This window comes from Lepidochelys olivacea, assembly GCF_965140295.1.
Source record: "Lepidochelys olivacea isolate rLepOli2 genome assembly, chromosome: 4".
Classification (NCBI taxonomy): domain Eukaryota; kingdom Metazoa; phylum Chordata; order Testudines; family Cheloniidae; genus Lepidochelys; species Lepidochelys olivacea.
In genome coordinates this window covers 53,213,471-53,285,559 of record NC_140414.1, presented here as the reverse complement: position 1 = coordinate 53,285,559, position 72,089 = coordinate 53,213,471, and positions in this window count along the sequence as shown.

Sequence of the window (72,089 nt, the reverse complement as noted above, 5' to 3'; positions counted from 1 at the left end):
CCCGGGGCAATGCCTTAAGGGACCTAATGAACCCCATCATTGTAGGACTGGAAGGGACCTCAAGAGCTCATCTAGTCCAGTCCCCAGCATTCATGGACCACTCATTCTCCTCTGCTGTCTTCTGAGAATGATTCAGCAAGTCCACCATATCACTTACATCTTCTATGGTCTTTAGGATTGTTGGAGTTAAAACAGCAGCATGGTACAGCCAGTAATTTTCCCTGTGCTGCTGCCAACATTTTTTTTCTGATTGAGCAGAATCAAAATTCAACTTCACCCCCTCTGAAAAATCATTCTAATGGCTTCTGCCTGAACACTTTGGTATGTTCAACCAGTTCAATCACATTTTTCGTTTAGGTTCCATATGTGACCATAGAACACACCCAGTTTAACATTCAAAACAGTGATGCATTTCTTCAAAGGAAGAAAATTAAGTAGTAAAAAAAATCCTATACTTTAAGAATAATTTGCTGTACTCTATCTTTGGTCCCTTTCAAGACCATTGGAGAAACGGCAGGTGAAAAATGGTAGAAAGACTTTGATGGGCAGGATTCAGAATATAAAATACTCTGGAATTGTTGACCACTAGCTCTGCTGTTCTAAATAGAGCACAAAAATAACAAATTGTAGACTTTGAGAGTTTGGTGGTTTTTCGGGGAATCTGCTGCCAGCTTAACAAAAGAATGTTTTCGTTTATATAAACCAATAACATAAAAGGGAAAAAATCAGCTTACTTTGTCTCCCATTGATTGGTCTTCTGGAGCCAGACATAATTACCATAAAAACACTAAAGCATAGTCCATAAAAAATCAATGCCAGACATAATACAGTGCATTAATTAATATATTTTTGCTCCTCAAGTAGGTATTTACTGTACTTACTATTTCCCTATTAGATCTTCAGATGATAAAACCTAATGAGCCCTCACTTTAAAACCCTGAATGTGAGATTACTTCAGATAAAGAACCATTAGAACTTGCATTCAGACTCCAGCAAAGTCCACTAAAATAACTTCTATTTATTTCAGAAATTGTTCCACCTCTCCAAAGGCTCTAAAGTGTGTAATAGAAAATCATCATGATTATTATGGGATTAAATGGATATCTGAGTAAATACTGTACAGTACATCTGAAATAAACTTTGAAAAGGTGTTGGGTTAAAATTTTATTGCCATATTAAAGAAATTGATTTTTGTAAATATCAATTATTTTGTTTCTCTAGATATATTTATCAGAAATGGAAAATTAGATACACAATGTTTATAATGACTTGTTTTTTACTGTTGTGTAGAAATCTGATCAGAGAAATTTGGCAGTGAGATTGTAATTATATAGATATATTTACTATAGTTTTGAAACCAACATAAAACGACTAATGTGCGCGTGTGTGTGCGACCAAATTCTCTCCCCATTCATAGTCCAGGTAAAAGCACAAGGATGGGGCTATGCAAGAGTCAGGGGTTGCAGAACTTTTTCCATCTCTGATTATGGTGTAGCAGTAGAATTATTACATAAACACTGCTGCAGCCTTAATACTGTTGTGGTGGCTCCTTTGGCTGCTGTCCCCACCTTCCACAATGGGATTTTCCTGGTAGAGGCACAAAGAAGCAGATTCACTGGCACTGCTTTGGCTCACCTGCACTGTCTCCACAAAATCCCACAAACAAAACAATTCAATAAGTGCATTATTAAAGAAAGATGGTGATTCCAAAATCTATGGAATTGCACTAAAATAAGACCATTCCAAATGGAACTACTCCAGATTTACCCTGGTGTAACTGAAAATAGAATTTGTCCCAAAGAATTTAGTTGTGATCCAAACATGTGTTTAGGATGCAATGATCAGGGAAAGAATAAATCAACAAGGAAAGGGAATGGGGAGGGAAAGATGACTAAGTAGCTTTTGTGCTTCTTTCATCTCCAAGATGGACTGCCACACACTGGTTTGGTTCCTGGAATAATTTGGCGTTACCAAACATTTTCAATACACCTCAGAAACAGCAGATACCGCTATGTTTGGAAGTAGCCAAACTTGTCTGCAATATTTCTGATTCTTAGATTCTCTGTTTGCCATTGAGTCCTTATTATATAATGAAAGTGGGTTATTAAAGTGCAGGGTTTAAAAAAAACAAGCCAAAAAACCCCTTTCACTGGCCATATTAAGATTTTCATCATTATTTAATCTTTACCAATTGCTTTCATTACTACTTCATGTTCTGTTCTCTTTTCACTTGTGGCCTTAGAAAGTTTGGAGAATTTTGATAATCAGATGTAGTTAGAGTGCACCTGCAAAAACGGGCAGGGTAGAAGAATTATTCCTCGTGTATGTGGATTCTCTAAAGTACTTGGTATGTATTGTACATTCTGGAACTTTATAAGCAACATGTGAAAGGCAGTCATTAATTTCTCTCACGTAAAGTGCTAGATTAGCTAGGATGCTTAGGCTTTGGAAAGTCTACCTAGTAATGCAGGTTGCAGCATGAGTAGGATACTGAGACTGCAGTAAATTCCCTTGAGTCAACTCTGAGGCTGTCACAGATGCTGCATCCCTCTGCAGCAAATTGCTACAAGACGCAGGGAAAAGGTTCAACAGAGCAGTATAGAACCTGGAGTTATCTTACTGTTAACCTTGTCCCAGGATGAAAATTGACCACTTAGTCCTACTCTTTGCTTTCTGTCTCATAGTCAGTTTTGATTCATGATGATCTGCCTTTCACCCCAAGACAACTTGGCTTCTCTAGAAGCCTCCTGCGTGGGACTTTGTCATTGTTAACCAGTTCTCCTTTAGTCACTACTTTATTGACATTGGTTACCCTGGAAGTATGACAAACTTGTATTCCCCCTCTGTTCCTCCACTGAGGGCACTCACTTAAGTATGGCTTCTTGCTCCTTACAGTCACCTCTTTTGAGTCAAGGCCTATGTCTCTCTACCTTCTGACTGGGGTTCTTCAAGGCTGCATAGTTAGATATCCCCAGAAGCCAGACTGCCTAAAATTCCAGTGTTTGCTTTCTCTCTGGAGGTTACGACCAGTGTATTGCCTGCTGTTAAGTTACCACAGTTCTTTCTAAGCAAGCATACTTATTCTAAGGATGAAAGCATTGAAGAGAAAACATAATAAGCCTACACATGAGCTAAAAAGCTTACCAGAGATTAACCCCACACCCAACGATGGGCTCTGATAGGTGTCAGTCCTTCAAAACCCACAACTGCGTCTTCCCATGGTTACGAGTTCATAACTGACTCAGCTTTAGAATGAGAACTACAGCTCACTTTTTCAGCTTTTGATTGACAGTTTCTGCGACCAGGTAATCAGCAGACAATGACCCCTTCCTCAGGGTGTAGCAGCTGGGCTTTTTCATAACCAAGGGTGAGGAATGTGCATTAACCTTCCCCTAGGTTTTTCCCAGGAAATCCATTTCACACACACTGTTCCAAAAGTCCATTCCTGTCTGGCACACCTTTCAATAAAGTCCTCTGAACTCACAGGCCTCCCATCACATCTCCCCCTTAGAAAGGTTACATAAAATCCTGGTTCACAATTATATGTAAACTTTGCATTTTAATACAATGGAACCCCAAAATACTTATTCTTAATTAAGTCTTATAAGAACATGCAGGAAATCACCGTATGTCACAGACCTTTATAAAATATTCTACGGAATTAGTGAGACATGATTTTCCTTTACAGAAACCATGCTGTTTAGCCCATCATATCTTGTTCTATTTTAAATTAGCATTTCATGGTAGTGGTTATTTCATAATTAGCCTTCTCAGTGTCTCTTTGCTGAGCAGAAGAATGACATTTTTAATACAACTCTTTTAAAAATAAAGGGCCAGACCCCAGTTGAAATAAATCGAGTGCTCCCCTGACATCAGCTGGTTTAAATTTGTTTAGCTCCACAGACAACCCAGCCCAAATATTTCCTTTAAAGTTTTCTTTTTCATTTTAAATTGAATAGCACTTAGATTAAAGAAAATGAGCCAAAAATAGACAGGGCAGTACATATTTAAAAGGTCTACAGTACAGACCATAGAGCTAATGTGAATATATGTGAAGAACTGTCATTGGAATTGATTTCTTGAAGGAGTCTCCAGAAGGAGCCCGTTGCAGAGAGTATCATGCATTGTATCAACATAGGTGCTAGGATTATTTCCAGTATTTATCTTCATGATCTGATATATAATTTTCTCATTTTCCCATGTTCTCAAGTTTGTTTTATTTTGTCCTTTCTGCTCTGTTCTATCCATGGCTAACACATTTATCTCTGACGGAGTCAGCAAATGATTGTGCGGCAGGCAAAAGCCTAATATAAAAACATGGCAGAAGTTCAGGCCAATGACTCAGGACTCAGCAGGCAAGCATTTTATAGTCTGTCACTGCTCAGTGACAACTGATACAGTGGCTCAGGGATGAACTGTACTTTTCTTTATCATTGCTGGACAATAGAGTTTTGTTTCAATGATTTTCTGTCATCCTCTGAGACAGATAGGGTCTGTGACCGCTAGTGTAATAAGAGAATAAGGTTTTCCGCAGTAATTCTCCTACTATATGGGGTAGGCACCTCATTGTTTTCATTTCACATTTTGAAAGATGAACCTTCAGGGTTCAAGGGAGTCTAAAACAACAAAATTCAGATTTAGAGGGGGGATGTGGGGAGAGGAAACAGCCATTTCTTTCATAGAACACTTGGTTTCTGCTTGGAGTTAGTGCATGTCTATGACCTACTCATTTCACTGCTTGGATTAAGGATAGGTCAGGTTGAGTGATCTGTAATGGATGATATGTTGAAATCATTTGCACCTGCCACAGAAGCTGAAGGATTCTTATTTGATTGCTTCAGGGGAAAAAAAAGGTGGAATAGACATACGATTCTGACTCTCCACTCTTTTATGCCTTTGACTCTATTGAAATCAAGAGTTACACCCGTGTAAAACTGGTACACTGGAGCAGAGAATCAGGCCTTAAGTGTATGAAATCGATGCTTTTGTAATACAATAATATAAAATTATAGGTACAAAACTTTCTTTGAAAGTATGCTTTATTATGAATAATCAGTAGTAGTGATCAATGCTAGAATTTCTTATCCATACAACATTATTATTGTACTTGGTTTCATGTCTGAATGAGCAAAACTGTGTATGAATTTTATAAGCCTTCATGTTAACCCTATTATTTTCAGAATGCATGCTTTTTCAGTGGGGCCTGACACTTGCTGGGTTAGATTGTCTAAAGAAAGCTTTATCATTTATTTCACTGCTTGATCACTTTATGTTGAATTGAATATTCCGAACAGTGGGACAATATGATGTCATGACTGATGATTGTAACTACCCTGTATAATGCATGGTTGATCAATTTAAATGACTGATTTCTGAATTTTTCTTAATTTTATAAATTTCTGCATCAGTGACTTATAATTTAGCAATGTTAATCATGCATATCAGGGTAGTTATATTGGCTTTACAAAGCTGCTGTAGGGTGTGCTTGAGGCTTTATTTTAGTTTGTGCTTGATCATATATAATCTTAAAGATCTTTTTTTCTGCACTATAAGATAAGTCTGTATGGGATTTGTAAGATGTTTGAGTCTTACATATTCTTTTTGTCTAAATATAGTTAAAAAGGATATACGCAAATTTATGAAATGTCAGTGTTTGTTCTTTGTACTCATATCTCAACAAGATAAATGGTTTATATGGATAGTGCCCAGTTCACACTAGGCACTCAAGAATGTTTAGGACCACATCCTTAGCTAGGTATACTGGTGTAGCTTCATAGACCTCAGTAAGCCCATGTCAATTAATACAAAGCCAAAAAAAAAAAAAAACTTAGAAAAAAGTAGGTCCAGATCCACTGCTGGTTAAAGTGTAACTTTCTTGATTATTTTCTTAATGTCTGTCTTAGATTTTCATTGTGACTTAATGTAATCATTGCAAAAGAATATTGATGTGTTAGCAATAAGCAGATTTAGATTCTCATACAACACTATAGAAAACTCCGTCCAAGAATATAATATCCATCCAATAATATTAAAGGAAGTGACATGAAATTGCAAGTCCAATAATAAGGATTTAAAATTCATCTGTAAACTTGGATTGTACCCCACGACCTGAGAATTGCAAATATTGTTCTTGTATTTAAGAAAGGTGGAGGAAGTGATCCCAGAAACCATAAGCCCATTAGTTTGAGCTCAATGGTATGCAACGTCTTAGAACTAGTTTGGCAAGAGATGGAAGTTTAGATCTAGAGGTAACTGGACAAAAAATATAACATGACTCTACAAAAGGTAGATCATGCCTGATCAACTTTTTTTGTTTGTAGATAACTAAATGATTTTCTAGGCAAAGCAGATGCAATAGGTCTAAGCTACTTGGATTTCAGTATGGCATTTGATGCAATTCAACAGGGGAAGTTATAAATTAAATTGGAGAAGATGGAGATTAATAAGAGAATTGAAAGGTGGGTAAGGAACTGGTTAAAGGGGCAACTACAATAGGTCTTACTGAAAAGTGAATGGTCAGGCTGGAAGGTGGTTACTAGTGGAGTTCCTCAGGGATTGGTATTGGGACCAGTCTTTCTTAGCATTTTCCTTGATGACCTTGGCACAAAAAGTGGGGATTTGCTAATAAAATTTGTGGATGAGACAAAGTTAGGAAGTAGTGCCAATATGGAGGAGGAATGGAATATCATACAAGAAGACTTGGATGACACCCCGGAGTAAAAAAAATGGGATGAAAGTTAATAGTGCAAAGGACTATAGTGTAAGGACTAACCTGAGGATGTGGTCAGTTGGAAGTGACAGATGAGGAGAAAGACATAGGTATCCAATATTTACATGATCTAGGATGTGAACATTATGCCCTGAAAAAGGGACATCACTTAAAATAAGAGGCAAATGGTTACCAGTGAGGCCTGCTTAATGGTGTCAGGCAAAATACCTAAAAGTAAAGCTCCATTTTTTCAATTTACAATGCTCCTGAGTTTCCTTTTTATAAAGGACATAATAGGCTTTATTTGTGTGTGTGTCTGTGTTATATATATATATATATATATATATATATATATAAATAAAATAAATAAAAAAGAGGGAGAGAGATTTTCTTACTCAGGCAAAATATTCCAATTTTGCCCTGGTCAAGGACTGAAGTGTTAGGAAACTGATCCAAAGCCCATTGAACTCAATAAGAGTCTTTCTATTGACCCTGTGAGCTTTGGATCATGCCCTGGATCCTTGAGAGGGTATATTCTCCCTTAAATGTTAAAGTCAGTCCCATGATCTTTAGACATATGCATCCATAACAAAGTAGAGAATAGTTTTTGTTTTGTTTTTAAAGTGAACAATTTTAATTTTCTTTCCTGTAGAATAACTTCTTGTCTGATTTCCACCAAACATTTCATAAAAGTTCCCTCTTGGGCTGAAGCTCTGTTTATCAAGTTTCAACTTACATGGATTTTTTTTTTTTTTTTTTGGTCAGAGTTGTGAACTCCTAGATAAAGAGGCTTATGAGGAAAGTGCTGACCAACACATTGCAAATGTGATTCTGTAATGAAAAATTGTGAATATCCTATTTGCTATTGGATGTCTGCATTGTTATTCATACAGCCAGAGTATGTATGTCAATGGAGGGAAAAAATCCGTGCACAACACATACCTTTAGGAAACTGCAATGATGAAAACTTTTCAATATTTTCTTTCTAGGAATAATGAAGATTGCAGTGTCTTTTTTTTTTTTTCCAAGCAGGATAATGGCAGTGATTAAAACACTTGGGGAAAAAAACAACACATCCCAGCTCTGAGATTTAATTTTAACACCTGTCTCATTACCATAACACATGGAGAAATGCACAGTGCACCACTGAATTGCCTTGTATATGTATGGATGGCAATACAAGTTTTTCTGGACCTGAGCCACCATTGCCCTGCACCTTCCTCAGTCATTCATACAAAGTGAGTGTAAAACACTGCCATTCTGACTTGATAGCATTTTACACTCTCTTTGCCCTGTTGTAAATGAAAACATAAGGGACAGGGCAACAGAAAACCATGGCCCATTGCATTTATTATATATCCTAAATTAAATAAAACATTCAGTATAGGTTAGGTAATCACATTACAGTGAAATATAGCCAGAGATGGCAAGGGAAGCTTGTTTTGGCTGAGCACAGCTTACAATATTTTCTTTGGATGGATAAATGTTAAATTGGATGTTTGTTTGGAATGCTGACGGACAAGGACGTGGTCTCTCATGATCTTAATATTACTGAATTCTCCCTGGCATGCCAATAGTACTAATACACAAGCAACTATATACTTTTTGCCATGTCTTCCACCACTTCTATGGTGTCTAATGCTGTTCTCTTGTCCTACCTCAGTCTTAGTGAGATGGCAATCAGTCCCATGTTTCCAAGAGACCACTAACTCTAGGGTTGCCATGAAGTCTGATTTTGTGGGTTTTTTCAGTTGCTGAAGATTTTACCCCAGAGCCACAATATGCTTCATAATGTCAGCATGGCTAATCTGGACTGGACATATCTCTTCTAAGAGGTGAACTGGTAATATGTTCCTTCAACCCCAGTATCAAGTTAAAAATTGTATAGGTTCATTCCATATTCACCATGTATCAAGCTTCTGCTGGGCTAGCTGTGTGACTTTTATGACCTCTGACACTACCCCATGAAGAGAGTCGGCTGATATTCTATTTCGGTAAGGTATTTTTGTTCTTTTCTTGAGGCTGGATGCTCTGCACATCCATGAATAACCCATACATATGACACGTGGTCCCAAATGCTCAGCAGGCTCTCAATAGGTTTCTTTCATCAGGTCCACGTGTGCAGGCTCTCATGCGGCTGAACTCTGGACATGCTGGCCCAAATACTTTTTTCTATTAAACAACCTGTACAAACTTTTCAGTCCTTTGATCACTCATTTTTTTTTTCTAGTTGAATAGTATTTTTTGCTTCCGAGGTCCCACAGAAATCTGTTGCTTTTTCTAAGAACAAATCAGGTTCCCATAATAACCTCTCTTTCAATCTTTTGTCAGTCATACAGAACACATTTTTGTCTCTAAACATATCATTTTCACTGTTTCTAAACCTCACAGCTTTGTGCTTTTGGACTCAATTCTCTTTTATATAATTGTCAATCCAATTTGCTCAGAAATGAAGATCAGACCTAAATTGGTGCCATGGACAAACAATGTTCTTTTTGTAGTGACAAAAAGTTCTGAATGCTGTTCAAACTTTATCTCCATTATTATTTTCCTGTGATGTGCTACTTCAAGAACTTCCCCAGCCACTAAACTAAATAGGCTACTTTCATATAATCTTTTGTATCCGCTCCTGAAGCTTTCATAACCATTGGAAAGGACTACAGCCAACTCCTCCAGCTCACTGTTATGTTGGTGGCATTTTGAACTAGTCCTCATTGTGTGGCTCTGATTTAAATTTATTTTTCTTCCCTCCAACTCTCTGTAGTTTTTAATTTCTTGTGTGTACTCATTATTACTTAGAATCTCTTCATTGTTTGTTTCTCCATCATTCATTATTTTGTTTAAAAAGTTTCACTATCCAATCAGTGTTTAGAAACACTACCATGTGATTTCGGTGACTAACCAGGAAACAAGAAGAAAGGATCGTGAACAATCAATGTGACGTCTTCAAAAAATACACCAACACTGTTGTTCAACCAAACTATTTGTACCCTGAGACTCAGAAAAATCAGATGACTTGTTCATCCATGTCAATGCTGGCCTAGCCCTGGATGACTCCTGATCAAGTGCTCAAACCACTGAACAATGCAGCCTCTGTTGCAAATGTCAATTATCAGAGAAATTGTATATAAAATAGACAAATTAAGATGCAATCCCTGTATATCAAGAGAGACGTCATTGTTTGTTATTTATTTGTTGCCAGCAAGCACTACTACAATACCACAATCAAAATTGTGCTAGGTATCGTACAAACACACATTGACAGAATCCCTGCCCCCTAAATAGGCAATACAAACAAAACATGGGAAAGGGGAAAAGAGGCAGAGAGGAAGTAACTGATGCAAGGTCACAAAGTGGCACAGGTGGGAACAGGATTTACGTCTGAGTCCCAATCCAATGCTCTGTTCACTAGACCACTCAGATTCTCAACTAGATCAAGTGAAAGAGCAATTAAAATTGCAAAATATTTCTGATTACAAATCTATGAATTATGAAATCTTAAGTACAACTTAATGCAATAATAAAACTTGGTGAGAATGAGTAGACTAGGCATTGCAATGTTATGCACGTTACTTTGAAGCCTGGAAGAGGAAAAAAAGTAATGGCTTTTGAAGTTTAAAAAAAAATGCTTGTTGAAACATAATAGCATGCCTATATGCCACTGAAACAGGAGGCAGAACACAAAACAAATGAATGAATATTCATAAACCTAATAAGAGAATCACAAGGACAGCTCATGTACCAGACCGTACATGAATGTGAATGACAGAAGTTAGAGGACAGCCACTGAAAGTTGCAGCAAAGTTTTGTCATTTAAGGAAATATAAAATAAAGTTCGAAGAGGTTTTATGGTTAACAGAAAGGCTAACTGAGGTTTGTTCAGATTCCCATGAAAGTGTGTGTTAGTAATTTTTGACATAACCCATACAGGTTATTACACTCATGTAAAGGCTATTCAAGGGAAAAAAAGAGCTGGAAATACTAAGTGGAAGAAACTTTACTGCAGAGATTTGCAGTTAAGACTAGGAGGCAAGAATTTCCATCTGTGTGTATAAATGTTTAAATTCTTTGCTTCTGTGGCTGATAGGGATTTTAGCTAGAAGGTGAGAGAACTTTCATAAGGATAAACAGAAGCTTAATCCCTGTGGGTCTGCTTTTTGCACATGTTCAAGAAGAACTCCTTGAGTTTAGAGTTCTATGGTCTCTAAAACCTTGCCACATGCTCAGCAGTCTCCATGTGACTTTTCCCTTCAGATGGAATACTATTACGGTTTATATCAATAAAATAGCACATCTGGCTCTTGGGAGTGTTTAACTTCTTAAAACCTATAGTTCCCCTTATTGTTCCTTTTTTCAGCACAGGAGACACTCATGGTTTAATAAGTTACAACTGGAGGAAGTCAAATTTTCCAATGAAACGTTTTTTCCACTGGAAAAAGGCATTTCATTGAAATGGAAACTTTCCACAGAAATGTCAATTTTGATGAAATCTTGTTGGTTGTGGGGACAGTAAAGCATTTTGATAAGATCATAACATTCTGTTTTGGCCTTAGCAGAATGGAACACTTTTTTTCTTTTGAAAGGACCTTTTGTTTCAAAATTTATTTTATATTCTAAATTATAAGACAAACTTGGAATAATACTTTGATTTTTATCAAACTACAAGGTTTTGATTGACCCTATTTTTTTTCCAAAACATGTCAGAATTTCCCTCAGAATTGACACCTGGGAGTTTCAACAAACTAGTTAAAGCCTCATGGAATTCAAAAGAGGGGCGGCTGAGAGGAGATAGTATTTGAGCCTGACTGGCACCTGTCAAGGTTCCTTCCCCACTCTGAACTCTAGGATACAGATGTGGGGACCTGCATGAAAACCTCCTAAGCTTACTTTTACCAGCTAAGCTTACTTTTACCAGATTAGGTTAAAACTTCCCCAAGGTACAAACTATTTTACCCTTGGACTTCCACTGCCACCACCAAACTTTATCTGGGTTCCTGAAAAAACATAGTTTGGAAACTTCTTTCCCCCCAAAATCCTCCCAACCCTTGCATCCCACTTCCTGAGGAAGGTTTGGTAAAAATCCTCACCAATTTGCATAGGTGACCACAGATCCAAACCCTTGGATCTTAAGAACAATGAAAAAGCATTCAGTTTCCTTACAAGAAGACTTTTAATAGAAGTAAAAAAGAATCATCTCTGTAAAATCAGGATGGTAAATACCTTACAGGGTAATTAGATTCAAAACATAGAGAATCCCTCTAGGCAAAACCTTAAGTTACAAAAAAGACACACAGACATTCAGCACAACTATTTTCTCAGCCATTTACAGAAATAATAATCTAACACATACCTAGCTAGATTACTTACTAAGTTCTAAGACTCCATTCCTGTTCTGTCCCCAGCAAAAGCATCATACAGACAGACCCTTTGTTTTTCTCCCTCCTCCCAGCTTTTGAAAGTATCTTGTCTCCTCATTGGTCATTTTGGTCAGGTGCCAGCGAGGTTACCTTTAGCTTCTTAACCCTTTACAGGTGAGAGGATTTTTCCTCATGCCAGGAGAGATTTTAAAGGGGTTTACCCTTCCCTTTATATTTATGACAGCACCTATATAAAGAAATAATGTATATGAGCAGGCATACTTGCAGTGGTAGCTCCAAGAGAATGGAATAGGCTATAATGGGAGGTCTGTCTTAAACACAGACTGCACAACAAAACAGAATTGAAACTCTGGACCTGCAGTTCCAAAACAGAGTTTCCCTTCCAAGTTAAAAGAGCAGCTCCCACTGTGCAGCAAATACACAAGTAATTTAATCACAATCTGGCCAAATAAGCAGAACTCTTCCAGAACTCGGTAGCTGCTTGTATGTGAACTGGAACTGAAATAGCATCTGTAATCAGTCATTGGTCACTTCAGTGAAGCTACAGGTTTGGTGGTTCTTATTTGGTGCCATTACTAGCCAATCTATTTCTGAATTATAATTTGCAGGCCTAATCACACCCTGATGCAGAAAAAACCCTGATGCAGACTGCTAAAAGGGAAGAAATCTCTGAGGTGGTTTCTAGTGGAGATTTATCCTGGATAGGGAAATGGAGACACAGAAGGCCTCATTAATGGACCTGCAGCCATTTATACCATCTACATTAAAGTGGCCACAAAGCAGCTACATGTCCCCCATGCTCACCAGGAGAATACTCTTTGTGCAAAGGGCCTTCCCCTATTAGATGTACGACTCACTCTGTAACTTCCTGTCCCCTTTCAAAAGCTTCTGGTACATGAAGTAGTCTGGAGTGTATTAACAGCAGGTAAGGGCCGTTCCTGGGTTGGCATTTGTATATATGGGTGATCCAGTCCAATGCCTCTGCTATTCTGCAGGTGCCTCAAGGCCCATAATGGCTTTGGGCAATCAGACACCGGGTGCAGGAGTACACTGTCCCCTGACAAGCCACTCACATCTTTGTCTCTGCAATGGCACAGGGACGGATTTTATTCACAGGAAGAGTATGTTGATTTGCCCAAGGTCATTTGAAAATTCCTAACTTCCAGTCCTATGATCAGTCTGCTAGAACACACTGCCTCTCCCATAAGGAATGATCTGTGTGGAATTAGATAACTACAATGAAAGCACACATACTTACAAATACAAAATCACTTCTCTCTTGCCGTTCTTCCTCTATTCTCACTCTGTATACTTATTTTTATGCTAACATTTGATATGTGAAACAGATGACAAGATTTGCTGTGCTTGGTTAGGAGTTAAGGGTTTTTAAAGAACTACTTCACAGTAAACTGTTTTATTTTTGTGTGGTTGGGGTCCTATTTGTAAACATTGTTCTTCCATTTGGTCCATTTATACATGAATATTGATTTTTTTGCAGATTAAAAGAGGAGAAATTGGACTTTTCTGTGGCATCTGGTCTTTGGTGGTTTATTTCATCATATTTAGTCCCACACATAAGATCTTTTCTGGGACCTGGATATGTACGAGTTCCTAAGTGAGTCAGTAAAAAAAAATCAATCATAAAAATCACTTATTCACCAAAAATAGCCTCCTTTAAATTGGGTTAACTAGTTACTACAGCCTCGGGCCTCTGCATCAACTAGTTTGATAATTACCTTTGTACTTGTCAGAAATGGAGAAATGCCAGAGGCAAACTTTTCTTCACATAAGACATGCACATGAGTAGCACATCTACCCCCACTCGCTCATGCTGACAATACACGCGGGGAGCGTGTGTGTGGGGGGAGATGATGGCACATTGTAATGGCAAAAGACTCTTTTAGAAGAGGAAGGAATCCACTTTCAGAGCCTTTCCTTGTTTGAAAGGAGAAAAAATGGTTTAACATTCATTTTACTCACTGCTTGTCCTCAACTCTAAATTAAACCATTCTGGCTGTACTCCACTTGCACAAACGTAGTATTTATATTTAAGATAATCTAAGCAAGTCCCAACCTATTCTTATTCCTTCCTTTCCACACCCTAACCCTCTGCCCACAAACAGCATTTTCCCCGCCTCTTGAAACCAAAGTGGTGATTATGAGAATGGGTGTTGGCTTTAAAAGAAAATTTATACAGCATTTGCTACTTTCCTTCTCCTCTTTCAAAAGGAAACTTATAGATATTGCATTCTTTGGACTTGTGAGTGGCATGGCCTTTTCTCCTGGGGTATAAGTAATTAGTTGAAATGAGATGAAGTTAATATAAATTCCTTCAGAGAGGTTATACCAGGGTTAAATTGATAGGATCCCTGGGGGCTTGTCTAAATTTACAGCACTGCAGTGGTGCAGTTGCACTAGTGCTGCTGTAGTGCTTAGTGAAGATTCTACCTAGGCCGAAAGGAGAGCTTCTTTCATGGGTGTGGGTACTCCACCTCTCTGAGAGGCAGGAGCTTTGTTGATGGGAGAAGCCCTCCTGTCAATCCTGTATTGTGTACACTAGGGGATAGGTCTGTGTAACTATGCTGTCGGGTATGGATTTTCCACACCTCTGAGCTATATAGTTATACGGACAAAAGTTGGTAGTGAAGATCAAGCCTCAAACTCCAATCCTGTAACTGGATCCACGTGGGTATTCACCTGCATGGATGCAGACACTAGCTAACTTCTGTCATAAATATAAAGGGAAGGGTAACCACCTTTCTGTATATAGAACTATAAAATCCCTCCTGGCCAGAGGCAAAACCCTTTCACCTCTAATGGGTTAAGAAGCTAAGATAACCTCACTGACACCTGACCAAAATGACCAATGAGGAGACAAGTTACTTCCAAAGCTGGAAGCAGGGGGGGAACAAAGGGTCTGTCTGTGCAATGCTTTTGCCGGGACCAGGTCAGGAATGCTCTTCAGAACTTCTCTAAAGTTAGTAAGTAATCTGGCTAGAAATGCGTTAGATTTCCTTTTGTTTAAAAAGCTGGTAAAATAGGTTGTGCTGAATGGAATGTATATTCCTCTTTTTTGTGTCTTTTTGTAACTTAAGGTTTAGCCTAGAGGAATTCTCTATGTTTTGAATTTGATTACCCTGTAAGGTATTTACCATCCTGATTTTACAGAGGTGATTCTTTTACTTTTTCTTCAATTAAAATTCTTCTTTTAAGAACCTGATTGCTTTTTCCTTGTTCTTAAGATCCAAGGGTTTGGGTCTGTGTTCACATAATGCAAATTGGTGAGGATTTTTATCAAGCCTTCCCCAGGAAAGGGGATGTAGGGCTTGGGGGGGATATTTTGTGGGGAAGACATCTCCAAGTGAGCTCTTTCCCTGTCCTTTGTTTAACACGCTCGGTGGTGTCAGCATAAGGTTCAAGGACAAGGCAAAGTTTCTACCTTGAGGAAGTTTTTAACCTAAGCTGGTAAGAATAAGCTTAGGGGGTCTTTCATGCAGGTCCCCACATCTGTACCCTAGAGTTCAGAGTGGAGAAGGAACCTTGACAACTTCAAAGGGAAGGTGCAGTAGTCCTTCTAAATAGACCCAGTTGCATATTTGGGGTCCACTGTATCAGGGAATTTTCCTATAAAGAAAACTGGTTAACTGTTAAAAATGCTGCCAGGACCCCCACACATGAACTAATGGCAAATGACTATAAGAGATCATTAATAACCATTTATACAGGTGGTAAAACATGCAGGGTTGTACAACAATCAGTTTGCTGCCAAACAGACAACAGGTTCTCTCCCCAGACAGTTTATGCTGTCACGGCAGACCTAAAGCCAAATGGTATAAGGCAAGATAGAACACCCACAGCATTGTGAGTAAATAGAATAATAAAGAATAAAGGCTTCTGAAATGTATTTTCATGTAAATCAATTTTAAAATTGGCTCCACTCTTTACCTATATTTTATTTAATAACTAGGTGGTCAAAAACTTGACCTGAAAAATTTGCTATGAATTTTTTTTAAAAAGCATGGTATGGCATATAACTGTCTGTGCCCATCAAATTTGTGTTCCCTGTCTCATTTGCTCACGTAGGGCTGAAAGCTGTTCATCTAAATCAAAACACTATTATCAATATTAGTGTATAAAATTAATTACTATTCATTTAATAATTAAGCTCCTAACTAGAAAAAGGCTAAGGAATCAAAGTTGGGATCCAGATTTTGTTAAGGCTCGCATTAGGGGTCTAGAATAGAGGTTAGGATTTGGATTCAGACTTAATAGGTGTGACTACACAGCAATAAAAAATCCACGGCACCAAGTCTGAGCCTTGGTCAGCTGACCTGACCTCATAGGGCTTGGGCTGTGGGGCTCTAAAATAACAGTGTAGATGTTTGGGCTCAGGCTGGAGCCTGGGCTCCGAGACCCTGCAAGAGGGGTGAATTATAGCCTGGCAAACCTGACTCCTCTGAGCCTGAGTCAGCTGACCCAGGCCAGCCATCACTGTGCCATGGCTCATTTACTGCAGTGTAGGAAGATCCAATGATTCTGAACTATGGGGAGCTGTTATTGCAAGATCTTGGTTGATGTGGTGAAAGTCTCAGAATAGCGCTTTAGCCAAAAACTCAGTGACTCAAGCCCAAATCCATAAAAGGACTTAAGCCCTCTAGGCCCAGATAGATTTAGTCCCTAAATCTCCACTTTAGGCACCACTGAGATCCTCAGAACCCCTCATCAGCTTCCACTGCCCTGTAGGTCCCCAAATTTTGCCTTAAGTCCTCTTGGCTCCTAAGTTTCTGTCACTGGGTATGGGCACATTTGCTCATTCTAGCTCTAGATCAGTCTTATGCCTGAGCCCCAGCAGGATCCTCGAACCAGGTGAAGATAGGTGTTTCCCTGATTATCTTGCCTGTGAAGTCCCATCCAGTAGGCATGTTCAGAGCACACATACTGTATCAGTACCCCTAAAGAATCATGGGGAAGTGGGAGATCCCTTAAGCTTTAGCCCAATGGTTAGTACTCCCCCAGGATTCAATTCCCACCCTTCCAACACCTGATGGAGAGAAAGGTAGGATTTGAACATTGCTCTCCTATCAGGTGAGTGCCTGAACCATGGGGCTATGGAATATTCTAATACGGTGCTTTCTCAATCTCTCCTGTTGTTCAAACTGTTCCACCCTGTTTAAAAATACTTAGTTATTGGGTCACTTTGACAGTATGAGAATGCTGCCTTAACTACCAAACTACAGAGTCAATGTGGGAGATCCAGGGTCCAGTCTTCCTGCTGCTATGGCTACTTATTTATATCCAGTAGAACCGTTTCAAGAGGAGAAATTGAGAAAGACCCATATCAATATAACCCAGTGATAAGGGCATTCTTTTTGCGACATGAGACCTCAGATGGAAATAAAGGATTTGAACAATCAGGTGCAGGGGAGGGAATTGGACCTGAGTCTCTCACATCCCTGGTGAGCACTCCAACCATTGGGTTGGAAGTTACAAGGGAGGCAGCAGCACCAGTGTCGTCTCCTCTTTTGGTGTCTCTTACCAAAAGGGGGTGGAAGGTGGGAGATGTGGCTCTGAAACAAAGATAGGTGCCTCCAGCCTGCATTTAGGTACCTAAATACCAGAGAGGACACACCCCTCCGTCAGCACTGCTATTGGCTAGTTTAGGTAGGGAGTTTGCTGTTTTTTGTGGACCCCAGTCTTAAGTGCTTATCTCTCTCCATCTGTTGTATAGGGAGCATGGGCACACAACCCAGGCTTTGTGGATTTCAGTGATTTTTTTTTTCTAGCTGCAAAAAAGTTGTTTTCTGACACTCAGCATTGTAATGCCTAAGTCCTTTTGTGGATCTGTACCTTAACCTCTCCATTGCTCCACTTTCGAACTATATAATAAAGTCAATAATATTTACCTGTTTCATAGGGGATGGTGTGAAACCTAATGACATATTTGCAAAGGATGATTGACAGTCTGTGGAAGAGAATCTACTATGTTGTCTTTTTATACCACCTTTTGCAACTTTTTGCATGAAAGTGGATTTGCTAATTCAGATGCTTCATTATAAAGAATTTTCAGTTTGCCAGAATTTCATGAAAAAAATGATGATTTTGGAGATGCAAAATTAGATTAAAATAATTGGCCAAAATATTGTCAGGCTCCAACAGTAACTCTAAACCTTCCTTTACAGTTCATCCAACATAGAATGATAAAGTAAAGAGATGTTGCACCACCTTTACATAGGGAAGTTCATTTGTAACCAAAAAGTTCTTCTGGCTCAGGGAACACTACTTTGATGAATTTCTGATCCAGAAGACATGCTGTTTTATTAATTAGTGTACAAGGAATTGTTAGGTTAGATGATGATGTTCAATTAAGTATAATGAATATAATTAATATAGGTGCTGTTTTAGGTTGTTGAGTTAATAGTGCCATTAAATGCTGCTGCTGTTTTTGTTATAGTAGGATCCCAGAGTTTAAGATAATAATGAAATTAAAAAGTTTGAGTCTGTGCACCAAAGAGCTTTTTCTCTCTCTCTCTCTCTCTTTTTTTTTTTTTGTTACATTAGATACTTAATTTAACCAAGAGCTCATAACTTAAACACAACCAGTAATTGTAACTCAATTACTGTATGTATGTAAACTACATTACACTGAATTCTGGTAAATGTTGTTTCATTTTCATTTTTAAAAAAATGCTCTTAAAATCCTTTTCACAGTAAAAGGGTGGATCTAATCCCGTACTGAAACATAGAGGATTCATTCATTCATTTAACTCCCATTGATATTAATGGGTGTTACCTATGTAAATCTTTGTGCCTCAGACAATGAATTCTCTCAGCAAATAATTGTTGAAAGGGAAATTGGCTTCTGTGAATGCAGTTTTATTTTGTGTTTTTACTGAATGTTTTTATTTCCAAGAAACAGTCAATGACCCATGAAGAAACCTGCAAAAACCAAAAACACTACAGTTATTCAGTCATGTAGATTACAGTAGAAAGAATGAACTGAAATGTCTGCATCTCTAAACATAGTATTAAGTGGTTATGTTGGATATACTCAATTCTCCTGAGCTTTGTCTTAGACCCAAAGGAGCATAGGAGTTGTACACACACAGGTCTCATTTCTATTGATCGATGGTCATAGTCTTGTGGGTAAGGTAATTAGAAGTTGCAAATTTATGGTCCCACTTCTTCTGCACACTTCCTGTGTGACTTGGGGCCATGTCACTTCAGCTTTGTCTTCACTGGCACAAGTTCTCCCTTCCCCCACCACCCAGTGGGGTAAGTGTACTTTAGTTACCTCATTGTAAAATCCTGATCGGAGACAAGGCATTTTGTATTGGTCAACTAACGTGAAAATCTGTATTTGAGATGTGTGTTATCCACTCTTCTATATGGCTCAGAAACATGGATGACTTGCGCCAAACATGCCAAAAGACTCAATAGCTTTCATATCAGATGCTTATATATTATTCTTCAAATAAGATTGCAAGATAGGGTGACAAAAGTGGAAGTGTTACATCATGCTGGTATGTCATTCATAGACATGTTGATTAGTAGGAAAAGACTCAGGTGGCTCTAAAATGTCAAGTGAATGCCAGATTACATGATTTCAAAAAGTGTGCTGTACTCTGAAGCATGCGAAGGGTCTAGAAAGAGGCAGACCGCTGTGTAGATTTCTGGATGCTTGCAAGGATGACTTAGTGTCCTTTGGAATCTCTGTGGATGATTGGAAAAGGAGTGCAGAATGCTGCTCTGGTTGGTGGAGTCAGTTTGTAGATGGAATGAGGAGTTGCTAAGCAGACTGGATCAAGCTTTGTGATGACTGGTGTCAGAGGAAGAAAACATCTGCTACTCTGATTCAGAGCATTGTTAATGTATGGGTGTGCCCTACCTGTGGATGGGACTGTCATTTGCACATCAGACTCAGCAACAATCAAAGAACTCCTCAGTACATACCCCACACTCTGTAAAGAGCAATGGTGCCATTGACCACAAGGACAGCACTATGTCCCCCACCCCTGTGGTTAACCCCTCCTAGTTTACCTAGCAATAACACTGTAAAACTCCACTCTGGTTTAACAGTAGCATAGCTAATATGCATTAATTATCCCATGGTAAAAATACTTTTTTTGGGACATTGGCCTTAATCTCCATGTGCCATAATAGCTATTATTCCCCATCTGTAAAACAAAGATGGTAACATTCTCTCTCACCCTTTGTCTCCCGCACTGAACCTGTGATGCACAAGACAGATCTGAAGTCCTGGAATGCCATTTTGGCTACCAAAATAATAATGCCATTCCAGCAAATAGGAGGACTTGAACTCATGATCTCCCACATCCCATGTGAGTATCCTAACCAGTGGGCTAAAGAGGCAGCATTTTTCCCTCTAGTGCTCCCAGCTCTTCTATGTGGCATTAGGTGGGCCTCTGAACAAGACTACTGGATCAGGCCCAATATGCAAATTAGATAAAGGAACACCTATCTTGCCCCTGATTCTGGATTGCAAATAAAGATAGGTGCCTATCTGTATGGGAGGAGCAGGGTTTAGGACACATCCCTCTCATTGTCATTGCCCATTGGCTAGTTTAGTTGGCTTTCCACCTACCTTCCTGGTTTTTGTAGATTGCTATCTAAGGAACCTTTATCTCCCTATTCATTGTATAGGGAACCTAGGGTCCTAACTCAGGTGTTTTGGATATTGTTGTTTGCGTGATTTATTCTTCCCCCTCTCCCTCCCAGGTAACTAAAAGTTGTGTTGCAATGCTGAGAATTGCGATGCCTAAATCCCTTTGTGGATCTAGCCCACAGTGCTTAGCAAAATGAGAGTCCAGATTAGTTAGGGCCTCTATGCGCTAATGGAGTTGTGTCAAAAGAGCTTCCAGTTATGTTCAAATAGTCAAGCCTTTTCTTTCATTCAGTAACCATTGGCACTGAATCTCTGATCTACTGCATCACTCATCACCTTTATGCAATTAACTAATCTGCTAAAATCTTTTTTAATGTGGTGTTGGTTCCCACTTGTGATAGACCAGCATTGGATTAGAATCTCTTTTGTTCTAAGTATTCTACATAAAAGGTGAACCTTTTAAGGAGATATGACTGTTTCTATATACAGACTTCCATATTAATTTTTGTGATGAAAGATTTATCTCGACCATCCTATTTCCTTTGAGCAAAAATGAAATACAAGCTTCTGCTAAAGGGTTTTTCCCACAACAGAATTACCCTGCCTGCCTCAGTTCCTGCCAAGTAGTTATTGCTACAGCATGGCTTTTTAAGTGAGCCACATCTGGGTTAGACAGAACCCAACAGCAACCAATTGCTGATTCACCCTTTTATGTGGCTTAAGGTACAGAGAGAACAATAAGCAGCTATTTTTTTCTACACCTTTTTTCCTTCCCTAGTTCTGTAATGTACAAAAAATGCACAACTCATACACCTGCTCTTATTAGCAACTTTCTGGCTACTACTAACTCTCTCCAGTCCAGGGTTGTCCATTTAGAGGAATTTTTTTCCAACATGTCTCTGAGACTGAGTCTCTATTAAATTTGGCACAGTCAAGAGCCTACAGTCCTAAATTGGCTGCTTTAGAATTAACTATTTCCTGCATTTTTTTTTTTCCAGTAGGGAAGAGTAGCTGTTAAGATTTCCTCTATTTGTTGCTGAGGAGACAGACTATGAGAATGTATGCTGACTTCATGAACTGTGTGTGAGATTTTTTTCTTCAGATTCTGCTAATAACCTAAAAGGGGTACTAAAATGGGGAAGGATTGAAAAGACAGAATACTGCAATGTTTTAGACACAAAGAGGAAACTGTGGTATAGTTAAATACCATCTCTCCCTTGCACACAACTTAAATGACAGGGAATTTTTAATAAATATAGAAATGTCACTTGGATTTTGGAGACAGCATGGTATGAAACTCAACCCTCTGTTTAGGAACCCTGCACATCTCCCATGTCCCTAAACAGAATAGATATAAAACCTAAGAGAATAGCAAGCTGCTTAATTTATTGCCATAAATTTCCCTGACTGCTCTTCTTTCACTGCTCCCAGATTTCTTAAAGTGTATATGTAGGGAGCAGGGGAGTTTATGTATATGATTTCCACTTGTAACAATAGGGGACTTTTCTGGAGACTCAGTCACGCAGTTAACTCTGTGAGGCTGGGGTGCAGTTGACCATTCCAGCACTGCACTGGCCGTCAGTGAGCAGTGTAGGCAATCCCAGGCAAAGTGACCCTGCTGGCCACATATGGAGCACACCTTTTTTTCCCTCTATCCTTCCCAGGGTTTCCTGGAGGTGGTTTCCCACCCTGCTGGTTTTTGGCTGGTGGGTTTTGGCTTAGGCCTGATCCATGTCCTCTAGTCCTGTTCCACCCCTATTGGGTTTTCTATCAAACCCAGGCTGACTATCCACATAATGGTATACCAATTTCCCAGCTATTATTACATCTCTAATATTTCTGTCTACTAAGCATGATTTCAGGTTGGGGTGACAGAGTTTACAGAATAATTCTATGCCTCATCAATTCAGAGTTCTCATTGATTCTGGAAGCCCCCCAGTTAGTTCCCCATGTCTTGCATAACCTTTAATTTGAGCTGATATCTCAGCATAGGTCATGTCTCCTTTTTCCTGAACTCCCCAAACCTTCTCCTATACGCTTCAGGGGTCAGCATAAACTAGTGCAACAAAACTTATTTACATTGCTTATAATGCTTATAGTCCTGTCTGTCCATCAAGGTAAAAATGTTCAAAGACTGACAATAGAGGAACTAGTTACCATGCTATGTTCTCCTGGCCCATCTTGTTCAATTCATGCTCCATTTCAAAAGTATTTAGAAAAACATCCATGTCATCCTCCTCCCTAAAACAAAGTAAAAGTGGAGTCTATGCTGCCCCCGGGACAGGCACATGAGGTCTGGCTTCACCTTCTGGAATACAGTTCTGCTGATGCAGCATCTCTTTCTCTGTCCTCATGCTGGTATAGTTCTCCTTCTGTTCTTTCTCATTCTCTGGTCTGCTTTCTCTTGCTTCCAGTTTGCAGGCTGATGAATTTCCAAATGCAGTCAGTCCTTCTACAGGTAGACTGAGAGAGGATACAGCTGGAGATCTGTCTACATTTCCACTGGGACATGGTTGTTGCTTTTGTCAATCTCTTCCCTGTTTCCCTATAGGGAGTTGGCTCCAAGATTTCCCCTGCCTGCTAGACTCTCTGCAAGTGGGCTGGATGTTCCCTGCAAACGTAGACCATCATTTTTCTTCTGGTCAGAGGAATACAGCAGGCCAATTAGTTTACCTTTGTCTGCTTCTCAGTGTTAGAGCTGCCTTTCTGTGCACTAGCTTAAGCAGCTAATCTTTCTTCATCTGTTCATAACTCATTTTCCACTGTCCCTTTGTTATTTCTTTCCTGAAAAGATTGAGCATTTCTTCTGTGCTTTTCCATTCTACAGTACTTAACGGCAATCCACACTGCACCAGTATTCCCTCTCTGGCCCATGAAGGGCACCAACTCTAGGCTTCAACCATCACCGTTCTTGGGTAGAGACCCATGTCTCTTTCCCACCTGACCAGGATTTTTCCAGGCTGCAAAGTTCTCTGCTTACATTGTGATATTCCCAACAAGCCAGACTGTCTGAAAAGGCCAGCGCCTGCTCTTTGCTTTATTTTCAAAGGTTTATGAACAGTGTAATTGCCAGCAGTTTTCATACAGCCCTTTCTAAGCAAACACATTTATTTTTAACATGAAACCATTTATATATATATATATATATATATATATATATATATAAATAAATTTAAACAAGTTCCTACTCACATGCTAAAAACCTACCAGAGATCACCAATTAGTTTTAAGGGGCCTCACTAGGCCAAAGTCCTTCCAGGCCCTGCCAAGAAGGATTGCACCCCCCGCCCTCCCCTTGGCCAGAAGATTCTGTCCATTTGCTGGATCAGAAAGAAGTCCCTAAATCAATTCAAACTCAGGCTATTTAGCTCTAAGGTCCATTCTTTTTCTGTTATCTGGCAAATCCAGTATAAGCAAACCTGTCTGGGGGTGTTACAGTGTGAGCAAATTTCCCTAATCACCCCACTCATCCCCCAACCCCTCCCCCCCACACTGTTCTTAGTTTTTTGGAGTCACTATGGTCACCCTCTCCCATGGAATTGCATGCAATCTGTAGGCCACAATGATACATAAACTTAATATGGTACAGTCTCACAAAGACATTGGAGGAAATTGGTATAATGTGTCAATGTTATATTATACCAGTTGTGAATTTGGCCCATAGCCTGAATTGTTAAAAATTATAAGTGGATGACTAAACTTTTTTTGCTCCTTTGACCCTGTAAAAGAGTAAAATGAATGTAAACTGAACGAATGAGTCCTGAGAGATGGTCTGAATCAACTAGAAAAAAGTCGCTTGCTCAAGGCTTCCACTTCACCTTCTGACAGTTCTGTAACATTTTAAAAAATGTTCATTCCTGAATATGAAAGACCTGGCACACCTGAGAATCTTGATGATTCTCCCTCTCCCAGGCTGAGGATGTTTAAAAAGTGGATCCCTTGATGTCTTATTGACAAAACTCAAAAATATCCACTGTTGCAAACAGCATTAAACTTTGGCTGCTTGCTGATGCTGCTCCGTTCCTAAAATTTCCACCAGTAGGATCATCTTAAGTATCCAAAAAAACCAGATTCCAATCTTAGATCTCAAAAGTTCATCTACACTGGCATGAAAGGTTAATGTATTCTATTGTAGGGTTCTCCACATATCTTATTTTATTATGCCAATTGCCACTGTGTAAAGAGAAATTTCTCTCTTCCATGTGGGGCAAAGGGATACAAAAAGGGGAAAGTCAGAGAATGGTGGGAAAAGCTTCCTTTTTGTATGTGATTGAAACTATACTGTCAAAGGGTCACTGCTACTTATAAATGAGAATTAGTATTCGCTCACTGCACATTCACAATTCAGATGACAAGAAGAGACTTTTAAGAGGTGATCTAGTGTTCCCAGAACACTGTTTATGCCAAGTGAACTAAAGAAATGCCACTAGTTCAACTAGTAGATACTTAATATTGTCTTCTCGGATCACCAGAAGAGAGACTTTTTGGCTGCAGCAACAGAGCTGGCTAGATAGCAACAAGGCCAGCAGATATCCGCTTTCTCTGCTGTCACCAGTAGATATCACTGCAGTCAATTAGAATTACTACCAAATATTTCAGGCTGTGACATGTGCAACTTTTTTGTATTTGTCCAGGCAACTGCCCAAAGGTCACACTAATCCATGACTGAGGAGGAGGACTTGGCACTGGTTTAACTTGTGCATCGACTGAACAGCAATAATAATCAGTTCAACTGCAGTCTTTCTGGGTAACATTGGACCTATCCCTCTGCTTTATAGCATCATTACTTAATACTTAATCAGTGCCAGGAACAACTTTTGGGTGTCTTGTTTGGGCTTTTTTTTTTTTTTTAAAGCCTGTATAAACCTAAGAATAATTAAGACATGGCACTCTTTAGGAAGTGAGGCAGTTAAAATAAGAGAAGTGGGGAAAGAATGAGACACATGTATTACCATTGATCTAAAGCCTGGCATGTGTATTGTCCACAGTGCAAGTGTCTCTGTGTAGTTAATACTGAACCTGGCTTCATGTTAAAGGCCAAAATTTCAAAACTGCCTCTACTCAACTCTCCTGTTCTCCACCCTCATACAAAGTAATACACCTGAAATTGTACAGTCTACATCTTATTACAGTGTAGACTTTTTTAAAGTAAAGCTTGGGGGAAATGGTTGAGAAAAGGGATTATTATTATTATTATTTTTTAAAAAAGCCCTATGCACTTATGAGGAGGTGTATTATTACTATTAATCCCATGATCTCTTTAACTTTTATGTGTACTTTTTAAATCCCAGGGAATAATTTTATTCACTTATTCCTAGACAAAACTTCAATATCTTGCAGTGAAGTTTAAAAGATAATGCTTGACTTTACCATATGCACATTCCTCCAAAATAAATAAAAGGTATAACACTGCATGTGGAGAAACTGAAAATGAGACGAAGTGGTTAGATGAGTTGCTCAGGGTCACACACACAGTTCATGGTTGAGCTGAGGCCAATTACTTGCATCATCATTTGCATGCATATATATGTATTGGTATATAGTCATCTCTGTTCCTCATTGGATGAATGGGCAAGCATATCCAACATGAATAATTGCAAATGCAAATTTTTAAATTCAAGGTTTCTGTGAAAGCCCATGAATGCAACATGGCAATTAGCACTAACAAAACAGCATTGCTCAAAAGTTCATGGGGAAACAAACCCTGAATGTGTATGAATATAACTAAAGCAAAACCATGTAAATATTTTAATGGCTATTCAAGAAAATGTTAGTAGTTTTGCCAAGGTTTATTGCAAACTATAGCATTTTCCCAGACTCAAATCTATGCAAGAAAAATGAGTCTTGTAGCCCTTGTAAACAAATATGAGGTGATCGGGGTTGTTTACAATTTTATTTGAGCACAGATTATGTATTCTAACAATTGGGCATGTGCCCAAAATTTGCAGATGGAAAATTAAAGGGTTGTCTGAAAATGTGCTCCTTAAGATCATAAAAATATGAAGGCCAAATTTTCACCTTTTTATGTCCATTCTACACCCTGGATTTCAATGGGATTAGAGGTGTGCCACTTAAAACAAATCTAGCACTAAGAAGGCAATAGCCACATAGTCCTTTTTTCTCAAAGTTAGGAAAGCAGGACTTGAGTCCAGGCATGAAGCCCTATTTCACATTTTTATAAACCCTTCATATGCGTGAATGGATGGGCTTCAGGGTATTGGTTATGGAATACGGAGCCTTTCAACCTCCTGCTTTAAAGAGACCATTTCCAGCTCAAAACAACAGTGACTAAGTTGTTACTATCTGTCTGCATAGTGGACGGTATGAAAGGAGATGCTAGAAAACTACCTTAGGACCACAAGGTAGTTACTCCAACTCTAAACTGAGCACGTTGATCAGGGAGAGTTTAGAAGTTTATACTGCTACTGCCCATGTTATATCTTTCCTATGGAAAAGAGTTTTCAAGGCTGTCAACCCAATATATTTCATACACACAAATAGTTAATAGCTGTTGTCTGGTAGCAACTGCTTTAGTTAAGGTCACATTTTAGCACCCTGTTTTTATATGTTTAGAATTCTGACAATCTCCTGGAAAACTAAAACTTTCTATGCCTTTGCCTAGAGGTGAATATTCTTTTCCAGAACATTTTAAAGAAAATCACTTCAGCCATTCTTGAGTAATTGCAGAATAATAAAAAATATACTTTGTCAGCATTTCAGGACATGTTTTGCTCACTAGTAACCTTAACATTGCATGAATGTAGTTATTTTTATACTTTTAAAATTTCTTAAAGGAGGAAGAATACCAGACGGAGGAAAGGCATGGAATATGTTTGAAACTCAAGGCCCATTGAAAGTGGTGATCAGTTATCTATGATATGTGTATCATCCATCCTCTCTGCCTAGAATGCAAAATTTTAGACCTACAATAAATATGTGTGGATAAACAAATATGCTACCTTGTCTGTGAAAAATCACAGCTCTCTGCATTCAATTACTTTAGTACTGGTGGCTGCATAATCTATTTTACTTTTTCGTGCTGTGCATACATATTTTTCTTAAATAAAAGAAACCACCTTCCTGTTCTTCTGAATTTGGAAAACTCAGAAATACACTTTAATATTCCAGTATATTTTCAACATCTTATCTATAGATAATGTTTGTGCTTGCTTATAAAGAAATATATAATAAAATACTACACAGCTCATAACTATCTCGCTTTCATGAACATATTTAGAGTTTTTATAAATCAAACAGAACAGAGTTGTCTGAGGTCGTTATTCAAGATTCAAAATTGATTCCCTAAAATTTGATTTCTCAATTCACCAAAAAAAAAAATCAAATCTTATGACTACAATCTTGAGTAGTAACAGGTATGAGAGAAATAACCTGTGTTGAAAGACTCAAAGAAATGTCGGAAGGAACTAGGGAACTGAAAGTCTGTGTCATAAATAAATGACAGGAATATATATAAGAAGAAAGATTAGAAACATGTATATGTTGAGGGAAATGTGTGATTAGATTGTAGTGACAGATATGATTATAGAAAGACATTGACTGGGAGATAAAGAACCTGATTATGATCTTAAGTGTTTCTTAAGATGGTGTTAATTACATTGACTTCCATGGACTTTCTTCTGATTTGTACTAATAAAACTGCAAGAATAATCAACCCCTATATTCATAGTTTATAGAGTTTACAGACATGGTAGAGAAGATAAAACAAGAGGATATGTGATATGTTAAGGACTAACTGCTATTACATCAGAAAGAAATAGTAATTTATCAAGAGGAATGGGTGTTTTACAGTGATGGAGAATGTGTATTGAATTCAGGACTGGTTCAGTATTAAAAGGAAAAAGGTGGTGTTTTGATGATGATCTAGGCTTTCTGGCCAACCTGAGAAGCTAAAATTACTAAACTTTTTTCAAATAAGCAGGATTTAACTATTGACTGGGGGAAATTAGTGGAAAAAACTAAGGAATAACACACATTAATGAAAGTAGGATGAGATTGCTTCCTTCAGGTGGTTTGTTGACTAGTTAATAAACCGACAGTATGTTTTGGATCTAGTAAAGTAAATAATCCAAGTGCAATAAATCACCTTGAGAGAGGAGAGAACCTAGTACATTGTTCTAGCTAGTGTTTATATTGATTGATATATCATTACTAGTATGAGTGACTGATAATTGAGTTAACATATTGCTAGTATGAGGATACCTGTGTATAATCATAAATGTACTAAACCTCTGAGGATGCCCAGTATGAACTAGATGGTCACAGTAGCCTGATCAGGCTGACTGATCTGAATACTCGAGTAACTAATAACTGTGCCGATCCTTCTCACTAACTTATGTGACACCTGAATGCTTATGATCATTACATAGCATATAGGTAGCACTGCTCTCTACTGGATAGAACCACAGGTCTGCCTGAATGAAAATGAATGTCAACTCCTTGAGGCTGACTTTCAGGGGATAGTACCCCCATACACAGGTTACTCAAGATGGATAATGATCACTTCTCTAAGTAATAATCCCTGAATATCTCATACATATCAAGTTCCTGAAGCTCTGCAAAACCAGTCAAGACAATTGGTTCATAATTACATCTAAACTTTGTCCCTCTTCTATCATTCAGACAAACTAGTCCAAATTACCCATTAGACTCTTTATTTTAAGACCCATTACTCATAATTGGATCAAACGCTGCCCCTCTTCCATCATTTGAGATAGCAGCCTAATGGGTAATTTTGGACTTTTTAAAGACTATTACTCTCTCCACTTTGATTAGTTCACTATATCACAAAGCACTGAATACAGTAATATTGCCCCTAATTAGCCACCCACTTAATTAAGGAGGTTAATTTTTAAAGCTGCTAATCACAACACAGATTATCATAAATTATTGATTCAATAATACACCTTGTTTGATACAAATGATTATTAGTACATTCAAATTCATTTTCTAAATACCAGCTATGAGGCCACATCATCCCCTCTCTTTCCATGGGAGAAAACCCCCTGCTTTTCTTAGTGATGGAGATGGAGAATGCCACTTGTGGTTTTGTGGTCCTTTTCCCTCGGACCCTGCAGAAGACACTCTGGAGGACTGCAGTCTAAAGCGTGGGAGTGAAAGGCTGGGGTTGGTTCATAATATGACTGATGGGCCATTCCTGAAAGGTTTTAAAAATTAACTTTATTGGCACTACTTTGAGTTCCTCTATCTTCTAAGAATGATCTACAATACCTTTTCTGAACATTGTAATTTTAAAGTCCAGTAGCCAGGAATCTTCTCTTTCCAATAGTATTTAGTGCCCATTTGTAGCACTGAAGGGACCACAAAATAAGGCTTTAAACTTGTCACTGTTCAGGACTGAACAAAAATATGCCTGCTTAAGTTCTAGGATAGGCAATAGTCAACTCACTAGTGACAACCTTTTTCCATAATGAAAATGTCATAACTTTAAAGCCTTATATCCTAGGTTTGTAGGGCTGGAAATCAGAGCTTCATACCTTTGGAAGAGATTGAAGTATCCTGTTCAGACAATGAAGCACTTGTATCTAGCTTCAGAAAGCCTCCTAATAACAGATTTAACAGTTATGACATTTTGGGGTATAGAAAATAGTTTTGGATACCTTAGAGACATTTGTGGTTCACCTGGAGCCCTGTACTGTTGGACTCCTTGTAACTAAAAGGACTGGTTTACAGGTGGTGGGTTATTTAAAAAAATATAGTAGATCTGTAAAACTATTTTTAAAAAATCACAATCACAAGATTTTTAAAAAGTCGTGATTAATCACACCTGCTAAACAATAATAGAATACCCATTTAAAGTTATTACAAATATTTGGATGTTTTCTACATTTTCAAATATATTTTAATTATAACACAATACAAAATGTACAGTGCACACCTTACATTATTTTTTACAAATATTTATACTGTAAAAAACAAAAGAAATAGTATTTTAATTCACTTCATACATGTACTATAGTGCCATATCTTTATCATGAAATTGCAATTACAATGTAATTATTTTTACATAATTACCTTCAAAAACAAAATAATGTAAAACTTTAGAGCTTACAAGTCGAAACATGAAGGAGAATAATAATGTTTAGCATATCTGGCATGTAAATGCCTTGCAAGACTGGCTACAACAGTGCCATTCAAATACCTGTTCTCATTTTCAGGTGACATTGTAAATAAGAAGTAGGCATCATTATCTCCCATAAATGTAAACTGGCTGAACAAGAAGTTGGACTGAGTGGACTAGTAGGCAGTGCTTAGCTGACACAGGGGGGAAATAATGTGCAGTTGGCCAAGGCCAATAGCAAGTTCCTTTCCCACAATGGAGCTAGTGGGAAAGCAAGGAATGAGCTATGACTGAGTCGTGATTAACTCTCTGCTCTGCTCCTGGGACACTGCTACCATACGTTGGCCTCTTCTCAGAGCACAGTTTAAAGTAGCAGACCAGACCAAATGTGTTAAAAACAATCTCTAAAATCTGTAAAATATTATTTTGCAGTATCTATGGGGAGGGGAGGGAGGAAGAAAATTGGGTGGGGGGGAGGGAAGACTACAAGAGCAGATGTTTAATATTTTTATTTGCACTCACTCGGTTTGAGCTGCATCTCTGACTGTTGGCTCTGCCACTTAGAGCAATGCCAGATTCCTGTCAATAAAACCTGTTTACTACTTCCAGTCATCATGTATTCATTCTATATCTCCCTCTCCCTGTGGTTCCTAATTTGCAACCACTTGGGTAACTCTGGTTGCTATAATCTCAACTGTTCTGTTATCTTTGAGTTTAAAATAAAAAGGAAAGTGGAGTGGAGAGATGCTTCTCACACTGAATGTTAAGCTGAGACAAAAATTTTAAAAATAACACCATGAAAAAATAGACTGCTGCAAAATTAGAACTATGGAGAAGAAATTCCTGTGCATTCTCATTAGTTTCTCAGGAAAAGAAATAACCATTTTTTCCCCCTAAGAAAATTGACACACAAAATGTAAAGATTGCATTTTCAAATGCATTCCATTTTTCTTCTGTTTTGCAGATCAAAATGAGAAAGAAATAGAGGGATAGAGACTTGCATGGCCTTAACTGTAAGTGGTTGTGATTAAAAACTCAGTTTTCACTCAGGGATACACGAGTGCTGATTTTGAATGGTCACTAACTTCAATTGCAATCAGTACATAGCATAAGCTAAAAATGAAGAATTAGTTAAAATAAAGAAACTTGTAGTTAACTGAAAGGAAAATACTGTGTAATATCACCAAGCGTGTGCTGATTTGTGTAATATTGAATCAAACAAATCAAAAGCTAGTTGGTTTTCTCTTATTGTAGGTCAGTTATCCTGTTCCATCATCCAGTAGAATCATTCATTTGTGGAACCAAAGTATGTTTGCATCAACTGATATAGAACTACGTATCCTCCAAGGCCCTGCACAAACTAACTTCCCTTTCCTCCTATCTATATTTTACACTTCTTGTTTGCATTGACCAAACAGCCTTTTTATGTCCTGCTAAGTGCCTGACGGGGTCAACAAACACATGGACAAGGTTGATTCAGTGCATATAGCATGCACTGGATCAACCTTGCATATAGTAGAACTTTTAGAAAGTCTTTGTCAAAGTCCCACATCAAAGGCTCTTAAGCAAAATAAGCAGTCATGGGATAAGAGGGAAGGTCCTTTCATGGATCAGTAACTGGTTAAAAAACAGGAAACACAAGGTTGGAATAAATGGTCAGTTTTCAGAATGGAGGGAGGTAAATAGTGGTGTCCCCCAGGTATCTGTACTGGGTCCAGTGCTGTTTAAAATTTTTGTAAATGATCTGGAAAGAGGTGGCAAAATTTTGCAGACAATAAAGTTACTCAAGATAGTTAACTCTTCACAGTCTACTTTGGATTTACAAAGTCAGAAAACTGGAGGACGGGGCAACAAAATGGCAGATGAAATTCGATGTTGATAAAATGCAAAGTAGTGCACAACGGAAAATATAATCCCAACTGTAGATACAAATTATGGGGTCTTAATGACTATGCTACACCTTTAAGCGGGGTTGGGGGGAGGGGAGGATTTTCTGGTTTGCCAGGGGAAAGGGAATAGCAATTGATGGGTGTGTGGAGGGGAGTGAGAGGCTCAGATGCTACTGCAAAATGGGGGGGTGATCAGCGTGGTAATGCTGACTCATCCCCAGGGACTGGAAGGACTGGGGAGTTCAAAAGGAGAAGCCCCCTTTTTCCCCAGAGCAGTACCCACCCTCCCTCCACTAGATGTGGCAAAATACAAAGTTTGATCAGCACTTTTTATGGGCATTGCATTAGATGCTACTTTTTTTAGGAGAGTTGGGAAGGAATTTTTCCCTCACCACCAGTTTGACCTAGATGAGTAGGATATTTCACCTTCCCTAAGGCAGGTTCAGGGAGGGCTTTGCTATAGTGAATAGGGAAGGGAGTTAGGTTATGATGTTGCAACTCACTGTGTAGGTGGATGTCCAGGGCAGTTACTCCATAGGGAAGGTGTACAATGACCGGATAAATGGATTGGTAAAGGATTTAAAGAGGAGGTGTTAAAGGAGCAGAATGGGGGAGCATTTTGAGCACCTATGACTGTTACAGCATGAAGCCAACCCCCCTTTCTTATAACCCACCTTTAACCCTTGTTTGAGGGTTTGGGGGGGAGAGATGGTAAGGTCCCAGCAATAGGTTGGCTGGGTGACTTAAACGGAAAAATAAAGGGGAGCTGGCAGAAGCCTGCTGGGTAGATATTGGAGCTACCTGCACGGTACACTTCTGTCGGGTAATCTCAGACATTGAATAATGAAGTTGTGGCCTGATTAAAACACCCAGTGTCTCCTGTCCTCCTATCAGTGTAACCAGACAATTAGGTGTTACCACTCAGAGATCTGGAGGTCATTATGGATAGATCTTTGCAAACATCCACTGAATGTGCAGTGGCACTCAAAAAAGCCAACAATGTTAGGAACTATAAGAAAAGGGAAAGATAATGAGACAGAAAATATTGTAATGCCACTATATAAATCCATGGTGTGCCTACCTCTGGAATGCTGGGATCTGACAGAGGTCTATAAATTCATGAATGTTGTGGAGAAAATGAATAAGGAAGTGTACTTTATTCCATCACATAACATAAGAACGAGGGGTCACCCAATTAAGTTAATAGGCAGCAGGTTAAAACATAGAAAAGTACTACTTCACACAACAATCAACCTGTGGAACTCCTTACCAGGGGATGCTGTGAAGGCCAAAACTGTAACTGGATTCAAAAGAGAATTAGACAAATTCATGGAGGTTAGGTCTATCAATGGTTATAGACAATATGGGCATGGATGCAAGCCCATGCTCTTGGTGTCCCTATGTCTCTGACTGCCAGATGCTGGTGGGATGAATCACTTGATTACCTTGTTCTGTTCATTCCCTCTGAAGCATCTGGTATTGGCTAATGTCAGAAGATAAGATACTGGACTAGATGGACCATTGACCTGACCCAGTATGGCCGTTCTTATGTCATACACACTCTTCCGCACAGCTCCTAATTTCTGGTACTCAGTCCTACAGGTACTTATATGACCCCCTGAGTGTTTTAGTATTAGAGCATATTCCTAATATATATTCATTATCACAACAATTCTGTGATGTTCGGAAGTACCATTCCCACTTCACAATGTGACCGGTCCAAGGTTGCAAAGACTGTAGCAGGAACTGCAGTTAGATCTTTTGAGAGCCAATACAGTATCTTAAACAGAACTCCATCTTTTCTCTCCATCACTCCTTCTTAAATTCCTCTCTCTCAAAAGAGTTTTATATATGTGTAGGCTGGTGGGCTACATTACCAGCATAGGGAATACAGTCAGTCATGCCTAGTTCAGTTTATAGACCTTACTTCAGGGCTCAGTGTATTCTTAACAGAAAACATGGAACAGCAACATAAAGTAATAATCCTGTTCCTCAAGGTCAAGACCAGAACCTCATAGCCAAAGAATTTTGAATTTCAGGTGGGTTTAAGATTTAAATGCCTGGATCTGCATCCATTTACAATTATGGTCTGGATCCAGTTCAGAAACTAGAAGGAGCCTATTTTCTGACTTCAGTAAAACCAAATCTAGATTTTGATCCAACAAATCAGAAACCTCATGAGAACTACTGAGATTTCCACTCTTCAAGATGAGAACATCCTGTAAGATTTTGGTACCCTTACATTTAACCCCAAATCCTACTCAAATTCAAATCTTTGCCTTCATCTATCCTGAATTTGTTTCCTGACTGGAATATTTCTATTAATACTAATACTTTATGACTTTACTGTTTATGAACAAATCTCCAAGTCCTTTCTAGCCATATTATATAAAATGCAGTATTGAATAAAACAGTTTGTTTATCATAAATCTGGAGGATGAGGAGCAATGATTCTCTTAAACTGAGGATGCAGCATCCCCAAACTTTATATTCCAGTCTGTAATCAATTAAAGAAAGGAATACTTCAGTCTGCGTTGTTACTGCAACTAAGGGAGTATCCAAATGTAACTTTTTAAAAAAAAATTCTCTGATTTAATATGAGGTTATACCAAAAAGCTTAGTCTGATTTGTATTAATTTCCATATAGTCAAAAACTCTTGTAGGTTTAAGTGCAAAAAACAGTGGCTTCTTGAAAGTGGCTGAATTAAAAAAAAATACAAATCAGAGCTCATAAGTATTCGCAGTGAATTATGGAAAGGAATATTAGCCAGTCTCAATGATCAGATTTTACACTATTGGTTTGAATACCATGGTGCTTTTAAGGGAATTTAGGTGCATCTCATGACCTATTACTGAACATTGTTCGACCCTGTTGTAACTTCAGAGCCAGATTTCCAAAATTAGGTGAATGAATGTATTTGTGTGTTTGCATGTAGATCAAGTATTGTTTGCATATGGTCTGTTGGCTAGAAGCTAGATAGCTAATTAGGCTGTATGTTGAAGGTTAACACAGTAAGTTTTAAATATCGTAGGCTACAAGCACTGGAGACCTTTCTAGCAAAAGTGGGAAGTGACACCAAATCTCACCAAATTCACCTGAGAATACTATCTGTGGTTTTACCTACCTCATTAAGAAGATGAGCTGTGAAGCCCAGTCTGATATTTGTGTCCATGGTGCATAGAGACAATCATATCAAGACTCCTTGGAATGATGGATTCCTTTGGACGCTTAATAACCAAAGTTATCTAATCCAATTTCGTTAAAAACATTCTGATGAATTGTAGTTCTACTCTCAGGTTTTAAAAGATAAGAACCAAGATAGTTAAGACACATAGAAGTATTTGGGCTTTAACTGGTTGTTTGCTATTATACAGCATTTCAAAATGTATCTGTGATAATGTGTTTTTAAATCTTAGCAAATATTTAAGGATATTTTTCCCCCCAGAAATTCGTAAGGGTATTGATTCCACAATCTTGAATGTAGTCATTTAGATAAATTGTCTATTTGACTAATAATTGTGTCCTCACCGGCATTTGCAAATTTGATGAATAGAATATAAAATGTCTGAATACTGACAAAAGGATTTCTGATTATCTTGGATATATTATCTTCCCCGTGGTTTGTGGTCCTAATCACAGATTAAACATTAGACATTAAGGATTACTTATGAAAATGAAGGAAGTAGATTCAGTTGTTTGACTTCTAAGAGGGTTTTAAAATTAATTTTCTTTCAGTTTAATACACATTCATATTTAACAAGACAAATTTACAATTATTTCAGTGCTGCAGCCAAAACAGAATTTAATTTGGAATGTAATATTTATATTTTAACTTTTTAAAAGTACGTGACTCTGCTTTGTGTGTGTGTGTGTGTGTGTGTGTATAGCGTATTGTTTGCCAGGTGTCCGATAATTGTTTAACATTAAGGTATACATAAGTATTAGTCTTGCTCTTATTTACTCTTTTTTTACTTAGAATAGAATATCAGGGTTGGAAGGGACCTCAGGAGGTCATCTAGTCCAACCTCCTGCTCAAAGCAGGACCGATCCCCAATTAAATCATCCCAGCCAGGGCTTTGTCAAGCCTGATCTTAAAAACTTCTAAGGAAGGAGATTCTACCACCTCCCTAAGTAACGCATTCCAGTGTTTCACCACCCTCCTAGTGAAAAAGTTTTTCCTAATATCCAACCTACTTATTTGCACAATACTCTTATTGTATTATGGTAGTGCCCGGAGGACCTAGCTCCATATTCTGGGCACTGTACAACCATATAACAAATACAGTCCCCACTCCAAAGTGTCTACAGTCTAATTATAAGAAACATAACAGATAGACACAACAAGCAGATGTGAGGAACACCAGGTAACAGTGAGATGACTCTGATCAGCATAAGTAGCAGTGTCACATTTTTCCAGACATCATGGCAGAGCGAACTTTTAAGGAGGGATTTGCAGAAGGACAATGTGGTTGCTCTTCAGATTATCCTTATTTTTTGTTGTAATTACTGACCTGAAAAATTTTGTAATTTATATAAAATAGAGATGGAACATACCACCTTTCTTATTTTCCTTGATCAAACCCTAAGTCTCCAAAGTACTGTACTGGTTAATATATTTTGTCTGCTTAAGTACATTTGAAACCTGTAGTGAAAATAATATACTCAATAAACAGCAGTTAAGGAAAACAAATAGAGTAAACTTTTTCATAATACCTACAGTTACAACATACTTTTTCTTCAGAAGTTCAGCTATTACTAAATTAGTCAATACAGGTGTTATATTTGTGTGTTAGCAAAGCATTTGATATGGTTTCTCAAAATTTTACTTGAAAGCTAATTCAAATTGGCTTGGATGGAACTGTGAGCCAGACTTTCAAGGTATTTAGGGAACTAAAGAGGCAGATAGGCACTTAGTGGTATTTTCCAAAGTTCTATGGCAGGTGCCTAAATACCTTTTCAAAGTATGTCCCTCTGTCCTGTGGATTGAAACTTGGCTAATGGATCAGAAATGAAGAATAATGATAATGACCATATATTGAGTATGGAGGTAAGCACTGCGGGTAACGTAGATCTGAGCTATGTGCATTTTAACATGTTCACAAAAAGTTTAGCAGGGTGAGCAAAGAGCATGTTAATAATGTTTCTATAGGATATTATAGGCTAGAATAAATTATGGCTTTGAAGCCATAACCTTGACTTTGAGGCAATATTGAGCTGAACCCTACCAGAAAAAGTACCAGAGACCTTGTAACACAGGCACATTCTATGCTAGGGCTGCATATATGGAGTGAGCAATATATTCTAACCATTATGGCAAAACACTTTGATTTCTTTGGAACACCTGCCTCACTCTGAGTGCTGGTACAGAAATGGAGGTCTGGGGCTATGGTCCTGTCATAAATATAAAGGGAAGGGTAAACCCCTTTGAAATCCCTCCTGGCCAGGGGAAAGCTCCTCTCACCTGTAAAGGGTTAAGAAGCTAAAGGTAACCTCGCTGGCACCTGACCAAAATGACCAATGAGGAGACAAGATACTTTCAAAAGCTGGGAGGAGGGAGAGAAACAAAGGGTCTGTGTCTGTCTGTAGTCGTCTTGGCCGGGGACAGAACAGGAATGGAGTCTTAGAACTTTTAGTAAGTAATCTAGCTAGGTATGTGTTAGATTATGATTTCTTTAAATGGCTGAGAAAAGGATTGTGCTGAATAGAATAACTATTTCTGTCTGTGTATCTTTTTTGTAACTTAAGGTTTTGCCTAGAGGGGTTCTCTATGTTTTTGAATCTAATTACCCTGTAAGATATCTACCATCCTGATTTTACAGGGGGGATTTCTTTATTTCTATTTACTTCTATTTTTATTAAAAGTCTTCTTGTAAGATACTGAATGCTTTTTCATTGTTCTCAGATACAAGGGTTTGGGTCTGTGGTCACCTATGCAAATTGGTGAGGCTTTTTATCCAACATTTCCCAGGAAAGGGGGGTGCAAGTGTTGGGAGGATTGTTCATTGTTCTTAAGATCCAAGGGTCTGGGTCTGTAGTCACCTAGGCAAATTGGTGAGGCTTTTTACCAAACCTTGTCCAGGAAGTGGGGTGCAAGGTTTTGGGAAGTATTTTGGGGGGAAGGATGTGTCCAAACAGCTCTTCCCCAGTAACCAGTATTAGTTTGGTGGTGGTAGCGGCCAGTCCAAGGACAATGGGTGGAATATTTTGTACCTTGGGGAAGTTTTGACCTAAGCTGGTAAAGATAAGCTTAGGAGGTTTTTCATGCAGGTCCCCACATCTGTACCCTAGAGTTCAGAGTGGGGGAGGAACCTTGACAGGTCCCTCCTCATCTAGGCTAAAAAAAAATTCCCCATTGAAGTCAATGGGATTGAAATTCTCCTACCTGGGTTATGAGGAAGGTAGAACAAGAAATCCTTGTCAATGTGTTTTAACCCTGGCATGGTATTCATGGAGAGGTCTGTTTTTCCAGGGTAATTTTGCAGTCCCAAGAGAGAAGGTTCCAAGGTTGCTGATCCAGCTAACACTTATGCACATGTTTACTTTTAAGCTTGGGAGTAGTCTGAAGTCAATGAGACTGTTCATGTGCTAAAAGTTAAGCGTGTGCACAAGTGTTCACAAGTTTGCAGCATCATTCATATTGACCCTTTAAAAGTGTGCTGCTTTGGCTAGATGAACACTCGTGATAGAAAAATACATGTGTGTGTGTCAGTTTTAAAGGTTACATTTAGTGGTAAAGGGCTTTCCAACTTACAGGGAGAAATGGGAGGTTTTATGTTGACTTCAACAGGACCCTGGATTTCTCTCATGAACTTTCAGAAAAGTGTGTTGAATAAAAAGTATGTATGTGTATGTATAAATACACAAACCTGTCCACATAGTACAATGTAATGCTGTATAAAAGTTCTGAGACTTTCAAAAGCTCTTATTTCAATGCTCAATTAGTACCAGAGTCAGAATATAATACTTATTTCATTATTTTGTTTATTTTTTTGCTGCTGTGATGAGTAACTTTTTGTTTAATAGCACTCTACAATTTAGTATGTCACTCTGTGTTGACACACAGACAATTTCCAATCTAACTTAATGATCCTGAAAACAATTAATGTACAGGGTTAATTTTGGGGACCGGATAGAACTACTAACATGTTTAAAGTTAAGCATACTGTTTGTAGGATAAGGGACTAAATTGATCAGGCATAGGATGCAAGACAAGTTACTGGATAGTGGGCTTGGGGATTACTGAAGATGGAAAGAGGACTGCTTGAAGTGGATTTAAAGTCCGGATTCTTCACAGTACATACGTTATTTATCTTGGAGTTAAACTGGAGTTCTTAGTGGCATTTGTAACGTACATAAATATTTGACATCACTGCAGGCACTGAATGTCTTTAACTTCCTGGGGTATACTCAGAGGTATTAGCGTCTATGGGGATGGAATAACTGAAATTACTTAAATGATTGTTTTTCAGTGGTGGTGTAGCTGTGGCGGTTCCTGCATAATAGAGAGACAAGGTGAGTGAGGAAATCTTTTATTGGACCAATTTCTGTTGGTGAAAGAGACAAGCTTCAGGTGACCTGCAGAAAAGTTCTTTGTAGTTCAAAAGCTTGTCTCTTTCACCAACAAAAGTTGGCCCAATAAAAGATATTATCTCACCCACCTTGTGTCTCATAGATGTTATTCCATGAACGGTTATTTTTCCTTTTGCAGGATTCATACTGAATTGTCTTCCAGTTTCTTCATCATAATTTATGGCATATGTACTATTTTCCTTCAGTTTCCAATAAAACTGATTTTAAATACATATTTTTGTTTCTTGTTTCTGCACTGACACCAGACTAACACTTCAGATAGAGTTTGCTACTTGACCTGGGCTTCAGAACCAGGTATGGGAACATAAGAGCTGAAAATATTGTGCTCACTCATCCATTTCCCAGGTATCTATATACACTTGAAAAGAAACTGAGCTTAGCTGTGACATCAGGCACCTTGACAGCACTCAGACAGAAAGGAAAACAAATAAGCCAAGAAACCTCTCCAGAAGAGTGACAGTAGCAAAAGTCATTTTAGAAACAAAGGAGCTTTGTAAATGAAGAAATGTAGTAGTTAGTTAGTACAAAAGGTCAAAACGCTGTAGCCTTTTTTATAAAAGGGAAAATAAAACAATGCTCCTCCAAGAAAAAAATTCAGTGTACAATGCCCAATCTACCTTTAAATCCTGTGCTAATGTTTAAGTGGAAATTTAAGTTGTTATGTATTGACAGGTGTCTACAGGATAACTTTACTTTTTACATAGTTAAACTTTTTATCCTTATTCAATTGAAGCTGCTGTCTAAATTTCATAAAGACAGCATCAGAAAAGAGGATTTTAATTTATGTTTAAGGACAAAATTAAATACACACTTCATTAAATACACACTCACTCAGGTTGCACTTCATTTACTCCTCTTCTCCCAGGCAAGTAATTATGAGGAACAAAAAGTTTCCAACATAGATGACCACATATAATATATACCAATGCCAGACCCTGACCCTGCAACCACCTTAGGATATGCATAACTTTACTCATGTGAGTAGTTCCAGTAAATTGAGTTGGATTGTTCCTGTGCATAAAGTTTCTTATGTATGTCAGAGTTCTCAGGATTATTGTCCTTAGGCGTTATGGAGAGAGAGAGAGAGAGAGAGAGAGAGAGAGAGAGATTACACAGCACAAAAATATATAACATAATTTATAAAGAATTTGCTCCCTTGCAGAAAAGTAATACTATTAACATTTCAGTTTCAAGCAGTGTTCAATAAATATATAATCAGACTCATAGAAAGGGCAATACATAATTTTATTAATCTTGGATGATTCAGCATTGGGAAAAATGCTGTTCTTTTACGAGACATTACTAAATAACTAGATTGCTATCCAACATGTTGGATTTTATTTTTATTCTTTTCTCAGAAATCTCAGTCTATATTCAGGATGTCCTTTTACAATGATACATTTTGTCCCAGAATAGCTGTTCAGCCATAACCCTAATTGCACTTTTGGGTTGCAAAAGCTACCCACAGGTTCCTCCTCCATTTTTTTTTAAGTGTCATCTACTGTACAAGAAATAATGTGAATGACATACTGCTTATTGTATTAAAATCATCCCACCTTATGTTTGTTTACTGTATTGAGATTGCAAGTTCCTCCAGGCAGAGACCTTACCCTTATTTTTATTTGTAAAGCTCCCAAACTTGGTGTTAAATGAATAAATAACACAAATTCTTAAAAATAAATAAATAAAATAAAGGTTTACTCTTTTGGCCAGATGAACACCCCATCGGGGCACTAAACAATGCATGGCATTTCATGTTAAATGTACGTCTGCGTTTACTTTCTTTCCCTCAAAACCACAGGTTTGTTTTTTTAGACAAAATCATAAATAAGCTTATAATCAGACCTTAGTATAACTTCCCTTCTCTGACAATCCAAAGCTTGACATTAAATGATCTACTTTTTTTAATGGTTACCCAGTTGTGTTTGAAACCACCGCTTTCCCCTATAATTAGATTAGAAAATAATTACTGTATCCACCGTACAATACAGCCTTGTAGCAAAGTTGGCAAATATTGACTTTTCATTGAAGACCACTGAAGACAGAGCTGCAGACATAGTTACTTAGCACTTCAATGAGTCAACTCAACAAGCAGGGTGCTGAAATACATCAACCAAAGAAATAAAAGCTTAGAAGCATGTCAACATCAGAACACTGTCATTTGCTGCTCAGTGATAAAGTGAGGGCAGCAGGATGATGCTCCTAGCAATTATTGAAAGCAGATTAAATCTTTTGTGGGTGTCATGGACACGACAGCTGTGATACAACCTAAAGTTGTTTCTTGGCAAAGAAGAAATCATTGGTTTGAAAGAAATAAGTTTTATTCCTGTTTTCAACCTCTGGAAGTAAATGAAGCTTATTTGTGAAATCCATTGGTTTCTCTCTACTAGCAACAGTTACTGCAAAGACATTTGATGCAACAACTGAGGTGGAGAAAAATGGAAATTTGCAGGGAGCTTGCTTTGCAGGCAGCTTTTACTTACTATAAAAAAAGGAGAAAAAGCAATGCCCAAAGTGCAGCCTGCAGAGCTCTAAAATATCATCTGTGGCCACCCTCTTTTGTAACTGCAGAGTGAGGACAAAGAAGATCAGCAAAAAGTTTTCATTGCTGGTGAACTCCTACAAACAGGCAATTTTTTTCCTCCTTAATAAAGAAAGTTCACAGAATCAAGGACAATGGTAATCAGAATCAGCATTTGCCAAGAATCCTCTGAGGTTACCATGTTTCCCCTCTATATGGAGGTGATGTTTTTACTAATATATGGCAAATGTCTATTTTAAAGCCATGTACTGTACAAGCAAAAGCAAGGATTAAGAGTGTGTGTGTGTGTGTGTGTGTGTAAATTATTCATTTATGTAAATTTACTCTGAGATTTTGCAAAGTTGTGGTGGTTTCCGAGTTGCAATGTTTGGGTATCTTTGAACTGAAAAATAGTCCTCATGCTGTTTTTTTTTTAAACAAAACACAACAAACACATGTTTTAAGATCAATAGCTAGATTCTAAAGTGAGATAAAGCACACATCTCAAAAACATTCTTCATTCCTTTTAAAAAAAAGAAAAATATTGACTATCCTATGGGCCCTTCTTCTCCGGCACCCATGTATAGCTCCACCAACTTCAGGGCACCTCTGCTTGGGCAGAGGTCCACCTGAGTGGAGTCAATCATAGAATGGGAGACCGAGTAGGTCTTGTAAAATAAGCAGGTTTATGTGTGAAGATAAAGGGCCAGAGGGTACCTTTAAGCCATGTTACATTTTATACATGGCAGGGGGGGATGTGAGGGGATTCGGTGGAGGCTACACAGCAGGTGCAGCCACAGGAGGAATTTTAATTGGCACAGTCAGAATTCCTTCTAGGCCTCTGAAGGAGAGCACACTAGATTGGGAGCTCTGCCACCCTTTGAAATGATGTGGGGTATGCCTCTTCCTTTGGCTCATCTGCGAGGGGATAGACAAAACCTGGCTCAGAAAATATATTTTAAGATACATAGGGATGTGAATTACCCCCTTCTCAGTAGGGGATGTTTGCCTTATTCCAGAAGTGCTTGAAGGCTATTGAATCTGTGACTGGTTGAACCCCCCCTGATGTGCTGGGGTCTCACTGAGGTTACTCTTTCCACCAGCCTGGGTTTCCTCACCCTGTTCTGCTGTGCCAGGCCCTCAAGCCTTCTCCAGTGTGTGTGTGTGTGTGTGTGTGTGTGTGTGTACATGTGTGTGTGCGCACACACACACACACAGGTAGGGACACACCCAGCTACAAATGGATAGAAACACTGAGATTAGCTCTGTCTGGGAGGATTCAGCTTGGGGACTACCCAGCGCTCACTTGCACACCTCCTTTGGGGTATAAACCCAAAATATATTTTCTTGCTCTGTATAGAAAGATCTGCACATTGCATGCTCATAAAAATGTACCCTCTCCCCTCAACGTAGAAAGAGAGATGCACAGGTTTTTGCCCCCCTCCATCCCAGATATTAATTGCACAAACTAGGTTTTGAAATAAGAAATAAAATTTACCTTTTGTAGTTAATAAACTTAAGTGATGATAAGAGATTACTGAGCAAATACAACAAAAGACACAAACTAAGCTTAATACACTCAGGATACAAAATTTAATTTCTCACCCTAACTTGTTTTAGGCAGGTTGCAAAGTTTTTGTAGCTTAGAGTTCCAGTTATTTCTCTTTACAGACTAGACCCCTCTCTCAGTCTGGACTTAGCCCCTGTCTTTGCAAAACAAACAAACAAAAAACACCTGAAGGGAATCTTCCTTCTTGTATAGGAAGGCAATGGAGAAGAGTCCCGATTGCTTTACTTCCCAGCCTTAAAAAAAGATTCCCACTTTATGTAAATTCTAGTTTCCCAGTCTGACCCCCACACCCACACCCCTCTTATTGGAAAAACACTGAAAGCCCAAGATTTGGGTCTAGTACCAGGTGACCCAATCACCTGACCCATAGTGTCAAAGCAACAACACAGGGACCTTCTTAGGAAGGTGGGAGATTCATATTTTCCAAGTCTTGTTGTTCTTCCTAATGACTCATTGAGGCTGGTTGCCGACTATCTGGTGGGCGTTCCGCCAAATACACAGCTGTAATTGTTACATAGTCAATATTCCTAATCTCCGATATAGAAATGATACATGCATACAAATTATATAAACACACTCAGTAGATCATAACCTTTCCAATGATACATGACACGACCTGTTATGCCATTATTTATAGAAATATTGTTATGATATAAATATATGGGGTGCAGTGTCACAGAATCTTAAATATTTTTCTCAACGGACACTTATCTGCTCTTCACCCATTTCCACACACCGAACTTCATCCTAATTACGGTGAACAAATGTCCCGTTTTTATAGGGAGAGTCCTGGTTTTTGGGACTTTTTCTTATATATTTGCCTATCACCCCCTACCCTTGTCCTGTTTTTTTCACAGTTGCTATCTGATCACCCTATCTTAATTCAAATATTTTCTAAAGAATTGTGCTAGCACCTTTATAGAGTAGAAACCCCCCACATGCACTGCTCCTTAGAACATTCAGTTTTTCACACAGACAGTGGACAAATGGGGTGAAGACTGGATATTTGCCATCCACAGTAGGAAACATCTGTTTGCAGGTGCTAGCAAACATTAGAAAGAAATATGTATTTCATACTAACTGTGGTGTTATCAATCTACTCCTGTGAGTCCACTCTTATAGGCCAGTGAGAAAACACTAAGCACTGGCTGAATCCAAATACCATCATCATCAATGTATTTAAACAATCGTTGCCCTAATGATGTCCACCTTTTGGTCGCAAATTGATTGAAAAAAAGAAATGTGAGATCAGTCATTAACTGATTAAATTTATCTGAAAATCTACTTTTTTAAAAAAAGAAGCTTCTTGATATAACATTGACTTTAGCTCTGAGAGGTAATGGCAAACAGCTGGAAAAGAATCTCACAAATAAATTTCAGCTCTTGCTTTGATTTAGAATATGCTAATAAATGTGTACAAGTGGCTGCCATTAAAGGAAATAATCTGGAGAGATTTCTAAAAATATGGGCCTCTGTTAAGCGATTTCCTGCAGGGCACATAAAATCATAGCTTGCAAGAGGGCTGTTTTATAGGTATTTCCAGTTTGGTTAGCATCTGGTAGCTGTAATAGCCTTGCTTTGTTATACTAGATGTGTGTGTCTTTAGTACAAACACAAACTTTTCTTTTTTTAATATGCTGTATATATTTTGTTTGGTGTAAAGGGCTAAGTACCTATCTCATCACATCTGAGTGCAGGAAGATGACTCTAATGCAGAGTTGAATTTCAGAAGTTCTGGAGAGGAAGAGCCAAGTTCTCAGCAGGGTTAGTTTGAGGAAAAGGCCAAAAACCTGAATTTTCATCAGTGTCTTGTTTCCTTTCTGGGTAACTTGTGTAACTCACCAAATGCATGAATTGCAAGGTTTACAAACAAAAATACAGTTTGCTTGATTTTTCTCTGAAAATGCAATTTAATGCAGCTAATTTTTTTCTTTTTGCAAGTATTTGTGGTACTAAAAGGTGATCTTATGCTAACATTTGAAAATCCCAAAAATGACACAGCGGTGGTACTTAACCAGTTCACTTCTTTTGATGAATTATGTGAAATGAGTTGATCTTCCAGTTCCTAAAGAAACCTTCCCCTAGTTGTATCCCCTATTAGTAACCTCAGCAGAGAGGCTAATATATATATGGACATAGCTGAGTAACCCTTCATCCTTCTGTGAATCCAGGCCCAGGGTCTTTTATTAGGGTGTCATGTGGAAAATGTCCCTGCCACTGTTCATGATGCAATGAGAGGAATCCATCTCAGTGAGTAGGAATGGGTTTCAAAACAATGCACCCCACAACCTCAAAGGTGGGGGAATTTTGTCTGGATTGGCAGGAGTGGGGGGGAAAGGGTAGTGACTCCTTTTAAGCACTCCCACTCCACCCATGGGAGTTGGGAGAGGGGAAGGAGAAGGCATCACCTGAATGGGAGGTCTCAGGTAAGCCATTGGCCCCTGCACAGCTGGGGCGGATATATAAACACTGTTCCTCCACCCTAAGACTCCTGTCATGCCTGGATTAGCAGGTCCCACCTTGCCACACCTGAGATTGGTGGTAAGACTGGGTTTTTTCGTCTATTGTGGGCATTGCACTAGTCACCCTTTTGGGGAAGGGGTGGACTGTGAAGGGATGTTTCCTTATGGCATAACTGGCTAGGGACCAATAGGTTTTTTTCACCTTCCTCACAGCAGCTCAGGGACCTGGGGGAGGTTAGATTCAAGTTGTCACAACAGCAGGTGGCAGATGTCCAGTGCAGGAAGGGAAAAAGCAGAATCAAGATTTAAAGCTGTTGTCAACTGAAAAGGAAATGCTTGAAGATGAACTCTAGAGGGCACACAAAAAATCTTAATAAATTTAAAAATAAGTGAAAGTAAAATAGTGTTAAAATATGTAGAGACTCAGTGTAAGTAAACATTTTAATGGCAAGCACAGGAAAAAAGGAATAATAAAAATATTTGGAGGAACCCTGGATGTGCACTGGCAGTACAACAGAGAAAAGGCTGAATGAGGAAAACAAATCCTTTCGTTGAGGGTTATTCAGAGACCCGAGCAAAGAGAACAAACCACTTCTTTGTGGAGGAAAAAGTTGGGCAAAACCACAAAAGATCCAGGAAGACTGTTAATGGTAAAATGACACCAAGCATAGCAGTCTGTTAGAAATTTTTGAAAAGGAGATCTCCAGACTAGCACTGCTAACATAAGTGGAAAAGCATTCTTCTGAATGGGACCACAGTGAGGAAAAGGCAGCCCTAGAAAAAGATCTGCAGGACTTTAATGATGACAATGTGTTTAATAAATTTGTTAGTCTCTAAGGTGCCACAAGAACTCCCTTTCTTTTTGCGGATACAGACTAACACAGCTGCTACTCTGAAATGTGTTTTATGAGGCCTAAGGAAAGAAAGTTAGTGACCTATATTTATTGAATATTGAGGAAGAATATAATGTGACACTATAAGCAAAGAGAACCCCAACCCTGCTACAAGTTGGTATAGTGCACACGCTGCTAAGGTATGGAGTAAAACGCTAGAACTTTCTGTTCATAAAAAAAACATTAACCGTTGGGTATGCATGTATGTGCCTGATTTTACTCCAACAAGATGATACACTTGGTACTAGTATCTGTGTATCACTTGTAGCCCCTTATCTGACATCTATCTACATATGTATCCATATGCACATATGTGGATATATAGATTGCCATTTAGTAGCCACAGACCCTGAGCATACTTGGCTATTGAATGAATTTTACATTGCCTGAGTGAATTTGCTGCATGAATTGCACACCATTGCACAATCAAATGTTTATAGTTACTCTGTCATGTTATCTATAGGGAAGTCTCCACCTTGCCAAGTCATTAGGAGCTGTGAAAATCTGTTTTAGATGAAAGTTTCTCTTAAATCACACACACACCCGTATCCAAAGAATTCTTCCTGCCAGGGGCAGTAGGCTAATGGAATACTTAATCAAGGGTCAGACAGGTAAATTGCTCTCCTAGACAGAATACAACCTACCCTTTACTTTCTCTTAGTAGTAATTAGGAATTTCTCTTTCCACACCTAAAAGTGTGCGCATCTTTATGACCCAGGTAGAATTTTATGTCTATATTAATTGTCAGTGAATAATTCTTTCTTAGAATCAATGGGCTTTCACACAGAGAGAGAGAGAAAACCAGGCATTTTTCCTTATATGTAGAACTATAATTGCAAAGGCTTTGTGGAATTCTGTCAGAAAATTACTCCTAGGAAGTTTACATAAATTTGAGAGTTTTCATAAGGAACAAATAGAATAAATGCATGGGCAAAATAAATAACATTCTTAAAGGCTACAATATTATGTAGAAAAGTGTTTGAAAGAGTTCATCAAATACTGTACCCCTACAACTATTTGACATACTTTCTTAAAGTGTCTAATTTTCTCTCAGCTCTGTCTAACCCTCAGGTCAGTCTGATGTTTAATCTATTGTGAATCAAGTCTATGTAAAGACCAGGTAGAAGTCCCATTTTCATCAGCTTATGTCAAGTTGGAAAAAAAATTTAAGTTTCCAAAATCTTGTGTGTGTCATATTGGTGTAATGGATGTTGCCCTAATTACGGCAATGGGAGGGATAATAGAGAATATATGTTCATTACTTAATTAGAGGGAATATTCCCTTAAAATTGGGTTTTAGAATATTAGTAGGGAAGGAAGAAGACAGGAATAGTAAAAAAGTTATTTAGGAAGTAAATGTATAAGGCAGGGAGAAGGAAGAATTATGTGGAGCCATGAAAAAGCAAGGAGTGGGACAGCAGAGGATGGGGAAAATGTGAAAGAAACAAAGAGATTGGAAAAGAGATGCTGTTTCTCAAAGAATTTAATGAAGGAAACAAGAAAAGTGGGATGAGAGGGAGAAAGCAGTAGTCAAAAATGAAAAGAAAAAGAAAAATTGTATGGAAATTGATAGAATGAGTCAGATGAAAGGAAAGCCAGGAGATTAGAAATAGGGAGAAAAGGAAGAAAAGATGTACAGATTTTAGGTTACAGAATAATATCTAATTTATGTTCTTATATTCTATTGTATTTCCCTGGCAGATGTACTTTATCTTAGTATATTGACCCTAATGGCACAAGGACAAGGCAGTATGAGAATGATAAGAGAACTTTGGTCTCCAGAGCTGTCAATATGGCAGCTTTTACAAGCACTAGATTCTTTAAATATTATTAATGTACAAGGATGGGGGGAGTGTTAATTCCCACTATCCCATGTTAATACATTCTGAGATTTTTCCTGACTGATAGTCCTCTATATGTTCGTGTGTGTGTAATGGACACATACATTCCACCATCCTTCATGTGGCACATCTCATATATGTTCATGCACAAACATGACCGCTGAGTTGCCCTTTCAGTTTTAGCATGTCTGTTTTAATTTGAATTGAGAAAACAAGTCATGGGTTTAGGAAACAGACTCTATTCTTTCTTATTTGAATCCATGATCGATAGCTTGGAATAGCTCCACTTGGGAAAAAAAATCATATTTACTTTTTACATGTTACTTTAAACATGTTAATTCCTGTTACATCTTCCTTGCCTCTACTATCACTGGAGGGTCATTAAAACTCACTGACAATCCTCTCTCACATGGATGCCTCACAACAGTTCTAATTCTGTTTGTTTTTGTGTGAAGGACTTTTAGGCTCTAATTTTTTTCATTTAAATTGTCATTTAATAGTTGTTTTTAGTTTAGTTTCTGATTTTTGCATTTACTTTTTTTCCTCCGTTGTTTAATGAATTACTGTGATAATGCATGGCGATGATTAACTAAAATGGAAACAGAAGAAAGATTTACATCTCTTTTCTTTGTTTTTTCTCCTTCTGTCTTTAAAAAAAATAAAATAGGCAACTTAAAAACTGTCTTTGTAATTTATATGTGCATATTGCAAATGTATTCCTTTCAGCAATAAAAAATCATTTTTACCTTCACTCTTTCAAAAACCATTAAGAGCTGGTAACTAAGTTAAAAGAAAGAAACATTATATACAATGCTGGAGGCAGCTTTTGCTACTAAGAAGTGGCACAAAGAAGTGGTTATATTAGGAAGTGTGATGTGAAAGTAGACACTTGCCCTAGAGGGAAAGCTGCCTGGCTGCCATTAGGCATGGTCTGCTCTGAATGCAACATTTACCTTTCATTAGCATTAAAATTTTGGGAACTCATACTTGAAAGCAAATATCAGTAATGGTGATAGTGGTATTTATTGTTCTTAGGTTCTGCGATCATACAGAATTTGGCTTACTAGGTAGAGAATACAAACAAGATTTAGTTAGGATTCCCAGTCTGGACAATGACTCAAATAAGCAATGAAATTGGAAAACAACTAAGCATTGCCTGGTGTGGGAGTTCTGCTACAGAGGTATCTAATGGCTTTAGCTATATCCTGCCCTTTGATAGGCCTCTGCACTTTAGACAAAAAGATTTAATTGAAACTCCAGAGGTGAATAAGTTACTTCTTTACTTATTCAGGTTTCAGAGGGTGTAATGATGGTTCTGGTGGAACACAACTGTGAGTGCCAATTCAGTACAAATTGCTTAAAACAGGGCAGCTACAGCCCAAGGCTGGGGTTTCTATGCACACCAAGGCAAACTAAACCAGCCAAACAGAGAAGACTTTGGTTTTGCCCCACTGCCTAACCACAAGTCACACAAGCAATTCCCTTAGACACTCCAGTTTCCCAGTATCACTACCAGTGCCACTTGTTATGGGGACAAATGGTTATGAAACCAAATACCCCAGTAAAAGAAAAAAGGTTCTCTCGATCCCAAAGGACCAAGCTCCAGACCTAGGTCAATATACAAGTTAGATCTTACCCACAAATCACACTGTTGCCAATCTTTTAGAATTTAAAATCTAAAGGTTTATTCATAAAAGGAAAAAGAAATAGATGAGAGCTAGAATTGGTTAAGTGGAATCAATTACATACAGTAATGGCAAAGTTCTTGGTTCAGGCTTGTAGCAGTGATGGAATAAACTGCAGGTTCAAATCAAGTCTCTGGAGTACATCCACAGCTGGGATGGGTCATCAGTCCTTTGTGTAGAGCTTCCGTTTGTAGTAAAGTCCCTCCAGAAGTATGAAGCAGAATCAAAGACAAGATGGAGGAGCTGCAGCAGCTTTTTATAGTTTCTTGCCATGTGGTCTCTGCTTTCTTTGTCCCAAGGACAAACTGTCCATCACATGGCATGGGAAAACCCCAGAGTTCTGTCCATAGGCATGTTCCTGCACGCCTTGCTGAGGAACAAGGTGTATCTGTTTTTTCTCAATGGGTCAATTGTATAGCTGATGGTCCTTAATGGGCCATCAAGCAGGCTAGGGCTGACACCAACTTGTCTGGGGTGTCACCCAGAAGCACAGCATAAGTTTGAAATACAGACAGTATAGAGCCAATACTTTAAATACAAAAATGATACAAGCATACAGACAACCATAACCTTGTCTTAGACACCTTTTTTGACCCCCTTTATAGGAAATTTAGTGCTACTACAGGATCTTAGTTGCAACAATGATCTATACGGTCCCAGATTATGTCATTAACGTCACAGAGGGATAGCCGTGTTAGTCTGTATCAGCAAAAACAACGAGGAGTCCTTGTGGCACCTTAGAGACTAACAAATTTATTTGGGCATAAGCTTTCGTGTGCTATAACCCACTTCATCAGTATTTATTCAGTTACACTTGTCTGACATGTACTTTGAAAGCTGAAACTTTCTCATGCACAAGTGGCATCATAATCATGTGATTGATTATGATCGGGTGCCCACTGAAGTCTGGCAAAACTCACACAGGCATGAGATTAGGTCTCACTAAAATAAAATAAAATATGAAACATCCCTCAAGGAAGCTTTACGAAAAGCTGTTTCACTATTAGAATAATATGTTAACATTTTTACAGCTGGTGAACCCAGTAGAAAGTTAAATTTGTCAATGTGCTAACGCCAAAAAAAAAAAAAAAAATAAAAGCAAAGTTTTATGGGTTCACTTTGATTTTCCCAATCCTGGAGGAGCCAGCAAAAAACAAAAGAAAAGAGAAAATAATGCTTAGCATGTGAGGGTACATTTACTTTGAACTAGTCACTTACCTAGTCTTAAAAGGCAAGTAGATTTAAAAAGAAGTATCTTTACATATTTAAATATCATTCTGAGCATTTAAAAGTTCTATTCCAAAGTGATGTTACTTTAACACAGTATCAGACAAAGAAAAAATAAAAATTTACTTTGGCTAATCTAAACAATGTTATGACTCTTTTCTCCAGAGAGAGAGAGATTCACACACAGTTTTTTTCATACATTAAACTACACAGTCACCTGCAAAGAGAGAGGCATTTACACATTTTTTTTTTATTCAGGTGTTTGTTTACAGTGTGTTTGAGCTCAAATACTCTTACATGCTACAGATCCCTGCACCTTCCTCTGAAACATTTTATGCTGGCCACTGTCAGACATAGGCTACTGGACTAGGTACACCATGGGTGTGACCGAGCATGGCAATTCCTTTGTTCCTACAATAATCATCCTTCCAGATAAAGACTGGATACCATAATATAGTTCAAAGTCAATCAATACAACTTCTTAACAAATTGGAGTGGCTGCTGGAATGGCTCCCTTCTTGCCAATGTGTTTAGTCCACAATGCTCCCTTACACTCTTAGCCCAGAAAGTGAGACTTTTTAAGCCTTATGTGAATATAATGTGGTACATCAATATAATGTGGTACATCATATTCTAATGCTGCAATAATGAATCTAGAATTTGCAAGCATACAAGCCACCTACTGTTTGTGAGTTTAGTAGTGATTGAATTGTCTAGCTGGGGATGCATATAATTCTAATATCATTTTGAATAACATAGCCTTGATTTTATGAAGCCTTGTTGAGAAAAATAGTCTGAGATAATGCAATTAATAAACAGCAAGATTTTAGGGCTTGATTGTTTGAGTGGTAGGAGTTTCAAATGTAAAATAATGGCTCACTTTCAACAAGCTACTAATTGTAAATCAAATCCTGAGATGTCTTGTTGGAACCGTAACTGTAGATGAGCATCATTATTGTTTTCAATTTGGTACTTGCATTTTGATAGAAAAATATATCATACGGCTTTCATTTTAAAATTATATTTATTGCATAGTGTTTATTATCATGCTCCTCCTTTTTACTTAAATGCCCTGTCAAAGAGTTTTTACTTTAATGGGAAAATAGATTAAATCAAAACTAAAAGCGTATTTTCTTAATTTTTATCATAGCTTATGGTGTATGTGTGGGAAAGAGAGAGAAAGTGTTATCTTTATGGATTCATTTTTAAAAAAAATACTGTTTCCAGGAAAAGAACTTTTAATGACCCTTTGTTCAATACGTATTTGCTGTGAAAAGATTATATAATGAGAAAAAAGGCTAAATATATGATTCAATTATTTCAGATAGGAGTTTGTCTAAAGAAAAAAGACTTAAATGAACGAATGTATTATGGGCAACATTTTCAAAATCATCTGCATGATTTCAGAGACTAATTCACATTAACTTGCCAAGAGACTTGAGCACTTTTGAAAATGTTATCTGACTTTGTATGAAAGGTTCTATATATTAACCTTTTAATTTAATGAGGGGATAATAATTTATTTTGGATAAGTAGCCTTACAGATTTTTAGATATGTTGTTATCCACTGCTCCCCAACATCGATCTTTGTCACCTTTGCCTCATCTTATCCCCTAACTAACTTCCCCACTGTCTTAATCATCTACCTATATCAGGAGTGGCCAAACCTACTGACCCTCTGAGCCACATATGAAAATCTTCAGCAGTTTGAGAGATGGACACATCTGCCAGGTCTCAGGGCTTCAGCCCTGTGGGGGGTGTCTGCTGGGGCTCAGGACCTCAGTCCCACTCCTCTGAAGCCCTGAGCCCCAGCAGGCACTTCCTGCATGGCTGAAACCCTGAGACCCACCTCCCTGCAGGGCAGAAATCCCTACCCCCACCACACCACCTCAGGGGAGAAGCCATGAGCTCCCCCTGCCCCAGTCTGGTAGGTAGAGAATGCAGGGGAGGGGGATCAAGATGTGGGCACACTATGGATTTATATCTTGGCCTTATGATTTTTCTATCTTATTTTCTATCCCTTTCCTAATAGTTCCTAACATTCTGTTAGCCTTTTTAATCGCTATTGCACATTGAGCTGAAGTTTTCAGAGAACTATCGGCAGTGAGTCCAAGATCTTTCTTGAGTGGTAATAGCTAATTTAAAAAACCTCATTATATATGCATAGCCAGGATTATGTTTTCCAACATGCTTTACTTTGCACATATCAACACTGAATTTCATCTGCCATAACTCTTCTCAGTTGGTTTTTGACTTATCTATCAACTGCAAACTTTGCCACCTCACTGTTCTCTCCTTTTTCCAGAACATTACTGAATATATTGAAGAGCATACGTCCCAGTTCAGATCCTTGGGGGATCCCCACTGTTTACTTCTCTCTGTTGTGAAAACTGACCATTTATTCCTACTTGATTGCCTGTCTTTTAGCCAGTTACTGATCCATAAGAGGGCTTTCCTGTCATCCTGTGAGCTCATAGTTTCCTTTATAGCCTTTTCTCAGGGTGTCAAAGGTGCCCTGAAAATCCAAATACACTATATTGACTGGATCATCCTTATCCACATGCCTGTTGATTCCCTCAAAGAATTCTAATACATTGGTGAGACATGATTTCCTTTTACAAAAGCTGTGTTGACTCTTCCGTACAATAATTTCTACCAATTTTCCCTGTACTGAAGTTAGGCTCAGCAGCCTATAAGTGCCAGGATCGCCTCTGGAGCCCATTTTAAAAATCATTGGTTACTGTCCAGTCATCTGGTACAGAAGCTTGTTTCATCAATAGGTTACACAATACAGTTAGAAATCAAATGTGAGATTACAGAAATACTTTCAGAACTCTTAAGTGAATACCATCTGGCCCTGGTGACTAATTACTGTTTTAATTTACCAATTTGTTCTAAAAAAACTTTTTTTGGACCTATCAGTGTGGGTCACTACTTCAGATTTGTCACCCAAAGGGATAGCTGTGCTATAGGTGCCTCCCCCAAATCCTCTGCAGTGAAGACAGACATAAATAATGTATTTAGCTTCTGTACAATGGCCTTGTCTTCCTGGAGTGCTCCTTTAACACCTTGGTCGTCTAGTGGCCTCACTGCCTGTTTGGCAGAATTGCTGCTTCTGATGTACTTAAAAAAAAAAACTTATTTTTAATTGTTGTGTTGTAAATTAGTTCTCAAATTCTTTCTTGGCCTGCCTTGTACTTTTACTGTTAAACTGTCAGTGTTTGTGTACCTTCATATCATCCTAACTAGGATTTGACTTCAAATTTTCAAACTTTTTTGGGTGGAAGGGAAGGAAGAGGGAAAACAAAGCCCCTATGGACTTGGGAGACATCCATTTGCTTGGGAGTTTGGGTAGATATCCAAATAGTTGTTGAGCACAACTTCAGAGTGTGTGTGTGTGTGTGTGTCTCTCTCTCTGATTTGAAGTATCTTTACACCCAGTACTGTAATTTTGGGGAATAAGGCAAAACTAATACAATCTGAGAGAGTGAGCTGTCAAAAATCTCAAATTATTTTACCTAGTACAAAACTCTTATTTTGAAAAAATGTAAATCCAGCATGGTACACACAGTAATACATTGATCTATTCATATGATTATAATAGAAATAGAAGATAATGAGTGTCTATTAAATGGCAGATATGCCATAATTTAAAACAGCATTTTTATATTAAAATGTACGATGTGTTGATGCATTGTCTAAGAAAGGAGGATTTGGAGCTTCTCTATTTTATTATTTTCTATTCAGTCCATTAACTTTTTTCTTATATTTTCATTTAAATATGTCTTCATTATGAATATTTTAGATAACTCTATATTGTAAGCAACAAGCTTTGGTAGAAATCTTGTTTCAAATTTATTTTTCATAACAAATCTGATTCCCACCTCCTGCCCTAGTGCAGATTATAGCAGGCTTTGGGCTGCTCTAGCTTCTACCAGCTGGCAACAGCCCAAATGGGGACCAAACAGCAAATGCTTTGCAAAGAGAGGATGAGAAACTGGTTCAGTGTGCACTGAGACACCATTGTAGTGGAGGTATCACTAGCGGGTAAATTATTGGTATTTCCTTTGTGTTATTCAGTCAGCACAGAGGAACAGACTCAGTCAGAGAATCCAGATTTATAGGTGAAAACCTCTGTAGTCTGGCTCTGCCTTCAGTCGTCCCCCCGCCACCCTCCCAAGACACTTATCTTTATTTGACATAGCCAGCAGTGTGAGAGAGGCAGGAGCAAGAGGAAGCACTTGGTACTTGGAGTGAAGCCACAATGATGTTTATTTAAACAGCTTAAGAAGATTTGCAATATGTGTCTGTATGAGAGAAGAGAAGGTTTCTGAGAGGTTTTCTCACCCACTTGGTAGACCTGCATAATAATCACTTACTGCCTGCCCAGCCCCCTCCACACTCTTTATTTCTGTCCCTTTGTGCTACCACCAACAGGGAAAGGAGCAGTTTTTTTTCCCCATCCCTATTCAGCTGTTCATTTCTCCTCTCCATCCCAGTGCAGTTGGATGGGCAAATAGATAATGAAAAAGGTTTCTCCTTTCTGATACTCAGTGTGTTAGAAAAAAAAAAAATAAAAGCATAGTAATTTAGAAAACAAACTCATTCCAGATCCAGGCCTATTTTTTTATTCATCAGATGCGGAGGACTAAATAATAATAATGTCCAGCCCCATTTCTAATCCAGGCAAACGTTCAATTCATACAGAGAAGAATTTATGAGAAAATTCATTCATACATCAGGCCTTTGAAATGCCTAACGTCTTAATGAAATAAGCAAGCTCTGAGGCTAGATGCTAGATGGCAGTATCTTATTAGAATTTTTTAAAAATTAGTTTAATCTTAAAAATTATTAGGAAAATGGAGAACAATCTTAAGTACCAGAAGTCCTGATCCAAAGCCTATTAGAGTTCTGTTGACTTAGTGATTCAAATACTAAAAACAAATATCTGAACAGAATGCAGGTCCTTTAAGTACAGTATGTAGAGATTATCATGTACTCTATTCCACCTGGAAACATATCATGGTTCTGAAATTATTAACTGCCATGTTTGTTAATCGTGCCACTAACAATTGTTTATACAAGTTGCTATGTCCAGGAGCTGGTTTTGGGATCAAAATGTCCATCAGACAACAGTGGCTGATAGCATGAGATTACAAGGCACACATATTCAACAAAATCAAAACTCACTTATGGGAAGTTCTTGTTTTATTCATGGCATTTCAAATACTTTATAGTTCAAAGGTCCATACTTAAGAAATATTTTATTTAAAATCAGTGGTTGGCATTTGGTAATGTGATAGTTGTTGCAATTTTGCCAAATTAATAGTTGTTTAAAATTAATCCCAATGTTATTTTTCCTGAAAAGCTGTTTCCAAGATGTGACTATATTTTATTTCCATGTATTGACATCTTATGATGATTGAATTAAAGTTTCTATGGGAATCAGAATTTTGAAATTGATTTTTTTCAATATTAAAAATCAAATTTAAAATTGCCTTTACTTATTTTCATGTTGCACTCCATATGTTTTATGGAAACATGCTTGAGTGTGAACTTGATGTAATTGGAATATGCTTTATGCAAAAGGTCTCCTGTAAGGTATCATAACAAAGCTTATAACCTACTGAATATATACCTCCTATTTGTGAGCATGTGTCATTCTTGTATCTGAAGCTAGAAATATGAAGCCTAACTCTAAGGTCCTATTGGAATTATGTAAAGTGTGGGCCCTTAATGGTGGTTTAGAATCTTGATGGCTTCCATTGAATAGGACAATTGGTTGCAAATGGTTTATTTACCTGCATACCTTCCTGTGTATGTGTGGACCAACCCAGGAAGAATGAAGGCTAGGGGGGTCTTACAGTGACATGTCACCATGTCACGTGATGCTGGAATACAACTTAATCCTTGTACTTTTCCATTGATGAGGCGGGGGTGGGGACAAGCACAGACAAAATATTCCTGCCTTGTGCCAAAGCTATAAAAGGGGGTGGAGCAGGACAAAAGGGGCTGCCCGTCACGAGAGAACCCCTGCTTACCACCTGAGAGATCTGCTGGAACTATCTAGAACTGTACCAGGGGAAAGGATTGGGCCCAGACTAGGAAGGAGTCTAGTCTGTGAAAGAAGCTTATTGGAACATCTCTGAAGGTGAGATATTACCTGTAACAGATTTCTTAATCGTATTAGGCTTAGACTTAAGTGGTTTTGCTTTATTTTTCTTGGTGACTGACTTTATTCTCTCTGTTATTACTTGGAACCACTTAAATCCTACTTTTTATACTTAATAAAAACACTTTTGTTTACTAATTAACCCGGAGTAAATGATTGATACCTGGGGAGTAAACAACTGTGCATATCTCTTTATCCGTGTTATAGAGGGTGGGCAATTTATGAGTTTACCCTCTATAAGCTTTATATAGAGGAAAATGGATTTATTTGGGGTTCAGGCTCCCAGAAATGCTGAACACTGGGTTAACTGAGAAGCCCCTGGGCTGAGTGAATCTCAGTTTCAGTGAACCACAGAGAGGCGTGGCCCAACCTCTGGGTCTGTGCTGGAGCTTACTGGAGTATCTAACTCAGCAAGACAGGAGTGGAGAGACACCTGTTTTGGAAGGAGGGTTGTTCTCAGTGGTATTCCAGCTCATTGAGAGACAGTCTCAAGGGGAGTCCTGACTGAACCCATCACACATATATGTTACATTGTATTTCTTTGTATCTTTTCTATTTTCTTATAAAAAGGCCTGAAAGAGGGGATAAAGTGATTGGAAATTAAGGTGAAATCTTGAACTTTTGTGAATTCCACAATATATTTATCTGTGTACAGTACCCTATATGCTTCAAAACACTTGTCAGCACTTTTTAATTAATAACAAAAAAAAAAACCCTTGTATCTGTAATATGTAGATTGCACTAATCTTTCATTACCAATCATCTGTGCTTGTATTTTCACCATCTTTAAAATAAGTATGTACATTAATATATAAAATATTGACATTCATGTGGCCCACGTACATACTGGCAAGGACAAATTAGCAATGTTTGAATAGGAGAGATGTTACAATCAAGAAAGGTAAGGAAGAACAATAATCTTGTCTTAATTTACCAGAGGGTGCTGGAGAGAAAACAAAGTTGAAGGGCAAGACTGAGGGTCTATGAGATAGTGAAAAGCAACACACTTTGTAGCACCCCTTATAACGCCTTTAAAAGGCACCCCCCAGTGCCATGCTGCCAAACACATCATACCTAGGCTCCCAATCCCATTTTTCTAACTGTGCTCCCAAGTCACCTGATAATATCATTTGTGGGTCAAAAGGACATCATAGATTAAAGCCAACATCTTTGATAATGAATGGAAATAAACTGGAACCCAGTGCAATTTCTGGAACACAGGAATAATACTTTGTGGGGAAAAATTGGCTAAGTAAATAGGCAGCTCTCTTTAGCTGCAGCTGAAGTTTCCAAAAGGTCTTCAGATATAACCCCAATCAGAAAACACTGCATTAATCTAATCAGCATAAGAGAAAAGGAACAATTTAAAAATGGCAGCTTAGAGCAAATCTCACTGAATAGCAGACCTTTTTAAAAATTCAGTGTTTCCCAAAACACAAAGTTATTTCTTCTCAAAGTACATAATGAGTGACAGAATTTTCTTTGTAAACCTGCTATTTGGGGGTTATGAGAGCAATAAAACAAGCCAAACTCTGAAAAATACTACATTTGCATAACTCAAGAATGGCCAAACCAAATATTTCAGGTTTTGGAGAAAAGAGGATGTGTGTTTAGCTGACACTAAATGTGCTAAAGGCTTTCATTCTAAAGCTGACTGTTAAGGTTTCATAATGAAAGTGCCAGTCCATCCTGAATTATATGGTACTTACAGTACACTGCTATACAGTATTTTATTGTAGAAATGCATTACCTATTCACTTTCCACCATATTGTATTTAAATTATTCCACATCCATATTGAGGTGCTTTTAAAAGAATTATCAATGCTATGCCTTTTACATTTGCATTAGTATATTCAAGGATGAGATTTTCAAAAATGCTTAAGGGAATTAGGTGCCCAACTCCCACTGAAAGGCAAAAGAATAGGACGTGTAAGTGCCTGTGAAAACCCTGCCCTAAAATTTTAATTTGGAGACAGTTCTTTTTCTTCCTAGTCAGGGACCTTCATATTTGGTCTGTTGTGTAGCCGTGGTTTTGAGGAAGAGCCAGTACCTCCCTTGTGCCACCTGTACCAAAGGGAACATATATAGAAAAAGGTGATGTTAGTTAATTGAATTCAGCATTCACATGATGTTAGGATAAAGCAACCCTGATTTAAAACAAAACAAAACAAAACAAAAACCCTAAAAACAAAAGAAAAAAAAAACACGCACACAGAGCAGCCCTACTGTCTCTTCTAGTTTCTTTATATAGGTTAGGTTCCGGAGAAAGGACATTTTGTGGTTACTTTTGGACTGGCATTCAAGGGATATGACTTATTTCCCAAGCATGCCATATACTTTGTGAGACACTAGACAAGTCACTTAACGTCTCTGTTTCCCATCTGTAAATTGAGGATAAAATAAATGAATTTATTCTCACAACATCCGTATATGTGAGGTGCTCAGGTATAATGGTTAATAGTGTCTTGGCACGAGGAAGCAGCTGCACATGCTTATTCTCCAGATGGACCATCCCCACCTGCTTGGGTGATAAGCTACCAGGCCTGATAAGTCCAGCCGCAGTAGCCTTGTTTGAGTCCCGTTCTGCCTTGGAACCAGCTGTGCTACTGACCTTCAGCTCCGATTCTTGGTTCTGACTCTGTCTTGTCCATTGGCTCTGGCATTTGGATTCTTACCTCTGGTTCTAACCTTTTTTTCTGCCCACTAGGCCTGACTCTTGCTCTAACTAGTCCTGACTCCATCTCTGACCGCTAGGTCAGACCTCCTGTGACCCAGTCTCCTGAGAGTTTGAGCAGCCTATTCAAAAAACTGAAACAGAGAGGAGCAAGAGCTGACAAGTATCCAGCCTGGTGACTGGTATGGATCCCTCCCAGGCCAATATTTCCCTGCCAGAGAGAGTGAGTGTCTTACAATCACTACATATCCAGGTTGCTGCCCTGCGGCAACAGAATATGGCACTGCATGGACAGGCACTACTGTCACTCACTCTGTCCCCCCACGAGCCAAAGATTCCTTTGCCTGACAAGTTATTTAATAATAATCATGGCAAAGAGATTCCTTCTCCTCGCCTCCTGTGACTCAGAGTGCATTATGACCTCTACCTGCATGCGCTCCTTAGTTAGGGCTAGACTATGTGATTAGCAAAGAGTCAAATCAAAGGATGATAGATAGGCACACCAACCCAGAAAAAGCACTGGAAGGCATTGACCTTTAGAGAGATACAATGCCTCCTGGAGCCTCCTTGGTTGTACTTAGTTACCTTGAAGTCTTTTAAAGGGAGCAGCATTCTTCCCTAAGTATAGCTAGCCAGCTCCGCTGGCTGTCACATGGGAAGATGGCATTAGGACTGTGCCCCCTTTCCTGGGAGAAGCAAACTGGAAGCAGCCCCTACAGTATTCCTTAATAGTAGAGCATTTTAAAGCACTGTACAGTTTATTATCAATAGAATGAGTTGGCCATTTAAAAAAAAAATCTAACTGCTGTTTGTCTCAGTATACTTTATCCCTTTTAGGTGTAGCTGTTTCAAAGATCAAATTTAAACGGTTAGAATCCTTCCAGAACAAATACACTAAAATTCTCAACTTCAACGTTTGTCTGCACAGTTAATCACTGTCATTATCAGGATCAGAAATGTAATTACTATTTTTATCATATTTATCTTGCACAGTAGCCACTATCTCTAGAGCACATATGTTTTGACCTCATGCTCAGGGAGGTCATTCTGTCCTGACGTTTTCCTGGCAAGCACATGGAACCTATCCATGGCTTCAGTGCTGATCACTTGTTGCTCCTCGCTAATCATCTACAGAATATGTCTGTATAAAATGTGAGTCTAACCTCCCAGAATTTTTCTATTGTTTTATTCTGTATCTCCCCTCAGAAATTTGCATGCAAGTAAAGAGCGTTCTATATGCTTATGGATTTCATAATGGCAAACAGTGATGTTGAATCTTTCTTCTTTTTTAAGATTGTTGAAAAAGTTTGCTCCAGTGAAGCTAGGATTCATTGATCCACACATTGTAGAATTGAGATGGTATTGGCTGGAAGAAATTCATATTTTATTATCTTTCTTTCTCTCATTAAATGTTCGCTGCTGGGGAATATTCCAGCATTATCAACAATTCCAGAGCTGTTAATGGAAATCCATTAGAGTGCAAGTAAATTTTAATGCAGGGAAAATAAATATTTTTTTAAGAAATGCCTGAAAAGAATTGCAGCATTCCAGGGATATTGTGCTCTTTAAAAAATAGGTAGTTTAATATTAACATGCTTGAAACAATGAGATTTTAGAGATTTATATATTACTAGTAATTTCAGTGTGTGGGCTCCTAATGTGTTTAAAAAAAACAAACAGGCTCTCCTTTTTATTCTTATACTAGATAGATTGCATTCTGAATATGAAGCTGTAAGTTTTGGGGGCAAGGGTCAACAAAAGAGACCAGCTTCCTCTGTCATTAATTTGCTTTTTTATCAATTCTTCCTTTGCCATTAAATGGAAGCTTTTGTCTGAAAACCTCAATGAACTCATTAGAAGCTGACATGCTGTCTCATGCCATGTGTCTTACTGAAATTTTTTAAACTATCTTTCACCAGCAACAAGTGGGGGATTCAAGTCCTGGTGAAATTGCAGAGTCTTTGGCTGCAAAATGGGCCCTGAAATAGTGGTGTCCTTGCTGTGACTTTGAAGTTAGTACATAAAAAGACCTTTTCCCAGGTTTTCAATATCGTAGAGTTTCATTATGTTCCTTGAATCCCTGCTGGAGTCTACAGAAGCTACAAAATCAGTGTTGCTTTTGTAGCTCTTACATTAAACCGTTGCTTCCCCAGACTGAATCTACTAACAGCTATTAACCAGGCACATAGTTCCTGTACTAGAACAAGAAACTTTCAGGATAATTAAGAAATTAGCTATTTGTTGGTTCTAGAAGCATTTTAAGGAGCAGTGAATTCCCAAAATAAAGGCGTCATGTGATTCTATATTTCCTCTTATTTATTTCCAGATCAAATGCACTCTACCTGGGATCTGATAGGTGAGCTAGGTTCTTTATTTGTTAAACATCTTGCCCAGTAATACAGAGACTACAAGCCAAACTATGCTCTGAGGCATCTGTACAGTTCCATTGTCTTCATGTGATCTTCAAAGGTTCAACTGATTGGAATCTAGTGAGCGCAATAACAGAACACAGTTCAGTCTTTATAAACATGTTGGCCATGTGGTGCATATGTGCATAAAAACAGTAACAACTTATTAATTACTAAAGCAAGCAGATTTAACTTAATACATACAAAGAATAGATCTTGTGAGTGGCAAGTGCCCCTTTTACAGACTTTTCAAAATAGAACAATACTTTAAGACTGAAACTCCTAAAGATATTTCAAAGCTCAATTCTTAGGGAGAGGCAAGATGGGTGAGGTATTTTTTTTTTATTGGACCAACTTCTGTTGATGAGAGAGACAAGCTTTTGAGCTACACAGAGCCCTTTCTCAGGTCTGGGAAAGGTACTTAGAGTGTCACAGCTAAATACAAGATGGAACAGATAGTTTAGCATAAATAGCTAGCATATAATCTAAGGGACCTTAAAGTGATGTCTGGCTCCACCCACATAGTTGTTACTGGGGCATTTAGTGCACTGGATGAACATGTTGTAATAAATATGTGTAGGATCTATGGATCTTGAAAGGTGTGTTGTGGGGAGTATTGATCATTGTAGCAATGGAGATATGTATGTTTTCCATCTTTTATGAAACCAGACAATCACTACACTCTTGAATGAACTCAGATAGGAAAATAATAGCAAAACATCTTATCATGTGTGGGTGAACACTTGTCTTAAAGTAATCACTCTCTATCTGACCTATCAATCCTCCTCCTAAACACTTTCAAAAGATAAGCCTGGGAGCTTAAATTCATATTTTTGCTTAGACGCTAAAAATCATGCTCTTAAATGAAGATACTGAATTTATGACTTAGTACAACAATGTTATAATCCACTAACCCTCTCCTCCCACCCCCATTTTTTTTCTTCCTATGACTACAGGGGTATTAATGGGTATAGAGTCAATGCTGATGTAGATACTGCCTTGTTTACATTGACTGTTACTGGCTTTCAGAAGCCATCCCACAATGGCCATACTAACAATAGTTAGTACAAGTGATCCTGGTAAGGATGCACACTGCTGACACAAGAAGCGTATTGTGGACATGCAAAATCGATTTAATTACTGTGGCAGCTATATGCTGATGTAACTTAGGTCAACATCATTTTGTAGAATGCCCTGAGGAAGTCACCCTATCCTGCTCAACAAAACACTGGGTCTCATAACAGTATACCAAAAGACCAGCTATCAAAACCAAGGATCATACAGCCAGCTGTGTCATTTATTGCAATACAGTGTTATACTGGACGCTGATTAAGATGACATGTTGTTCCTGGGTTTTTATATGCCCAGTGCCTACTCTGACTCTGTGATATCTTCAAGCTTTATTCTGAGGAGTGAAAGGACCACATATAAAGTAAACAGTATACCTTGTAAACATACACATCTATATTCAGACTATATTCTCAAAGGATCTCTGAGATCATGGTGATGAGTTCATCATAGATATCTACACAAATCTTTCCAAACAATGGGAAATAATCTTATTAAGTAGGAAAGGATGGGAAAAAAACAATCTGCCAGGCACCTGGATTCTGGCCAGAATCTTAGTTAATTTGTAATTACATATCTAATGAAACAACCAACAGTTCATCTGTTTTTTTTATTTATCTTGTTTTAATCATAGCAATATCATAAAGATTCACCTCAAAACAATATTATTAATTGCATTGAGAGAATATTTTCTGAAGGTCCTAAGTCAAACCAGTTATACAATATACCAACCATTCCAGAATTACATTCCACATTACATAGAGTATTTAAGAGATTTAATTCCTCATAGTTTAGCTTTTATGAACATCCCCTTGCTGTAATATTCGTAAAAACTTCAGTAAATAAAAATGTTCAAGTATCTCATGTCTTGTGTTTAGATTTGCAAATGAATTGCCTGAACTGATGTCTTGCCTACCCTGAAATTAGGTTTAAATATATAAACATAATAAAGAGGTATCTCTTGGCTCACTGATAGCTCATACCAAATACAAGCAATTAACATTGTCTTGGTAAATGAGACCTGCTGGGGTTTGTAGCATTTACTGAGCTTCAGATGCTGAGCTGATCATGGGGTGTTTTTCAGGGAAGCTCACAAACAGTGAGAAGTAATTGGATACTATTAATTGGTGCTACTAACTTCAGAATAAAGACTGACTGATTCCACAGAAGGGGGAAATACGAGCCCTGTGCAAATAAAAGGCGAAGTGCAGCAAATCTCGTATTACAAGGAGGTTGCCCTAATTTCTATACTTTTCAAAAGACTGCAGAGCCCAGAAGTCCATATGTATTTTTCATAAGCATAAGTCTGGTTTTGTCTACTGGGAAATGTGTGGGCTTGAAAAATATTTTGCACACATGGACCAGTTGATGATGGGTTTTTTTTGGATAGGGGGAACAGGGAATGGCACTTTTAGTCAATCCTGTTTTTAGGAAAGGCAGATTTTGTGTGATCTGGATGGATTTGTAAACCTATGTAAATTGTGTACTTTGCCTACAGATTTCTGGGACGGGCAGGACAATGGAAATCGATATGTGGAATCCATTTCTGCCTCATAGCATATCTCACAAATTACACAGTACGTGAATCTGACTGTGGAAATGGGTTTCCAAACTTATGCTAATTAAAGACATGGATAATACTTAGTGCATTATCTAGCCCCAGATCTGGAGCTGTATTAAAGCAGTTGGTTTGGTATGCTTTGTTCCTCGTTTCTAATCACCGAATAAATACCTCTGAATTCTACCAGGGCAAGGAAATGAAATTTGAGCTATTTGTGGCTAAAAATGGCCTATTTCAGTGAAAACAATGCCCGCTTTTGGAGACCTGTTTACTCCAAATATGAAAGTGGTTCACAACTGAGAAGACACCCTTATCTGGGGTATAGAAATATCAGCATATCAAGATTTTGACATCACTTCTTTTAAGCTGGTTATCTAAGAACTGTCCTATGGAACTGAGGGAATAATTCATTCCTAAAACCAATGGGTACTTCCAAACAATAGTTGTAATATTTTATAACGTGTATATTATTTTTTTCTGGCAATATTGCTCCTTGGAAGGAATTCTTCCTGGAATAATTGACAGCATTATGCATGTTAATTTAGAACTGCACCATCATTTTGGTCAAGACATATCACCTTTTGGAAAGAACATTTTTATATCTTTTGAGTACCAGTGCATGTAACTGGCTATACTTTCACATGAAAATTGTTGTTCCCCCCACCCCCAACTATTCTGTTCAGACTGTACTTAAAAAAAAAAAAAAGCACATTCTATTCCTTAGTATATGTTTTTATCTGAACCATTCCAGCACAACAATGCTCTTGTTATTTACGTTTAAAATAAATGATCTGACAGCACACTCTTCTGATGAATACATAAAAAGAAATACAAAAAGTTTCATCAAGCCACTTGTCATCCTCAATTGTTCTTGTGCTGTATTTGTGTTTTGGGTCTATGCCCTTGAGAGTTCCTCATTTGTTACGTTGTGCACCCTTTCTGTAGGGAAAAGGATTGATCCTGCTATCTCTCAGGTGCTTTAAGAATATTGATATTCATGGGATGTCTAGTAGATCTTACATGTGCAGTCACAACTTAGGAAATCCTTGTAGGGTGTTTTTTGGTGTTTTTTGTTTGTTTGTTTGTGGGGTTTTTTTGCGCTAAAGTTTCTATAATGCATTGAGAGCTTCTGAGATCCCTCTACTCCCATTGATATCACTAGAAGTTGAAGGCAGTCAGGCCGATGTAGGATCAGACTCCATGAAATGATGAAAATGTAGGTGGTAGTAAGCCATAAAGTTAGTATTATATAGTATCTGAAGATTCTGGTTATCTAGTAAAGATATAGATTATTGCAGGTCTTCAGATATCTGTATACTAAGCCCTACGCTTATCCATAGACCAGCACTGCAGTGAACTGCAGCAACTGGGAGCTGTGGCGGGCCATGCCTGCAGACAATGTCAGCAAAATGTCTTGCACCCCACAATCAGAATTCCCTGATGGGCTGCATGCGGCCCGTGGGCCACAGGTTGCCCACCACTGCCCTAAATTATCTGCTTCTAAATCCCAGCTTGGTGCTCTTCACCCTCTGTTCTACTGATAAATTGCTCTTGCTGATTTTCTTGTGTACTAGTCACTTCTTTATGTCTCTGTCTCCTTCCTGAGGACCTCCATTTTCCTTCCTAATTTAAAGCTCTCTTGCCTAGCCCTATTTAGCGTTGTCTAGGAAATTGGTGCCCCTATTGTTCAAACAGAAGTAATCTAAGCTTCTGCTCCATGAGTCCAACCCACCTACGCTACTTCTTTAGGTATTGACTTATCACCACAATCCTGATGTCTTGTTTTATTTACCCTGGGTCCTGGCAGTATCTCAGATATGACAATAAACCAGTTAGAAGAATCTTGTTAAGCTGCACTTTGGTAAATTACAAACTACTAGTCTCTAGTAGTCTCCTCATGCACCCTGGGTGGTGTCCTGCTATGGTCTCAGGTTGTTCTAGGCTGGGCAGCTGTAAGTTTGATGGGGTCAGAACCTCCACAAGGTCTCCACACTTTGATCACCCAAGTTTTTTTTTTTTTTAGGTCAGATGCTGCTAGGCATCCTTCTAAGTCTTTTTGGCCAGGAAGACAGTGCTTGGTTCCTGGTGGCAGACTCAGCAGGCAGGCTAGTGATCCTTCCCTCAGGTAGGGAGGCAGCCTCTTTGTCAAATAGCTGCAAACTGAACCTAACTCCTTCCGTTTCTCTTCCCTCCAGGCTAGGCATTAGCTGCAAGTATAACGAGGTGGGGCTAGCTGGGCCCAAAGGTGTTCTTTAACCCCTTCCATGCTGGTGGGTGGTTTCTCTGCTTTACCACACCTGTACAGTGGGCAGTACCCATTCAGGTGACCTCGTGCTCCCTTCGGCCAATGTGTAAGCCACTGACCCTTCCCCAGCGCACACATTGTTGCACATTTTCCTCCAGCTCTTAGCTGCTTTTGTGATTGTGCAATTAATTCTGTTTCCTGATGCATATGCACAAGGTTGTAAAGATAATCTTAACTGTGGCATTTCCTTTCTTTTGAGTGCTTGACTTTGCAACTTTAATGCTCTTTTACATTGTTTTGATGATAGATTTAGAGAAGTGGTTTGAAATATTAATACATACATGATAGATTTTATTTTTAATTTCAAACTCTCCCTTCTCTATATGTCAGTAGAAATAGTTAATTAACTTGATATGGATCTTTTTCAAGCTGTAAGCATTCACCAAAGAATGGATTTAGTAGTATATTTATATGGTAACTGTACTGAAACTGCTTGCTTAATATATAGTGCAACTTCTTTTCACACATTTCCAACTATATATTTTTGGGTAGGTTTTTTTCCTTTTGTTTTTTAAAACCTTGGGGGGGGGAAAGGGGGATTGGATTACATTTCAGCAGAATTCAAGCTTTTACACTTAATATAGATAAGGAGTTTGAAAATGAATACTGTCAAGAATAAAGAAAGATAATAATGTACAGTAGTTACAGGGAAGTGTATTTGAACAAATTAGTTAGTTAAAAGAGTAACATTCATGTAGCATTTTAAACTGGAAACATTTTTTTGCCTCATTATAGAAAATTCACTTGCATCTTCTAAAGGTATTTAATAACCACACAACCAGACTGAAATACTCACCTTACAGTTCCAAATTTAATCTGTATTTTTTCTAAGGAATCATAATGCAAGGTGTGATAGATTTTTCACTGACAGAGATCTCCTACAGAAGTGCCTCCAATAGTGTAAATTACCTTTACCTTCAAACTCAAATGTGAACAATTGACATTTGTATCTATCCCAATTAAGAGTCGTATGATGATTATTACATGCGCACACACACACTTAAGATAACTGTAAAATCTCACTACATCATCCTGGGGATTCCTAAAACAATGTTATATTAATGGAATATTTTAGAAATCAGCATGTCAAAATAGAGACTTTGTTTGCTTTTTATGACATTTCAAATAACAGCCCTCTAAGAGACGTACACTATTCTGAGCAGTACTCGCCCAGATGATACTGGCTTATCAGTGCTGGAGAGCCTACCTTTGGCATGTTCCAAAGGGAACTTCTAGTTTTTGTCTCATTATCTTCATGGGACATTGAAGTGGCACACCAAAAAAAAAAAAAAAAATCCTTTGTTATTTATTACAACAATGCTTCAAGGAGCCAAATGCTTGGCTCCACCAAGTCGGGGGCCTTATTATGCTAAGTACTGTACAGACATGGGGTTTCTCTACATGGTAGTTTAGTGCATGACACTCTGGTGAGAACTAACTAGCCCATATGGATGCTCCTGGTACACCCTAAAAGTTTCCTAGTGCACATTAATGTTGTCCCATTTCCAACAGCATTACAGCTGCACTCACTAGGGAACTTTTAGTGCATGCCATCAGGATCCACACAGGCTAGTTAGTGTGCACAGGTGTTCACACAAGAATTAGCCTGCACTGGTGTGGACTAACAAACTATGTAGAGAAGCTTGTAGAGTAACAGAGGAAGTGCTAGTGTACAAACAGTAAAGCTATTCCATTATGTGATCCTTTTCTCAGAATAAAATATTAGTTCTTCATCATGATGCAATACAATGTATTTATCATTCCTGTAATCACAAAAAGAAAAGGAGGACTTGTGGCACCTTAGAGACTAACACATTTATTTGAGTATAAGCTTTCGTGAGCTACAGCTCACTTCATCGGATGTACCTCACAAAAGCTTATGCTCATGTTTGTTAGTCTCTAAGGTGCCACAAGTCCTCCTTTTCTTTTTGCAAATACAGACTAACATGGCTGCTACTCTGAAACCTGTCATTCCTGTAATGTAATTCCTCATTTCCTTTTAAATCATGTGAGGGTAGAAGTTATGACTCTTACTTCAAAATCCACTTTCAAATCATTACAAAAATTTCCATATGGGTAGTCTTTAAAATGACACATTTGTGGAAAATTTCCTGACCAGCTCTACGCACACTTTTTTTGGGGAACCGGGGTGTGTGTGTCAAAAATGTAGATTTGTTCAAAATGGAAACTTTTGAAGAAATTTATCTGTTGGATCCAAGATGAAATTCTGGTCAGAGAGCGAGACCTACCCCAGAGTAGCCAAGTGGTAGGGCATTAATCTGGGATGTGGGAAATCCAGATTCAAGTCCCTGCTCCAAATCAAGCAAGGACTGTATACACTAACTACTGAACTACTGAATAATTTGAAGTCTTTCTCATTTTTTCATGAAAAATTTCAAAAGGACATAATTTCATTCTACATGGGGGAAAAAACAAATATTGAAACCTCAAGTTTTTCAGGAAATGGAATTCTTGTTTTCTGACACTCCCTAATATTTGATATTTCTTATTATAATGATTTTTCTCAGGGGATTCTCTCTCTTTCAACGGGACTCCTAATCTTTAAGTGGTGTATTGGTGCTTACATGGATTTTGCCAATGAAAAGGGCTGTCATCTCAGTGGCCAGAGATTAATCATCTTTCTAACTTTTCTGCATCCTCAATCAGCAGGCTGAGGAAAAAAAAAACTAGATTTCAATAGAAAAATACTATACACAACACTTTTGGGTCTGCTGTAGTGCAGCCAATATCAAGCTTGAGAAACATGCTGTGTTGCAATTGCTTATCATGTGTCCTTTGCCGTCAGTGTCTTAAAAGAATTGCCCTGGCACAATATGCTGTAATTGCAACTACTCAATGTCCACCTGAGAAATATTACTTTTACTATGAAAAGCAAACGGATAGAAAAGGTTCCATGCATCTTGCTTCTTCAACACCATGTATCAAACCGCATAGAACAAGACCACCAAAGTACACAGAAAAATGAGGAATAGTTTATAGCAGTGGTGGGCCGCATGTGGCCCAGGTTACCCACCACTGGTTTATAGTATGTTTATATTTAAACCTAACACTCTTTTCTTTAAAGCCATTTCCTTCCCCTCCTCATGTATATACTCTCTTCCTCTCCTCTTCTTCCAACACTCCAGTATGAGTCCCAAATCCCTTTAAGGTAAGTTATTGTATACAGAAAAATCTGTGTCCAGTGTGGTTTCCTTAATAAGAACCAGATTTTTAAAAGAGCACAGCTTAGATAATCAGGGCCAGATTTTGAAAAATGCTCAGCACCTGAGTAGCTCTCACTATTATCCGTGGATGCTGAACACATTTGAAAATCTGATTTTCAAATTTCTAAGTAGCTTGACAGGTTTCAGAGTAGTAGCCGTGCTAGTCTGTATCAGCAAGAAAAACGAGG